Source organism: Scyliorhinus canicula, chromosome 4 (genome assembly GCF_902713615.1).
Source record: "Scyliorhinus canicula chromosome 4, sScyCan1.1, whole genome shotgun sequence".
NCBI classification, from domain to species: Eukaryota; Metazoa; Chordata; class Chondrichthyes; order Carcharhiniformes; family Scyliorhinidae; genus Scyliorhinus; species Scyliorhinus canicula.
The window spans coordinates 188,179,031-188,251,119 of record NC_052149.1 but is presented as its reverse complement, the minus strand read 5'-3'; the positions used below and the strand labels follow the sequence as shown (position 1 = coordinate 188,251,119).

At 47.8% G+C, this 72,089-nt stretch overlaps 1 protein-coding gene across 1 annotated transcript; it reads left to right on the top strand.

The window, feature by feature from the left end:
- Positions 1-14,430: 14,430 nt before the first annotated feature.
- Positions 14,431-69,970, top strand: LOC119965234 (uncharacterized protein PB18E9.04c-like). The gene is made up of 4 exons (XM_038795704.1): positions 14,431-14,902; positions 15,482-16,147; positions 65,287-65,365; positions 68,624-69,970. Exons 1-4 carry the CDS (start codon positions 14,851-14,853, stop codon positions 68,706-68,708), a joined length of 882 nt encoding a protein of 293 aa, XP_038651632.1. The 5' UTR covers positions 14,431-14,850; the 3' UTR covers positions 68,709-69,970.
- Positions 69,971-72,089: the final 2,119 nt, after the last annotated feature.

Here is a 72,089-nt window from a genome sequence, read left to right as displayed (position 1 = left end):
CAACGATTCTCTAGTTCTGCCGGCGGGACCTATTCTCTAGGTCCTCCACCTTCTCCAGGAGCTTCTTCTGCTGGTCTCTCAGCATCCCCACCTCCAACTCCACCGCAGTTTGATGTTCCTCCTGCTCAGCCAGCGCCTTTTCTCCTTCTGGATCGCCCGATCTTGGGCATCCAATCTAAGCTCCAGCCGCTCAATTGACTCTTTTATCGGGTCCAAGCAGTCCCGTTTCTGCTTTGCAAAGCCTTCCTGAATAACTTGCATCAGCTGCTCCGTTGACCGCTGGGTCAACAAACCAGAGGTCAGGTCCTCCGCCATGCTGTCTCCTGCTGCAGCTTCAGCCCAAGCCTTCTCTGTTCTTCTGTTTCTGCCTTTACGAGCACTTCTAGTACTTCTCTCCATGCTCCGATGTGGGAATTCAGTACACAATTGCCTCTGCCATCAGTTTTACAATTCAAGTCCGGTAGAAAATTGGGGGAAAAGGTTCAAAAGTCCGACCAGAGCGGGAGCCACCAAGTGTGCAACTTACTCCTTCATAGCCGCCACCGGAAGTCCCTAACATGCGCATCTTTGGACTGTGGGAGGAAACTAGATCAGCCAGTGGAAACCCACGCAGACATGGGGAGAAAATGCAAACTAGTACAAACTCCACACAGTCATCCAAGGCCGGAATTAAACCCGGGTCCCTGGCTCTGAGCCAGCAGTGCTAACTATTGTGCCACTGTGCCGCCCTAAAGCATTTGTGGCAGAGTCTAGGGCCAGAGGGCATAAAACTCCAAGTGTGGGGACACCCATTTAAGGCAGAGTTGTAGGGGACTTCCTTCTCTCTGAGGTTAATGAATCTGTGGAATTCTTTACCGCAGAGGGTTGTAGAGGCTGGGTCATTAAGTATGTTCAAAGCTGAGATAGACAGATTTTTAATCAGTCAGGGAATCAAGGGATCAAGGGTTATGGGGTAAGACGGGAAAGTAGAGTTGAGGATTATCATGTCAGATCAGTCATCCTCTCATTGAATGGTGGAGCAGACTTGTTGGGCTGAATGGCCAGCTTCTGCTCCTACCTTTAATGGTCTTTTGGTCTTATGTAAACTGAACATATTATTTCAAATGAAGCTTTGAATTTGAACAACTACGTATGAAGATTTCACCAAATGCTTTAAATGAAAAATGAAAGTGTAGCACAGTTCAGTGTTTATACATGTTTTTTTGCATTCCATTTGTACAGCGCATCATTATCTAGAACTGCAGTTTGAAGGTGATTTTAATTTTTAAAATGTTTAATCAATGTTTTATTTGTCTTTATGTTTTGTGAATCCATCTCACTTCTTGTCCAGTTTTGGACTTGGCCCAAACTTGGCAAACCCACCCATGCCATTTCCTTGGTTTTGAATGCACCACACCACCGAGTACACTTTTTTGTGGGTTTTCCCTCCTGACCCTGAGATGTGCAAGCTTCAGGCCTAGCTAGAGTGAATAGAAATGACCTATTTCCTTTGAAAAGGTCCGTGAGCAGGGGGTCATCACTTCAAAGTAATTGATAGAAGGATTCAGGGGATATTTGAGGAGTCAATTTCTCTGAGCAACAGTGCAGGAAACGGGACTAAGTGCGGCCTCGGCAGATCATTACTCGCTGAGGCCCTGGATTGCAACAAAGTCCTGATAGATAGCATGGTGTTTCTCGGCACTGCGAGTGCTGGGGAACACCCAGCTAAACATGATCATCACGGGACTCTGTTGCAATTTGGTTAGATCGTGGCCAGGGATTTCTTGAAACTGTACAGATATGGCAACCAGATTTAGCATATCCACTGTAATGTATGTTAAGAACAAACAAATCATTGTCGAGAAGGCCAGGGAGAAATGGGTGGGAACATGGTTAGGTATACAGGCGAATTTCATGACAGTTAATGGCAGGCAATTTGCCAATGAGGTGTTTAGAGACATGGGTGAAAATTTGAACATTGTAGTTATGCACACTGTGGTTGAGAGTCTGTTCAGTACTGGTCTGTGTAAAAGTATAGATGACATGTTGCATAAAATATTGGCTGAGTAACCAGAATATCAATTCTAAATAGAACTGGCATGGGCAGTGCATACAAAGAACTCTTTGCAAATGGTAGGAGGGTACAATCCATACCAATTGGTGTACAGCTGGAATCTGAAGTTGCCTTCGGATCTATCAGATATTCCTCCTGCTTGAGAAGGGACTAAGCTCTAGCTCTACTTTTCCTGCACATCTGAATGAGTTCATAGAATCATAGAATCCCGACAGGAGGCCATTTGGCCCATCGAGTCTCCACCAAATCTCTGAAAGAGCACCCCCCCCCCCCCCCAAGCCCACTTCCACACCCTATCCCAATAACCCATTAACCTAACCTACATATCTTTAGATACTAAGGGGCAATTTAGTGTGGTTAATCCACCTAACCTGCACATCTTTGGACTGTGGGAGGAATCCAGAGCACCTGGAGGAAACCCACGCAGACACAGGGAGAAAGTGCAAACACAACACAGTCAGTTACCCGGAATTGAACCCAGGTCCCTGGCGCTGTGAGGCAGCAGTGCTAACCACTGTGCCACCGTGCACGCAAGAAGAAAGGCTTCATTAAAGCTGAGATTTCAGTGAAAATTTGACGAGCCTTACGACACAGCATAAGGCCATGAGGAATACAGTTCGGCTGGCAGCAGGATTCCGTGTTCCCACTGCTGTCAATGGGATTTTCCATTGAAGCCACCCCATGCGACCGGGAAGCCCGCAGGCGGGGGTGTTCTGCCGGCAGGAACAGAGATTTGTTCTCCCAGTGGATGGCGGAGAATTCCGGCCCTGATATGTTAGAAAAGAGAAGGGCTAAAAGAATGGAAAGTCCCTGGCTTTCGGTGTGGACGATGGAGTAAGTGGTCACACACAAGGCAGCTCCTGCCCAAAATTACAGAAAGTAGCTCTTTTTTAATCAATACGGGGTGGAATTTTGATGAAAAGGCGTTGGTGAATGTTGGAGGTGTACTTTCCCCCAGGAATGGTAGGTTTCTTGGTTACCAGACTCGCAGAAACAGTGAAAGATTTGGCTGAAGCTGCAGCAAAGACCAAAGCCTCTTTCAGCATGCAGGCGGGGGAAGGGCAAGCTTAAAGGCCTCAAGCTGACTTGAGGGCCTTTATCAAAGCTGAATTCTAGGAGCAGAGGGAACCACTGTGAAAAGATCTCACCAAGGCCATTGAAGATGCTGTGACGGCTGACTTCCGGTGACGGCAGGCAGGAGGCAGCCGCACGTTGGAGGGCTCCCGTTCGGGAATGGCATTGTCGGGGATTGACGCCCGGTCCTAGGGCAGTGAAAGCGGTGAAGGCCAGGAGAAAGCACAGGGAAGGGATATGTCGAGGTCCAGTAAGAAAACGGCTGTGAAAACAGCTGAAAGTTCATCGGGGAGTGGAAAGGTCACTGCGGGGTCACCAAGGAAAATGGAGGCTGGAGCACCAGGGGAGGCTGCATTGCTTACGGAGGTAATGGCTGCGGAATTCGAAAGGCAGTTTACAAAATACATGGAGGCAATGAGGAAGATGAGGGAGGTTTTGAGTATGCTGGTGGAGGAGGCGATTTCCCCGGTGATGACGGCGTTGGCGAGCGTATTGGCGGAGGTCCGGGAGCAAGGGGAGGCGCTGAAGGAAGTGGAGGAGACATTATTGCAGCATGGTGATCAACTTACGTCGATGGGGAAGGAGATGCGGAAGATGATAGAGATTAACAAGGATCTGCGAGGAAAAATGGAAGACCTGGAAAACAGGTCCAGGCGACAGAATTTGAAGATTGTGGGGCTGCCCGAACGAGTTGAAGGGCCGAGGCCAACTGAGTATTTTGCTGCAATGCTGGCGGAACTATTGGGGGAGGGGGAGGATCCCTCCCGAGATGAGCTGGATTGGGCTCATCGGTCGTGGAGGTCTGTACCAAAGGCGAGTGAGCCGCCAAGGGTAGTGACTCTGTGCTTCTGTAGGTACAGTGTGAAGGAGAAGGTCCTGCGCTGGGCCAAGCAGACGTGGGTGGTGCAGTGGGCTGGAGCTGGTATACGTGTATACCAGGACTTTACGGTGGAACTGGCGAGGAGGCGGGCTACTATCAACCGGGTGAAGAAGGCACTGTACATTAGCAAGGTGCAGTGCGGCATTGTATATCCAGCGAAGCTGAGGGTGACTTACAAGCTCAAGGACTTTTATTTTGGAACGGCGGAGGCAGCGGAGGAGTTTGCGAAGGCAGAAGGACTGTGGCAGAACTGAGAAATTGAGAAATGGCCATGTGCCAATGTAACCTCATGACTGTATTTTCTTTTTTTTTGTTTGTTTGTTTCACTGCATGCGGATGTATGGGTTAAAGGAGCTGGTGTTGTATATATTTGGACAAGGGAAGTGATGGGACTTTCACTCGAAGTGAGGGCTCTTTGGGGTGTAGGTGGATATGCGGGGTTTGTGCGCTAAAAGGGGATTTTTGGGCTTTCCTAGGGTCGGGCAAGGGGGAAAGGCACCCGGGTGGGGTCCTCCACGCTGGCCGGTCTAAGCCGGCCAGTGAACGGGAGTGAGGTGGGGGGAGTGGCTGCGGCCATCGGAGCCTGGCAGAACAGGGTCCGGGTGGTCTAGCCGGGGTGGAAAGTTGGGGGGAAGGAGCCGAGGTTGGGGGAAGGAGTTTTACAAGAGGCAGTGGACGGGAGGAGTTGGGGAGGGAGGGGTTGGAGGTTTACAACTCTTGGGTATCATGTACCCGGCCTGCTCGGCCCAGGACCGCAAGGAACTTCAGAGAGTCGTGAACACGGCCCAGTCCATCACACGAACCTGCCTCCCATCCATTGACTCCATCTACACCTCCCGCTGCCGGGGGAAAGCGGGCAGCATAATCAAGGATCCCTCCCACCCGGCTTACTCACTTTTCCAACTTCTTCCATCGGGCAGGAAATTCAGAAGTCTGAGAACACGCACGAACAGACTCAAAAACCGCTTCTTCCCCACTGTCACCAGACTCCTAAATGACCCTCTTATGGACTGACCTCATTAACATTACATCCTGTATGCTTCAACCGATGCCAATGCTTATGTAGTTACATTGTATATCTTGTGTTGCCCTATTATGTATTCTCATGTATTTTCTTGAATTTTGTTTAATCCCCTTTTCGTCCATGTACTGAATGATCTGTTGAGCTGCTTGCAGAAAAATACTTTTCATTGTACCTCGGTACACGTGACAATAAACAAATCCAATCCAATCCGCACTCTTTCAGAGGTTGGACGGTGTGGAGTGTGTGGGGGGGTGGGGGGTGATGCACTATCAATTGTACTAAAGACTCGGATTGGTACAACTGTGGCTTTATTACAGTCAGATGCGTGGCCTCCTACTGCAGCTGGCAGAATGGCTGATCAGGAGGAGTCATGCATATTTATACGGCTCCTTGTGGGCGGAGATAGCCGGCAGGGGCTACCGGCAAACCTGTAGTATAGGTACTACCGTACATCCCCTAATACAGGTGCACACAGTTAACACAGTGGATCACCACGGGGGAGGGGGGGGGGGGGACTCTATGGTGACCATGGGCGGTCCTAGACTCCTTTTTTCTTTTTTTTCCTTTGTTTTTTGTTTCCACCGTGGGAGGGTTTGTTTTATTGGATGCATATAATGACAGGTGGGCCGTTGTTAGGGATGGTGGGAGGACAGGATCGTTGTTATTGTTAAGGGGATTGATTTTGTATTTGTTACTGTTTACTGTCTGTGGGTGGGGTGTAAATTTTGAAGGAAAATGTGAAAATGGAGAATAAAAACATTTATAAAAAAAAAAGAATGGAAAGTCCCAGGCAAAATGATAGGCAGTGAAGGAAATGTAGTGAGTGTACAACATGGGAACCAAACTGTTAGGGTTCATACTTCGAGGTTAATTGGTACTGACGACACCTTTGCAGATTCTGAACAAGATATAGAGAGTAAAGAGGCACCATGAACTTCACATATGCTCATAATGGACAATTAAAGAAGAATCGACTATGACAAATAATTAATTGATTGATGTTGAACGAAGTAACACTGAAGAGCAGGATAGGGCTATTTATTCAAAAGGACAATTACTCAATGTAGGAACAAAGGTAACATAAATGCCATAAGGAGCCAATGTGTGAAGGGGTGTCAAACATCATAGGAAGAGCAGGAAAGGCCTCCGGTAAATATAAACGCTGGTGAAAAGTTCAAGATGACAATCAGGAGATTAGACACGTGGATTAGTAAAAAGAGGGTAAAATGTGAAAGACCAGAAAGTGTGGCATATGTTCTGACAGTTAACCAGAAAGGGGTTGTGATACCAGGAAGAGATCTCGGGCTTGCAGACAAGATGCTGATCATGTGCAGGAAAGATCATGTAGCAGCAGTCCAGGAAGACAGGAGGGGGCGAGCACAGTCATAGCTTGATCAGAAAGTGAACCACAGACCAAATCTGGAATGTCACTAGAAGTAAAAGCCCCATGATGGAGAAATTGTAGTAGAATCATAGAATTTACAGCGCAGAAGGTAGCCATTCGGCCCAGCGAGTCTCCACCGGCCTTTGGAAAGAACTCGACCCTATTCCCATAACCCAGTAACCAACCTAACCTTTTGGACACTGAGGGGCAATTTAGCATGGCTAATCCACCTAACCTACACATCTCTGGACTCTGGAAGGAAACCTGAACACCCAGAGGAAACGCACGCAGACAGAGGCAGAAAGTGCAAGCTCCACACAAACAGTCACCCGAGGCCGGAATTGAACCCGGGGCCCTGGAGCTGTGAGGCAGTAGTGCTAACCACTGTGCCACCAATAAATTGGAAGACAAGCTGATAAAAGAGGCCAAACAAAAAAATAGCTGGACAAGTGGAAAGAATTTGGAGTACATACTGAAATTCCAGACAGGAGACAGCCGGCATTATCACACAGGTGGGCATGCACCACAAAGATCTTCCTGATGACACATACAATGTTAAAGCTAGGCTGGTAGCTCGGGGTTTGGGGAAAGACTTAGAGATCAAGATATCAGAGTGGACTCTCCTGCAGGGAAAGTAAGCATGAGGTTTTTTTTGGCCATTTTGGCAGCATGCTCCTGGGAGTAAAGATCGATAAATATAAAAGCAGCATTTTTTCGGGGTGAGTGCTTTCAAAGAGAAGTATTTTGGAAACCACCAAAAGAAGCCTCTGATATGGAAGGAAAATTGTGGAAGTTAAACAAGCGTGTTTATGGATTGACATTTTTCCGTGAGGTCGGTCTTGTTGAAAATGGGTTGCTTCCAGTTAAAAGCAGACCCTGTGATGTTCTATTGGCATAACAAGGTAGGAGTAGCAGGAATATTTATTGTGCATGTGGATGATTTTCTGTGGGGAGCTTCGGTAGAATTTAAACAATGGGTGATCGTAAAATTTGGATGGAATTCAAGGTTGGAAGCCAACAATTCTAAGGTTTAAACATTAAGCAAAACAAGTCAGGAATGACATTGAACCAGGTAGCACGGTGCTGTAGTGGGTCAGCCCTGCTGCCTCACGGAGCCGAGGTCCCAGGTTCATCCTGGCTCTGGGTCACTGTCCGTGTAGAGTTTGCACATTCTCCCCATGCTTGCGTTGGTTTTACCCCCACAACCCAAAAGATGTGCAGGGTAGGTGGATTGGCCACGCTAAATTGCCCCTTAATTGGAAAAAATGAATTGGGTACTCTAAATTTATAAAGAAAAAGAAAGAGGAATGACATTGAACCAACAGTCCTATCTAGAAAACGTTAGTTGCATCCCAGTAAATCTGGTTTAATCTTGACAAAAAGAGGAGTCAGCATCCAAGGACGAACCGAGCATTTGAAAAGTTTAATTGAGCTGGTTATGTACTCAAACCAGTACTGTTGCTAGTTATGACATGTTGGAGCTGAGTGCCATGATGGAGCATGCCATGATAGTGATTTATTTTTGAGCACTGCAAACATATTTTGGGTAGGAAGGAATGATAAATGTCCTTCGGCTTGGGAAGCCAAAAGGATAGTGAAAAGCACCTTAGCTGCAAAAACGCTGACATTGGTTGAAGCCATAGATATGGGGATTTACATATCCATTCAATAGACTAACAGACATTGTACAAGGAGCAAGGTGAGAAAAGTCTGCACATAAATTGCTATGTTGATAAACGATCCCTGTGGGAAAATGTTCATTCAACTAAAAGTGTCACGGAAAAAAGGCTATGAATAGACCTAGCTAGCATAAAAGAAATGTTAGAAAGAGGGGAGATTTCTGAGATATGATGGGTTGACACAAGTCACAAATAATTAGACTGTGTTACAAATTATTAGCCTGCTCCAAAAAATTGCCAAATGTATTGGAAGAGGGCATCTTGTGTTATAATAACAGAATGGGAAATAAATTTTTGCTTTGTAATTGTATGTGCATAAATATAGTAAGGGAAATGGGGGATCGATAGGGTGGAATTTCCCCCCCAAATTACTTGGGCCGTGATCGAATGGCCTCGTCAACCCGATTCGGGGAATCTCACGAGATTTGCAATGCTCAGAATGCCTCGCGAGGTCTAGCGGGATCTCGCAACATGTCGTGATCTGGACCTTGCCCTCTCTGGGCGAGATCCAGATTAACATATTTAAATGAGCCTATATGGCTGCGCCCGATTTTGTCAAAGCTTGGGAACTAATCCACGTGCCTCGGAGACCTCGCCATGGCGCCGTTTAACAAACATAGACCGGGAGTAACGGCAACTGGGTGGGGGTCTCCAAGGCCATCGGAGGTCCCAGGTGGTCGCTGTCGTACCCTGGCACTCCTGGCACCTGAGCAACTTGGTACTGCCACATGGGCACCCTGGCAGAGCAACTCAGGCACTGACAAGCACGGGTGCCAGGCTAGCAGTGCTATGGTGGCAGGTTGCCAGTGCTAGCATTTAGAATCTGCGCCCCGAGCTCCTCCTGCACTGAAGAAATTGCGGCCTTGGTAGGGGGTTCCTCGCCGAGGTCAGAAAATAAGATAGTGAGGTTGTTCTCGGAGCTGCAGGTGCCGAGAAACATCCCACTACATGCGTCCAAAATGGGACGCTGTTTTTTGTGCATTAAATTGTGCCAAAAGTTAATTTTGTGCGTGAAAATCAGTGCAAATTACAGCAGCTTTTCTGGCGCTATTACTATTGTTATCCTCCTGTACTTTTCATTTGTTTTGAGGCGGGGCTTGATTTGTACTGTCATTGGGACGGGTGTGAGGGGAGGGGGGGGGGGGGGGGGGTTAAAAACACCGCAGAAAGTCCGGTTTCTCAGAGAAGCATTTTTACAGGGCGCTTTGATCTCCAGAATGACGCGACAGGCCATTCGTTTCCTCCCTCTGGCTCATCAGCATCCAGTCCCCCCACCCAATCACTGGCATCATGCCATCCCAGTGCTTGCATAGGCCCCGCCCAGATGAGTGACACCCCTCTATGGAGTCACCAACTGCTCTGTCCCTTCAGAACCCATCCCCTTCAGGACCTGAGTCATGGCACTGCCCCGGCACCCTGGCAGTGCCAACTTGACAGTGCCGGGTTGGAAGTGCCAGGTTGGCACTGTCAGGATACCTGACCACCCGAGGGCTACAATGGCCCCCTCCCCCCCCCCCCCCCCCCCCCCGTCCGCGTGGTCATTGTGTTTGATTTCCATTTGTGGAGACCATCAGTGATTTGCATTGGCTTCACGCTGTGCGGGCAGCTGGGAGAATTACAGGAGTCTGGAGAATCCGGCTTTAGATAGAGCCTGTATACTTACATTAAGATTTAAATATACTAATCAGATTCATGCTCGGTGTGGGAGAGCCTGGGAACACCGTAAGCTGTTTGGTACTCGGCGCAAATTCCGTTTTGGTGATCTCCTGGTATTTTCCCGACATTGCGGGATTTGCACCGGACTCGACGGCCAGAAAATCGCCCCATAATATTAAAGGACATAATTTTATTTTCATTTGTTTGGACTGAAAAATATGTTCTTGAATTTCTTTGTTCTTCTAAGTCTTTAATTTAAAAGAAAGTGAGAGGAATCTGTCAATATATCAACAAGTGCATGCTTTGGCAATTATATTTTAAAGCTAATTTCCTTATTAAAGACAGGTAATTGTTCTTGGCTCAACCTCCAAAAGAGTTTAAAAGCGACACAACTGGAATAGTTGCTGTGGGAAAATGATAAGGGGTTTGTATTTATGAATGCAAAATAAACTTGCTGAAGGTAAAAAGCAAGTTGCTGTGTTGTTCCCTGTCCTGTACTAACATTTGATATTACAATGTGTTACTATTTAATTCCAGTTGTTAGTGCCATTAAAGAAACAGAATCTTTTGCATCTGTGTTTCTATGTAGAGTGGTTCCACATTCAGCTCCAGAATCTGCACTGTCAGCTAGCTTGTGCACTGTGATGGTCATTATTTTGCATTTCCTTTAGGGATGGTGGAATGATTAGACAAGATGTTGTGGTGGAGGGTGTGGTCTTGGTGAGGACAAGAGTAGGGGTGCAGGGAGAAATTAATGTGAATTGCTGGGTTCTCGAATGTGCCCTACAGGGATATCTGTTGATAGTTGCAGCTTCTCCTTTCCTCCCACAAGTCCCGAAAGACATGCTGTTAGGTGAATTGGACATTCTGAATTCTCCCTCTGTGTACCTGAACAGGCACCGGAATTTGGTGACATTTGGGCATTTCACAGTAACTTCATTGCAGTGTTAATGCAAGCCTACTTGTGACAATAATAAAGATTATTATTAAAAATATTTTTCTACCACTTACTTTACCACAATGCGCTCTTAACTCAACCCAATATGAAAGCTTTTATTTACTTAGGATGCTTTCATAGAATTTACAGTGCAGAAGGAGGCCATTCGGCCCATTGAGCCTGCACTGGCCCTTGGAAAGAGTATCCTACCCAAGCCACACCTCCACCCTATCCCTGTAACCCAGTAACCCAACCCTTTTGGACACTCAGGGCAATTTAGCATGGCCAATCCTTCTAACCTACACAGCTTTGGACTGTGGAGGAAACCGGAGCACCCGGAGGAAACCCACGCAGACACAGGGAAACGTGCAGACTCCGCACAGACAATGACCCAAGCCAGGAATTGAACCTGGGGCCCTGGAGCTGTGAAGCAACTGTGCTAACCACTGTGCTACCATGCACCAGTGCTTTGTTCAGTTATGACAGGTTACTCTACTCAACACCACTACATTCTAACATTTTAAAAATACTTTCCTAGTTACTAATGGTAATTAATAATTGAGATTATAGCATGATTTATGTTGCATTAGATTATCCAAAAACAAAAAATCAAAGGACACAACTTTATTAACTGACATCACCAACAACTACAACTGATTTATTGGGTGTTTCTAATAAAGTGACACACCCCAAGGTGTTCCACAAAGATGTATGGAATAATGAGGATGTCAAGCTAAAGAAGAGATATTGGTTGTTGTGGTCCAAAACTCAGTCAATCAGATGGGCTTCTAAGGAAGGTGGCCCTGATGACCTGCATCCTCAGGTCTTGAAGGAAGTGGATGCAGAGATAGTAGATGCGTTAATTGTAATCTTCCAAAATTTGCAATTCTGGAAATGTCACAGGAGTTTGGAAATCTGCAAATGTAACTCCTCTTCAAGAAAGAAGAGACAGAAAGCAGTCTCTCTGGCCAGTTAGTCTGACATCTGTCATTGTGAAATGCGAGAATCCATTATTAAGGTGGGAGTAACTGAACATTTAGAAAACCATAATACCATCAGGCAGAGTCAACATGGTTTTGTGAAAGGAAAACAGTGTTTGACAGATTTGAGAAATCTTTGAGGATGTAACAAACAGGGTAGATAAAGGGAAAATAGTAGATGTAGTATATTCGATAAGGAGCCACCTAAGTTACTGAAAAAGATAAGGGTTCATGATAGATTGATGCTTGACTAACTAACAGGAAAGACAGTCGGGATAAATATGTCTTTTTCAGGTTGGCAAACTGTGACTTGTGCAGTGCTGCAGGGATGGCTGTGGCCTCAACTATTTGCAACATATAATAATTACTTGTATGAAGGGACTGGCTGTATTGTAGCCGAATTTGCAGCTGATACAAAATTAGGTGGCAAAGGAAATGTGAAGAGGCCACAGAGAGTGCATGGGGATACAGATGGGTTAAGTGAATGGACAGACATTTGGCAGATGGGGCATAATGTGAGGTTGCCCATTTTGGCAGGAAGAATAGAAAAGCAGAATATTACACAAATTGAGAGAGACTACAGAATACTGCAGTACAGAGGGTTCTGGGTGTCCTTGTACATGAATCACAAAATGAGCAGGCAGATACAGCAAGTAATTAGGAAGGCAAATAGAATGTTGGCCTTTATTGCAAGGGGGTGGAGTACAAAAACAAAACGCTGGATAAACTCAGCAGGTCAGGCAGCATTTGTGGAGAGACGAACAGAGTTATTGTTTTGAGTCTGCATGCTCTTATACAGAGCTAAAAGTAGGGCAGTTTTGATGACAACCACGCAGAACATTGTTGTGAGCGCATCTGGAGAACTGTGTACAGTTTTGGTCATCTTACATAAGGAAGAATATACTTGCATTTGAAAGAGTACAGACAATATTCACTGGGCTGATTCTTGGGATGAAGGGGTTGTCTTATGAGGAAAGGTTGAGTCGGTAGGGGCAATACTCATTGGAGTTAAGAAGAATGAGCGGTGATCTTATTGAAATGTGCATTTCAGGGGCTTAATAGGGGAGATCTGAGACTAGGGGCGCGATCCACCGGTCACGTGCTCTTGTTCAAGTGTGGTGCAGCCCGTGAATGCCGGGAGAGCCCTCTTGTGGGCTTCCCGACAGACTTCACATCTCCAGGATTCACCCAAATCCCGCAAGGCCTTGGAGTGAGAAACACAGTCACAAGTGATGAAGCTGGTTTTAAACCGTCTTCAGCAAACTTACCTGGGATCCATCGGCCTTGCAGGATCCACCAGTCTCCCCAGCGAGTCCGGAGTCAGGCGCCATTTGTCCACACAAATGTGGACCAGGCAGAACAGCACCCAGGAGATCTCCTGGGCTATTGGGGGCTCCTGGGTGGTCAGGGTCAGTGCAGGGTGGCTCCCTAACCCTCCCCTTAGCACTGCCAGGCTTGCACCTTGGCATTGCCACCCTGGCACTACCAAGGTGACCAGATGGCACTGTCAAGTAAGAAGGAGCACTGTCCCTGTGCCAGGATGGCCAAGTGTCCAGACCTGAAGGGGGCCATGCCCATGAAAGGATGTTGGAGGGGGGGGGGTTGAAGTGTCGGGGTATGCAGGACAGATAAGCAGGAGCCTCTGGGAGGTGACGGGTGGGGTCATGGAAGGGGATGGGCCTGTAAGTGGGCGTGGGGGGCCTGAAGAGGGGAACCCCACGGACCCCGGTGTGTCCTCACTTGGAGTGTGTGGGATAGTGCCCATGTGTGTGTGGGGTGACATTGGCCATGGGTGGGGAGACAAGCTCACTTAGAGATTAGGGCATGCTTTCAAATGGCGGCCCAATCTCTGAGTTCTGCTCCTCAATTTTACAAACAGTTCTAAGTGTGGCCTAAACTGGTGAGAAACTCCTGGAGGGCCCCAAAAAGTGACTAAGTGTCACTGAACAGCGGTGGGAAACTCGCTGAACTCCCTGGAAAAACCCACCACAAATTAACTTCAAAATGTTTTTGGAGAATTGCACCCTATGTTTTGTCTTGTGGGTAGAATCTAGAACTAGGGGGCAGTTTAAATATTTGTCTCCTGTTGAGACAGAGATGAGGAGGAATTTCTTCTCTCTCAAGATCTCTTCCTCAGAAAGCGGTGCTGGTCGGGTCATTGCATTCATTCAAGGCTGAGTTACACAGAAAAAATAAATGTTGCAAAGATCACAATCAGATCAACCGTGATCTTATTGAAGGCAGAACAGGCTCAATGGGCCGAATGGCCTTCTGCTGCTCCCATTTCTTCCGTTCTTACAGACGGGGAGTATGCTGAAAACATTGAGCGGGAATCGTCACCCTTAAATAAACTCAAATAAAGGCTAGAAACACACAGCAAGCCAGCAGAGAGAGAGCGACAAGAGGGAGTGTAGGAAGTTACAGTTATGTAAGTAAATTCAGCCAGGGAAAAGTGAAGTGACAAGGCATATTTTCGGAGTAACTCAAGCCGTGGTTAGATGAGACTGCTTGGGAAGCAGCTCCCAGATCCAGCTAGCACCAGCCGTAGTAGCTAATGTACACACTGAGCCGAGCCAGGTACCTGAACCCGGCCTCTGCTTCCCTCATTGGTGCAGCGCTGTGTTCTGCAAGCAAGCAGCCTCTGTGCGGTTGGTTGGAGGAGCAGCAAATGAACGTTGCAGCACATCCGCAAGGCGATTGGCACACCCACTGCAACAGGTTACTTACTAACAGCTGGCAAAGTCTTTCAGTTTTTTTTATATAGCCCCCCCCCCCCCCCTCCCTTTTAACATAGCACTGCTGTTTAGTGAGAGATGCACTGCTGTTTAGTGAGAGATCTAGCGTCCGCTTCTTATAGTCCCTTCCCTTGTGATTGCAGGCGACTTTAGGCGGGTGCAGTGGGTTGGGCCTGTTGTCCATCTGACGCACGGTTCCAGATTATATTGAGGTTAGGACACGGACCTGGGTTGATCCCTTTCAATTGCTGCTGCAGGCACTGGCTGCTCACATGGGCTGTGTGGATTACCACGCTGTTTATGCAATTTCTCTTCTGGGAAGATACGGTTGCAGATTTGAACGCTGACATTTCAAGAGCTCACGACCTTGTCTGAAGTTGTTCTTTTAAATTTCGACTGGGGGTGATCTTGGTGGAGAGGAGGGAGAACTTGAACAATCTCAGTCACAATGTGGGCGAAGTTGGCGCTGGTATTATGCCAGTTCTTTATCCTTTCCTCGGGTAAGTACAATGCTGTTATTAGATTGTGATTCGCTATTACATTTAAACGAAAGGAAAATAGACAAATTGAATTTCAGTATAGTAAAATCATTTATTGCGAATAATTATCAATGGATATTCTAAACATAGCTCTGATTCCTTGACCGATGAGATGACGTGTATATTAAGCAGAGAAGATCTCCTTTATTTAATGTATGGAGTGGACCAGGAAATAGTTGTTGACATAAAGTGCTCTGAATGCCGGTGGTTCCTTCCAGCGTGGGTTGCAGTCATTTCGCGGTCTGTCTCGCAATCCTGTACAATGCCTAGTCACAAGTGTAACAGGACACTTCGGACCTGTCGTTCAGCCAGTCTTCTGTCAACTTTGCAGAGGTTTTAGAGGGGCTGAGCGGCCGAACTCTCACCCACCGTGTCAGTTGAGCGGAGAAGGGGGTGGGCGATGGCGAAAGAAGTCAGATTGAGGAAGTGGCTGTGGTGCCAACCAACCCAGCAGTGTAGCAGGTTGCATTCCACATTTCAAAGGTGGATATTTGCCTACGTGTTAAAATCACAAGTAATCGTTTCCTTTCTCCTTTTCAGCAACTGATGGCCCGACTACGCACGCAACAACCCAAACCGGTTCTGCAACAGCCGCAGCTAGCTCTGGATCCGGAAATTCATCCACCGCGTCTAGCTCCCCAACGCCTCTTAACATCACAACCTGGCCAAACAGAACAGCAGCCCCCAGCTCAGCGACAGATGCAGAGACACCTCCGCTTTCTCCTTCCAGTCCCACTGCACTGGCTAACACAAGCCACCTCACCAGCACCATGTTACCCTCTGTATCAGTGAACTCCACTCAGAGCAATCTGACTGCTACAACACTGCTGTCCACACCAACTCCCAACATCACTTTGACCAGCTCAATGTCCTGGACGCCTTACTCGCCCAACGTGACAAACAGCTCTCAGAATCACAATGCAACCAGTACAGCGTCCAGTCCGCTGGCAAATCACACGGCCGACACAACCTCACTCCACACTGTTGCCACCAACAGTTCTTTCACAAGCAGGGAACCAACACCCCTGCCAAATAGTACCGGGCACAGGGAGGTCAGCACAGCAAAACCCTCTACCGTCACCCCTCCGACAGCTGGCACCTTGACTACCGTCCTATCACCTTCGAGCCCAACCGCCTTCCCAAGCACCAGTCTCCCAACCAACAGCACAGGAAAGCAGGATAGGATTGCAACTCCAAGCGGTGCAGGTGAGAGTTAACCTATTTCAAAGAGGCGCGGAGGTCACGAGGAGTCTGTGCATCAGAACTCTCTCGGTAAAAGTGAAATCACTGCAGAGATTTACTGTGACCTTTGCCTGTCTTTTAACATTGGGCTCTGTGTATTTCTGTTGAGCGTGTGGGAGGTGATAAAGTAATCAGCATCACTGGCTGCAAGACAGGACAGTGATCGTGACGTGACGGTACTGAATTTGCAAGTGCAGCTAAAAGGATACATCTGAGAAATAGTTTACTTCAATAACCACAAAGCTGTAAAAATGCAAATTGATTTCTGGGCATCATATCCACGGGCACAAAGATAAAAGCCAAGAGGTAATCATCAGTCCATATAAAACCTTAAGACTTCAATTAGAGTACTGTATGCAATATTAGGTTACACAGCACAGGGCGGATGTTGAGATTTCGGAGAGTACACTATACACTCCAGCACCATGATGAAATGTCGATATGGAGAAAGACATGGCTCAGACTGGGTACAGTCTGGCATAAGCAACTTTTGAACATTTGAGTTTTGCTGCGCACCTGTCCCTCACCTGAAGTCCCCATACCATCGCCTCAAATAACAGCGAGTGCCTTTAGCCTCACTGTTACTTTGACAACAAATTACCTGTTATTCTAGAAAATGCTCAGGAGAACATTTCAGAAATTCGTGAAAGAAAAACCAAATGCTAGAGACACTGGATGAAATAAACCAGAAAGTGATTGGAATACTCAGCAGGTGGGTGAAGACCAGTCAAGAGAAAAACAGGGTTTTATGTCATTGGCCCTTTTATCAGAAGTAATGTAGAGTATAAATGAAAACCTCTCATAATAATCATGTTGTTTCTCTAACGTCCGTCCCTGATATTGGTACATCTGCCCACAACATTATGGTTGTCTGGAACAACTCTGACACGAGTCCTCATTCTTTACTGTTCCTCAGTTCTGTCCTTATTGATGTCCTTTCCCTCTGCTGCCGTGATTTGTGTCTTTTACCAATATTGCTATCCTCCTCGGGTCCCAATTTTCATTTATTTCCTGAAGAGCTTATGGTCTGGAATAATTGGCTCTCAGCCCCTTGTTGCCAGGTTTCTGTAATGGATACAATGGCACAGGGTCAAGTTTCTGCTAGTTATTGCAGTGTAATTTGGGTGTAATTGGCCTATCCAGCACAAAAGAGCTGTGATTTTTAAACAATAACAGCTTGTAATTAAATAGCACCTTTCATGTGTTAAACTTTCCAAGGTGCTTCACAGAGATATCACTGTATACAACAAAATGGGACACTGAGCCACATGCGATATTAGCGTAGATGGTAGTGTGATCAGCTGTGTCAAATGCTGAACATAGGTCGAGAAGGATGCAAGATGATAGATTACGTTTGTTATAGTCACAAAGAATGACATTTGTGATTGAGATAATAGCCATTTTGATAAACTTGTGTGTTGTGATGAGAATCACATGCTTTGTGCTTTCTGTGATCTGTTACACTGGTTCAGTATACAATTCACTTCAATCAGACCCCGCCCACAAATCTGGCTGTACCCCGGGGTGAAATTGCAAACCTCTGCTGGTTGTGATGGTTCAGAATTGCATTCATGTTCTTAGGTTCACAGCCACTAGCCGGCATATTTTTAAAAAGTTTTTAGATTTTAAATAAATGTAATTTTAAACTGACTAGTCTTCACCAGTAAAATCATGAAATAGTTCGGATTAGTTTTAAAGCCATTTTTTTAGTGATTTTAATTCTGGTTACAACACACTTGGAAGACTGAACATCCTTATTAAATACTAATTTTTGCTGTTTAAACCCATTTATATTATATTAACAAAGCTGCACCAGATAGTTACTCTTCATTACATCAAGGAATACTTTTAATAGGAGAAAAAGGAGCAATAAAAATGTGCTTCCTGATTGCACTGCTTCATGGGCGGTAAAGATGGGCTGGTCAGATGGGCAGAACAGTGTCAAATGGAATTTGATCCTGAAAAATGTGAGGTGATGCGTTTGGGAGGACTAACAAAGCAAGGGAATATAAAATGAGTGGCAGGACCCTAGAAAGTACAGAGGATCTGAGGGTCATTGTGGTGTATGCCCATAGATCTCTGAAGATAGCAGAACAGGTAAATCAGGTGGTCAAGAAGGCTTATGGGATACTTGCCTCTATTGACTGTGGCAAAGAATATAAGAGCAGGGAGGTTTTGATAGGGCGGTATAAAATGCTGGTTGGGCCACAGTTGGGCATACTGTGTGCAGTTCTGTTTGCCACAATATAGGAAGGAAGTGATTGCACTAGAGAGGATGCAGAAGAGATTCACCAGTATGTTGCCTGGGATGGAACATTTCAGCTAGCAAGAGAAACTGGGGTTATTTTCCTTAGAGCAGAGAAGGCTGAGGTGGTGGTGTGGGGGGGGGGGGGGGGGGGGGGGGGGGGTGCATCCTGATTGAGGTGTATAAAATTATGAGGGGCATAGATAGGGTGGATAGGAAGTAACTTTTACATTTAGTGGAGGGCTCAATAACCAATGGCATCGATTGAAAGTAATGGACCGGAGGTTAATAATAATATTTAATCTCTATTGTCACAAGTAGGCTTACATTAACACTGCAATGAAGTTACTGTGAAAATACCCTAGTCGCCATATTCCGGCACCTGTTCGGGTACACTGAGGAAGAATTCAGAATGTCCAAATTACCTAACAGTACATCTTTTGGGAGGAAACCGGAGCACCCGGAGGAAACCCACGCAGACACAGGGAGAATGTGCAGATTCATACACACACAGATTCCCAAGCCGGGAATCGAACTTGGGACTGTGAAACAACAGTGCTAACTACTGTGCTACCATGCCATAGGATATGTGAGGAAATATTTTTCACCCAGAGGGTGTTTGGAATCTGGAACTCACTCCCTGAAAAGGTGGTAGATGTGTTAACACTCACAACATTTAAGGAGTATTTAGATGAGTACTTGAAATGCCATAGCATACAAGGCCAAGTGATGCAAAATGGAACGAGAGTAAATGGATGCTTTATGGCTGGCATGGCCATGATGGGTCGAAGGACCTCTTTCCATGCTGCAAAAACTGTGGCCGGGATTCTCCAAAATGGAGGCGAAGTGTTGACGCCGGCGTAAACAGCGGAGTATTTCATGCCGCATCAACGGGCCTCTTGGCCCAGAGATTCCGTGGCCCACAGGGGGCCAGCATGGTGCTGGAGTGCTCCACGCAGCTCCGGCTGCCGATACGCGGCCCTGCACTGCCGTCCGCGCGTGCGTGCGGAGGCCGCTTCTGCACCGGTCCCGCACAACATGGCGGACCCACACAGTGGGCCGGTGCGGAACAAGGTAGACCCCCCACAGATCGCACGTGCACGCCGATCGTTGGCCGACGATCGCGGGCCGGGCCGTCGTGGAGGCCCCCCCCCAGAGGCTGATCCCCCTGCCCCCCACCAGGACAGCCACCGCAGCCCCACGCTCCCACCGGGTGGAACCATACGTGAACCATGCCGTGGGAACTCGGCCGGTTGACCGCAGAGAATCCTTGCGGGGGCGCCGATTCTCCTGTCGCCAGAAGATCACGTCCCGGCGTTGGAACCGATCGCGGGTCTGACGCCACATTCTCCGCACCTACGCCGAGCGTGTATTCGGCGCGGAGGCTTGGAAAATCCCGGCGTATGATTTTATGATTCTCTGAGTTAATCCTATAGTACTTAAACTGAGTTTGTGCTTCCAAGGTACTTGTTTTGCTCCATGCGTTCATCAGCTTAACTATTATTTGGGTAACTATCTCACCCTGCCCAGATGATGCATTTCTCATACTTTTTGACCTATTACATTTGTGGTTGATGATGATCTGTGAATATGTTTTGACTCTCCATCACTCTGGCTTTGTATTTACAGCTATATCATCCTTACTTCTTTTTTTCCCGTTTCTGGATTATTTATATTATCCTAATTCTTTTTGTATTCTGGCCTTTTTGTTTTTAAGTTTTAGATTTTTTTCTGTCCAGATCTTCCCCTCTTTATTGGTTAAAAGTCCCCACCTACAGTCCCTTTGATTGTGACTATCTCCCCACATTTTGGAATTTCCCTACGTCTAAAACAATTCATTTTTTGCTGTTTCTGTGTTGCGCTCCCCCTACACCCCAGCCACATTGCCTCCTGCTTCAGGGTGCCCTGGTTACATTCCTGTCCATTTTCCCCATAGCCTTCTTCCTTTTTCCACATAGGTAGCAAGCCAATTGGACATGGAATCGCACTGCACCGGTCGCGGGCCGCCCGCGGCGATTCTCCGGCCCGCGATGGGGCGAGGTTCCGCACCTTTGGGGAGGCCCGTCGCCGGAGTGGTTCTCGCCACTCCGTCCCGCTGGGACCCCCCGCCCCGCCGAATTGTGGAGAATCCCGACCATGAAACCATAAATGTAGTGCAAAAGCCATTTACCTCTCGTACAGGTCCCACCCTCATTGACCCCCTACTCTAAAATAAACTACACCCCCCCCCCCCCCCCATCTGCTGACGATTAATTTCCCGCGAAGAAGTCGACGAACGGCTGCCACCTCCGGGTGAACCCTAACACTGACCCTCTCAAGGCGAACTTGATTTTCTCCAAACGGAGAAAGCTAGCCATGTCCGATAGCCAGGTCTCCGTCTTCGGGGGTTTTGGGTCCCTCCAAGCTAACAGTATCTGTCTCCGGGCTACCAGGGAAGCAAAGGCCAGAGCGTCTGCCTCTTTCTCCTCCTGGATTCCCGGGTCTCCTGATACCCCGAAAATCGCCACCTCTGGACTCAGTGCCACCCTTGTTTTAAACACCGTGAACATGACGCACGCAAACCCCTGCCAAAATTCCCTAAGCTTCGGACATGTCCAAAACATGTGGACATGGTTCGCTGGTCCTCCCGCACATTTTGCACACCTGTCCTCCAGCCCAATGTATCTGCTCATCCAGACCACTGTCATGTGAGCCCAGTGAACAACCTTAAATAGTATCAGGCTGAGCCTGGCACATGTTGCAGACGTGTTGACTCTACTGAATGCGTCTGCCCATAGACCATCCTCTATCTCACCTCCCAGCTCCTCCTCCCACTTGCGCTTCACCTCCTCGGTCTGTGTCTCCTCCGACCCCAAAAACGCCTTATAAATGTCTGAGGTTTTCCCTTCTCCTACCCACCCTCTGGAAACTACCCTGTCCTGAATCCCCCTTAGCGGTAGGAGCGGAAGGTTGACACATGTTTACGAAGGAAGTCCCGCACCTGCAGATACCTGAATTTGTTTCCCCTCGCCAGCCCAAACATTTCCTCCAACACCCTCATACTCGGAAGCTCTCCTCTATGAACACATCCTCCATCCTCTCAAACTCCGCTCTCCGCCATAACCGGGACCCCCTCCTGTCCATACTCCCCGGGGAAAACCGGTGATTATCACAGATTGGGGCCCAGACCAATGCTCCGACTGCTGCCACATGTCGCCTCCACTGGCCCCAAACTCTCAGGGTCGCCACCTCCACTGGGCTGGTGGAGTACCGTGCCGGCGGGAACAGCAGAGGCGCAATTACCAACCCCCCCAAACTGGTGCCTTTCCATGAAGCCGCCTCCATGCGCGCCTATGCTGACCCCTCCCCTACCACCCACCTCCTGATCATGGCTATATTAGCCACCCAGTAATAGTTACTAAAATTTGGCAGCGCCAGCCTGCCCTCTCCCCGACTCCGCTCAAGCATTACCTTCCTTACTTGCCCGCCTAGACGAAGCCCGTGATCACTGTTGACCTACTTAAAAAAGGACCGCGGAATAAAGATGGGGAGACACTGAAGTACAAATAGGAATCTCGGTAGGACCGTCATCTTCACCATTTGCACCCTCCCAGCCAGAGATAACGGAAGCGCATCCCGTCTCCGAAAATCATCCTTCAATTGTTCCACCAGCCGGGCCAGATTCAATTTATGCAGCCGGTCCCATTCCCACGCCACTTGCATGCCTAGGTACCTAAAGCTTCCCTTTACTAACCTAAACAGCAGCTCTACCAGTCGCCTCTCCTGACCCCTCGCCTGGACCACAAACATCTCACTCTTTCCCATATTAAGCTTATACCCCGAAAACTGGCCAAATTCCCCTCGAGTCCTCATGATTTCTTCCATCCCCTCTATTGGGTCCTAAACGTACAGAAGCAGGTCATCCGCATAGAGCAAAACCCTGTGCTCTGCACCCCCCCAACCCCGGACCAGTCCACTCAAGCCCTCGAGGCTCTCAGAGTAATTGCCAACGGCTCTATAGCCAGCGTAAACAACAGTGGGGAGAGGGGGCATCCCTGTCTCGTCCCCTGGTGCAGCCTAAAATAGTCCAATGTTGTCCTATTCATCCGTGCACTTGCCACAAGAGCCTGATACAGTAACCTGACCCAGTCAATAAAGCCCCGTCTGAATCCGAACCGTCCCAATACCTCCCACAGATAGTCCCATTCTACCCGATCAAAAGCCTTTTCTGCATCCATTGCGATCACTACCTCCACCTCCCTACCTTCCGGGGGCATCATGATCACATTTAACAGCCTTTTACATTGGCCACCAACTGCCTGTCCTTAACAAACCCCATCTGGTCTTCCCCAATAACGTCCGGAACACAATCCTCGATCCTGGAGGACAAGTTTTTGGCCAGCAACCTGGCGTTTATATTCAACAGGGAGATCGGCCTGTAGGACCCACACAGCTCCGGGTTCTTGTCCCGCTTAAGAATCAGCAAAATCATTGCCTGTGATATCGTCGGGGGCAATACCCCTCTTTCCTTTGCCTCTTTGAACATCCTCAACAACACTGGCCGCAATATCCCCGAGAACGTTTTATAAAACTCCACTGGGTACCCGTCCGGACCCTGGGCCTTACCGGCCTGCATGGCTTTCAAGCCCTCCACTATCTCCTCCAGCCCGATTGGGGCCCCCAGCCCTTCTACTCGTTCCCCGTCCACCTTTGGGAAATTCAGCCCCTCCAAGAAGTGCCTCATCCCCTCCGGCCCTGTAGGGGGTTCCGACCTGCACAGCCTGCTGTAGAAATCCCTAAATGCCTTATTCACCCCTACTGGATCACCAACTAGGTTCCCATCTCTGTCCTTTACTTTCCCTATCTCCCTAGCTGCCTCCCTCTTCCTAAGCTGCTGTGCAAGCATTCTGCTGGCCTTCTCTCCACACTCGTAGATCGACCCCCTCGCCTTTCTCAGCTGCTCCACCGCCCTGCCTGTGATCAGCAAGCTAAACTCTGCAAGTAACCTCTGCCATTCCCTTCAAAGCCCTGCCACTGGGGTCTCCGCATACCTCCTATCAATCTGCAGTAACTCCTTTGCCAGTCGGTCCGTCTCTGCCCTGTCCACCTTCTCTCATTGTGTCCCCTTCTTACCACCGCCTTCAGTGCTTCCCAGACCATCGCTGCAGAAATTTCCCCCGTGTCATTGACCTGCAGGTAGCTGTGAATACATTTCCTCAGCCGCTCGCACACCCCTTCATCCACTAAAAGTCCCACATCCAACCTCCAGTGCGGGAACTGGTTACTGTCTTTACTAACCTGCAGGTCAACCCAGTGTGGAGCATGGTCTGAGATTGTAATCGGTGAGTACCCTGTGTCCACCACCCCAGCCGGCAAGGCCCTGCTCAAAATAAAGAAATCAATCCAGGAGTACACTTTACCCCCCCCCACACGTCTGAGAGTTCTATCCGTCTCAAACACCACCCGCTTATTGATCAGGATCCCGACCCCGCTAGTCTTTGAATCCAGTCCCGAGTGAAAGCCCTGACTGGCCCAGCCTTTCCTCAGTCTAACCTGGTCTGTAACTCTAAGTGCGTCTCCTGCAACATTACCACGTCCGCCTTCAATCCCCTAAGATGCACGAACACACGTGCCCTTTTGACCGGCCCATTTAACCCTCGAACATTCCAGGTGATCAGCCTGGTTGGGGGGCTCATTTCCTCCCCCCCTCCACCGAACAGCCATCCCCTTTTTTAGGCCCGGCTCCAGCCCTTGCTCCGCACCTCCACTGGTCCATCGCCCCAACCTCCTCTCTGTCCCTCAGCCCAAGTTGCTCCATCATCAGCAGAACATTCACCCCCCCCCCCCCCCCAGTAACACCCTATAACCCAACCCCTTTACTAAACCAAACATAAGCACGCCCCCCACTGCGCTTCTGACAGCTAGCCCGCCCAGCTAGCTTGGTGGCCCCCATCCCCGGCGCCAGATAGTCTCCCACCTATTGTTCCCTCCCCACCTCCCCCCCCCACCCCCCCACCCCTGCTCATACAAACAAACTCCGACATCGAACAATCCCCACACAATTGCCCAACAGAAAAACACCAAGATCAAAACAAGCACACCTCTATCCCCCAACAGTGCAAATGAAAACCTGAACTCACTCAGCTCTACTGCTGGTTCCAAATCAATGCAAAGGGCATCACAAACATCTTCCATGAAACGCAAAACGAGAAACTTTTTACAAAAACAGAAACAAAAAGAAAAAACAAAAACATGAACGTTGCAGCCAAGTTCAAAAGTTCTCAATCCATCAACAGCCCTTTCTGTTTCGCAAAGTCCAATGCGCCCTCAGGCGACTCGAAGTAGAAGTGCTGATCCTCATGTGTGACCCAAAGACGGGCTGGGTATAACAGTCCAAACTTCACCTTTTTCTTAAAAAGGATCTGGTTGAAGCCTGCTCTCCTCCTGGCCACCTCTACACTCAGGTCCTGGTAAACCCGCAAGATGCTGTTGTCCCATTTACAGCTCCGTGTCTGCTTGGCCCACTGTAGAATGTGCTCCTTATCCGAGAACCTGTGGAATCTCACCACCATTGCCCTCGGTGGGGGGGGGATCTCCCATTCGTGGCTTCCTCGCGAGTGCTCTGTGAGCTCTATCCACCTCCAAGGGCCGGGAGAATGTCCCAGCATCTCCCAGCAGCTTCACAAACATGTCTGCGATATATGCCCCAGCGGCTGTTCCTTCGGACGCCTCCGGGGGCCCGACGATTCTTAGGTTCTGCCGGCAGGACCTATTTTCTAGGTACTCCACCTTCTCCAGGAGCTTCTTCTGCTGGTCCCTCAGCACCCCCACCTCCAGCTCCACCACAGTCTGATGTTCCTCTTTCTCCACCTTTTGGATCGCCTGATCTTGGGCGACCAATCTAAGCTCCAACCACTCAATTGACTCTTTTATCGGGTCCAAGCAGTCCCGTTTCTGCGTAGCAAAGCCTTCCTAAATGACTAGCATTGGCTGCTCCATAGACTGCTGGGTCAACAAGGCAGAGATCCGAACCTCTGCCATGTTGTCTTCTGTTGCAGCTACAGCCAAGCCTTCTCTATCTTTTTGTTTCTGCCCTTACGAACACTTCTAGTCTTTCTCTTCATGCACCGAAGCGGGAATTCAGTAAACAATTGCCACTAACATCCATTTTACAATTCAAGTCAGGTGGAAAAATGGGGGAATGGTACAAAAGTCCGACCAGAGCGGGAGCCACCAAATGTGCGACTTACTCCTTAATGGCCGCCACCGGAAGTCCTTTTGATTCCTTTAGCCCCAAGAGATGTATCTATTTCTTTTTTGATAGAAACATAGAAAGGAACTCTGACGCCACTGGGATCTGGATGTGCATATGGTCCTGATGAGCGAAAATCTTTCAAGTTGGGATGCTTTAGCCCATTGTTAATTTGTTCAGCATCAGCATGAGAGTAATTGGAAATGTGCTTGGACAGCAAGGGAAAAAGCTTTTTGTAGCAAGTCACAACATGCATTAGTCACTCACTCTAATGCCTCAACATATTCTATCAAAAAATAAATGCAAATCCTTTTATCCTTCTAGAAGACTCCATCTCTGTCTGAAGCTATTTTCTGATTGTGTCTATTTGGTAACAATGTGACTGATTACATGACTTTAATGGATCATTGGAAAACTTGTGGGGTGACTGGTTGGAGGAATAAATTCACGAGCTATTGGCTGCATATCATGTTTAAACAAATGTATTTAGCAATAATCAGAACTAAAATGTTATTTATTAATTCCGTTTTGAAGACGGGGGAAATGACTAAAATTGTTGCTTGATACAAAAAAAAAGTTTCTCATCGTGGGTACAGCTACCTTTGTCTTCAGACAAGCAGGTCCGTATAATAGTTCATGAAGCATTTTCTTTTTCATTCACTTAGACCTCAGTTTGCTGCTAGGCTAAATGTCTGTTGTGAGCTGTTAATATTCAAAATTCTAGTTGTAAAAATCCCTCATTGTCATCAGTGATAGCCAATATTGCCAGCAAAGAGCAAAAACCCAGTCCTGAGGGTATGTATTGACATTGAGACTCTTTTTCATTTCTGAATAGAAACATTGGTCAGCGATTTCTGCTTCTGCACTTATCTTGTCTTCCTCCTGTTCATTAAAATTAATTTTGGTGTGTGTGTGTGTGTGTGGGGGTGGGGGGATGGCATCAAGGGCTGGTGTATGCACCAACAGAAAACCTCGGGCAATAAACTGCAGCGAGGTTGAGTTACCTATCCTTTACCTTCTTTTATTAAGATGTTTGTTTTACCATGAAAATAAATATTAACGGTAAACATTGGAATAAAATATTAATATTGTATGAGGTGAAAGCTTTTACAACAAGATGTTGCGCATATATATATATATATATATAGGCTGAGTAGCACATATTCTGAGAAATAATTTCAAAATAAGGAAGGGCCATAAATATTTAATCTCAACAAGAGAACAGTGAAGATATGCATAATAAACTAGATTTTAAAAAACAAATACAGCTGAGTCATTATGGGTGAGCGCTGTATGAAGGTGCCATATAGGTATAGAGCAAAGGAGGGTTAAGGGAATCAGTCACACAGGGCGATCCTTGATATTCTTCTGTTACATCTCAGACTTGGGTCTATTAGCGTTATGGATGAAACTCTCAAATTATCAGACAACAATCTCCTTTATTGAACCTTACCAAGTTACCACAAAGGTATCAAAACTTCATTACACAAGAGTTCCACAAAGTACCAAACCTCTGTTCTACAAAAGGTATGAAAACTCACGGCTTGGACCTAAATAAACCTGTTAATAGGCGAGGTGATCAGACTCCCTCTTGGTGTATTCCGATGTCCTCTGAGTCCCGCACCCAGGGTGCAGCTTCTTACGATGGTTATTCCTGCAGATTATCGCCCCAGACGTTCCTTTGCCTCTCCATTATACAGATCTTGCTCGTGCTTCCAGTCATGTACTCACAGGCCACAACACTAATCAATCACTGTTCTATAGTCACAAATGTTCAGCAGTCGTGACTCTCTCAGGGGTTGTATTTCTCTCAGGAGCATGACACACTGAGGTCTGTGTTCAATCACTTTTCAAGGCATAGCAACAGCCACTGTCCTATTGGCTCCTGTGCTCACTCCCTGGCTGCACATTGCTGCAGACCACAGCAGTTTATGCTGATGCAGAATTAGCCCTTTTAAGCATCAGGCTTTGCTGATATCTTTACAAACACCCATCGGGCTACATTTCAGTATCTGAATGTTGAGTTAAAAACAGCATTGGGAAAAGCAGCTAGTCTCCCGTTCGTGATGCACCAATTCTGCTGCAAAGGGCCTAACCTCTGTTCCAGACTCAAGCTGCGGAGATTTTGCCGCTATTAACAGAGTGGATGGCAAACTTTTGTCTTGTAAAGAGCATAGAAACCCTGTCCACTATATTGGAATTGTAAGCACATATTTCACGCTTGAGAAATAAAAGTTGAATTTCTAGTCTATAATGTCTGTCCATCCTTTCGAATTCTAAGCTTACCATATTCTGGGAGCCATTCAGTGAATTGGGAATTATTTACACAAGCCTCACAAAATATTCTCATCCCCACAAGAAAGGACAGTGGGGGATGAGGGGTTTAACTTTTACCATGTATGATAGTGTCAAAATGGGTGAATTGGCAGCTTCTGTTCTGCATCTTCCTAGATTTATCTTTCCTTTGACTTCAGTAGTTCAAATGAAATCATTATTTATAAAATGTGGCATGTACGAAAACTGAAATCAAATTGATGGAAAATATCTTTTGACTTTAGTCGGAACATTTTGAAAAAACCATGGGCTGGATTCTCCGTTCGTGAGGCTAAGTGCCGGCGAGAATGGAGAATCCACAGGACTTTCACGACAGGAAAATCAGCACGCACCCCTCACCGATTCCGGTACCAGTGAGAGGCTAGCACGGCCCCACGTGAAATGCTCATGGATCGCGCTGAAAACGGCCGGAGAATGGCCGGGTCCGGAGTCGTGCATGCGCAGGGCTGACTACCTGCACCTATCGCGCGCTCGAACCCTAACCTGCCAACCCCGACCCCACAACCCACCCCCAGGCCATCCCCCACCAGCCCCCCCCAGCCCTAGCAGAAGCCTTCCGGCCAGCAGCACAGATCCCAAATGAGTGTGGCAGCGTTGGACACTGTCTGCAGCTGGCACGCTGGGTTCCTGACCGCTGGGATCACACGTGGCCCGCGCCGTTGAGAACTCGGCCCATCGGGGGTGGAGCATCGCGGGTGGGCTGGCCGATGACGCACCAACGGCATTGCAATGGCACGCGGCGTGCATCCCGATGATGCCGGTTTGGAGGTGGCGGACTGGCATCAAACCAGCGCCCGCCCCAATTCTGGCGTCGGAATCCATTCTCCGCCCTATCATGATTTTGGTGTCGGGCTACGGAGAATCCAGTCCTGGCATTTGCAAGAATCTATTACATATAAACCGAAATACTTTAGACTTGATCAGACAAAATCATGGATGGTCAGAGAGCCAAAGTACACTGTGATTCAAGTGGAAAGTCCCACTTTAACAAAAAGGAAGTAAAATGCTGAAAATTGTCATTTAGAGCAATGTTGACAGCAATTAAAAGTGTCCAGATGTAACCTTGTAATGCATGGATTGCATACACTAGACCAAATGAGACCGTAAATTAATATTACTCAGGGAGTGATGAGAAACTGTTTGAAAATTAACTCATCGGGTTCAGGGTATAAGTGCTATATTTGAACAGGACCTTCCAACAAGTGAGATGTATACTCGCAAGAACTTGTGAGAGGACCTTTTAAGATCGTAAGTGTTTTTATGTGGCTATTCATTTCAAGTATATGGGGGGATAGTTCTGGTATTTAATTTTCTTGAAATTACATGAAAAGTTCCAGCCATACACTTCAGCCTCTCCAAAATGAAACATTAGTTGTTTACTGAAGGAGTTACCTTAGGAGCTGCAGGGGACAATAATGAGACTTCGAGTGAGGACTTTTGTCTGCAAAACTGCCATTATTTTATGAAATAAACTGTTTGAAGAAATAGTTGCACCACTGACCCAAATTTACTTGATATCTCTTTTGCTGAAAAGAGAGACATGTTTCTGAAACTTTTTGTCTTGCACTCATCAGAAAAAACCCAGGAATGCCAAATTTCAAATAATCATAATTTAGACTACAGGATTGCACGGTGCATTGGTATGAAAAAGACAACAGAACTATAGACTCCCCAAGTAATTCGAGAAGGCGCAAGGCTTGAAAATATTCCTTTAGTTTGCAGAGTAAGGATCCCTGCATGTGAATCTGTGTCACTTCTAGCTAGTATAAATGAGCCACATTGCGAGCTTGACAGTGGATGTTTTGTTTTGGGTTTGGCAAGTGCAGACTGGTTGAGTACGGTCTGTAATTTACCTATTTGAATAACACGTTAAGCAAGCTGCTTTACCCTGCTACTATGCAGTGGCTACACAAGTAGTGTTTTGCATCAGCAGGTGCTGCCATCAGTCCAAAAAGACGTTTTGCCTATCACACAATTGATCACTCTTTTGTATGAATTTCCGTGCCGATGTGATGCCAAGTATATAGACTGTACGTCCTAATGGTTGGCTGGTTGACTCAGACAGCATGTTCCTTCAGTTGTTCGTAATAGGTAAATCTTGGACTATGCTCAACCTTGAGCTTGCAAAAACTCAAAATAAAATCCCATCTATTCTTAGATGGGAATAGATGGGATTCCGTGATTGGGCAGCAGTTACCGAACAATCCTGAGTGTGCTAATAGCTACACTAACAATCATTTTAAGATAATCAGTGGAGCTCGTAATGTTGTTCATTTATGCTTGTTGGACACAGCGTATATTAAATGGAGGGACCCATTCTCTGCAAACATAAGAAATATGTTCAAGTTTTGTGATGTTTTTGAATTACCCAGGAGATTGGGAAATGTCTAGTTCCCTTTTGCTTTCTTCATGGTGACGACTTGGCCAATCAGCATAGATTGCCAAACAATCATAATAATAAAAATAATAATCAACACCCTTTTCTTCTCTAGTATAACTTGTGTTCGTTTGAAATTTGTTATACTTGCATTTGATTCGAGGAGTTGTCATGTGAGAGTACCTTTAGAAATGGGTGTTTACTACTGCAGCGATGGCAGAGAGTGGGTGGAGCTGGGCTGTCTGTCAGCTTTTTACTTTCGTTTTAGGCTGTTTGCTGCAGGGTATGTTTTAGTTTCATTTTCAGAGCTGGATAGCTGCAGTCACAGCCAGAAGGTGTATGAATCTCTCTCTGTAATCTAAAGACTGTAAATCGATCCTGGCGATTTAAAACTAATAACTGTTCTCAGTAGTGACTTTAACCTGATCTGCTTCTGTTAAAAGGTGTTTTAAGGATGTTAAAGGGAATGCTTAAAGGATTACTTAGTCTTGTATTCTTTGGGGATTGTATTTGAATTAATGGTTGCTAAGATGTTCACTGTATGTTTAAAAAAGGTTAACTTGAGTTCATAGAATAAACATTGTTTTCCTTTAAATAAATACTTTTCCATTTCTGCTGTACCACTCCTGTGGAGTGGGCCGTGTGCTCCCCATACCACAATCTATTAAAAGTTGTGGGTCAGGTGAACTCTGTGATACACTTTGGGGTTCTCTAAACCCTGGCCCATAACAAATTGGGTGCTCGAGGGGGATTAAAGTCTATCTATTGGATTGGCTTAGTGAATGTAAAGACAGTGAAGGGTGAGCATATTGTGGTTGCTTATCAGCTGTGGTATTCTAGTTTAATTGGGGAGTGTGTTGTGGCTCTTTCAATGGCTCTTTCAGAGGCTCTAAAGTTTTTGGGGGTGGAGAGAGTCACACCTTACGGACAGAGACTAAAAGCAGACTGTTAGATTTGGCAAAATCATCGCAGTTAACATTACCTGACAAAATGCCAAAAAGATGAGGTAATTATGGCAGTGGCTAAGCATTTAAAGTTGCCTGAGATACAGTTTGACTCATTGGAAATAGCAAAAAGTCAGTTGCAAACTAAACAAATGGAACATGAGAAAGAATTAAAGCAGCTTGAATATGAAAGGGAGAGAGAGGAAAAGGAAAGAGAGAGTGAGGAAAAAGAAAGAGAAAGAGAGATAGAGAGGAAAAAGAGAGAGAAGAAAGGAAAACAGAAAGAATAGCCCTAGCAGAACAAAAAGAAAGAGAAAGGGAGATATAGATCAGGGAAAAAGATAAAGAGAGAGAGTTTGAACTTCAGAAAATGGCCATGAAACATGACAGTCAGTTAAAATTGGCAGAGGTAAAGGGAAACGGACAGTTGGATGATAGTGATGAGGATAGTGAGAAAGAGCGTCATAGACGAACGTTTGGTGGGGATCTATTTAAATATGTCCAAGCATTGCCAAGGTTTGATGAGAAGGAGGTAGAAACCTTTTTAATTTCATTTGAGAAGGTAGCTAAACAAATGAAATGCCACAGGACATGTGGGTATTACTGATTCAAACAAAGCTGGTAGGTAAGGCTAGTGAAGCGTATGCATCACTACCGGAGGAGGTATCTGGGACGTATGAGGAGGTGAAAAAATCCATCTTAGGTGCATATGAAATTTAAGGAAAGAATTTGGTCAAACACACATGGAGTTTGAAAGGCTCAAACAGAGTAATTTTGATAGGTGGATAAGGGCTTTGAAAATAGACCAAACGTATGAAGCTCTCAGAGAAATTATGCTTTTGGAGGAGTTTAAAAATTCAATTCCTGATGTAGTGAGAACTCATGTGGAAGAGCAGAGGGTTAAAACTGTGAGGTTAGCAGCAGAAATGGCAGATGATTACAAATTAGTTCATAAATCAAAGCTTGGTTTCCAACATCAGTTTTAGCCTGTGAGGGATAGAAACTGGGGACATGAGAAATACTCATGTGGTAAAAGTAAAGGTGATCTGATGGGAGATAATAAGGAGAGTGTACCTCAGATTAAAAAGGAAATCCAGGAGGGTGGAAAAGAAATGAAAAGTTTCAAATGTTTTCACTGTAATAAACTAGGCCATGTAAAGTCACAGTGTTGGTGGTTGAAGAAAATCACTGGGAAGGCCGATGTGGTAAAACAGGATACGGCAGTAGGGTTTGTTAAAGTGGAAAAGGAAAGCCCAAGTGAAGCGACGGAGGTGCAAAAGATTGTACAGCCTGATCAAGAGGTGATTGATAAGAAGGTGCCAGATCTCTTTAAATAATTTACTTGTGTGGGTAACGTTTACTCATGTGTATCAGGAGGAGCAGGTAAAGAAGTCACAATTTTAAGAGATACGGGAGCTAGTCAATCTTTAATGGTAAGAGATGAGGAGTTATGTAGTTTGGGAAGAATGTTGCCAGAAAAGGTGGTAATATGTGGAATTCAGGTGAGTGGATTAGTGTTCCATTATATAAGGTAAGGTTGGAAAGTCCATTGAAGAGTGATGAAGTGGTAGTAGGAGTAATAGAGAAACTATCTTGTCCAGGAATACAGTTTATCTTGAGTAATGATGTAGCTGGATCGCAGGTGGGAGTGATGCCTATTGTGGTTGATAAGCCAATGGAAAATCAGACAACTGAAGTGTTGGAGGATGAATATTCTGGGATTTTTCCGGATTGTGTAGTAACAAGGTTGCAAAGTCACAGGTTAAACAAGAGGAGAAATCAAAGAGTGAAGATGACGTTGAAGTGTAATTGTCAGAAACAATTTTTGATCAGATGGTTGAAAAAGAACAAGAACAGGTGGAGGATGAGGCGGATATTTTTAGTTCAGGAAAATTGGCGGAGTTACAACAAAAAGATATAGAAATAAACCGGATGTATCAGAAAGCATACGCAGAAGAGGAATCTGAGTGTATACCAGAGTGTTATTACCGTAAAAGTGATGTCTTGATGAGAAAATGGAGACCTTTACATATGCAGGCGGATTGCAAGTGTGCAGAAGTTATCAAGTAGTATTGCCGTTAGGGTATAGAAAGGAGGTGTTGCGAGTTGCACATGAGGTACCAGTGGGAGGTCATTTGGGAATAAGGAAAACTGAAGGTAAAATACAAAAACACTTTTATTGGCCTGGACTCATTAAGATATAGTTAAATTTTGTCAATCATGTCACACATGTCAAGTGATAGGGAAACCTCAAGCAGTGATAAAACCAGCACCCTTAATACCCAATACAGCATTTGAGGAACCTTTTACATGGGTCCTAATTGATTGCATAGGACCGCTTCCTAAAACGAAAAGTGGAATCAATATCGTTTGACGATAATGGTTCTGTCTACTAGGTTTCCAGAGGCCATTCCTGCACTTAATATTACAGCTAAAAAGATTGTGCAGGAGTTACTTAAATTCTTTACTAGATATGGACTACCCACAGAAATACAATCGGATCAAGGATCAAATTTTACCTCAAGGTTATTCAAAGAAGTTATGGATAGCTTAGGAATAAAACAATTTAAATCAACTGCGTACCATCCAGAATTGCAGGGAGAGTTAGAAAGGTGGCATCAGACATTAAAGACAATGTTGAGGGCTTATTGTCATGATTATCCAGAGGATTGAGATAAAGGAATTCCATTCGTAATTTGCAATTAGGGATGCACCTAATGAGTCAACCAAATTTAGTCCTTTTGAACTAATTTTTGGTCATGAGGTAAGAGGACCACTTAAATTGATTAAGGAAAAATTGGTGAGTGAGTAATCAGAACTTGCATTATTGGATTACGTGTCAAATTTCAGGGAACGATTAAATAGAGTAAGTGAATTAAAAATTACACAAAATGTGATGAAACGGGTCGCAGACAAGAAATCCAAAGTTTGTCGTTTTGCCAGTGGAGATAAAGTTTTAATGTTGTCACCAGTGGTAGGTGAACCTTTAAAAGCAAGGTTTTGTGGACCTTAACAGATTGAAAGGAAATTAAGTGAGGTGAATTATGTGGTAAAAACACCAGATAGAAGGAAGACTCACCGAGTGTGTCATGTGAATATGCTTAAAACCTACTTTGAAAGGGAAGGAGAGAAAAAGGAGGAGGTTTTAATGATTTTAACTCAAAGTGATGAACCAAATTCAGATGGCTGTGAATTTAACATACCTCAAATTAAATTGGAAAATGAGGATGTTCTTAAAAATTGGGATAAATTGTTGAGGTACCTTCCAGAGGAAAAACGAACTGACCTGAAAGAGTTATTGATATCACATGGGCAAGTTTGTGGAGATAAATTGGGAAGTACTAAAATGGCTATGATGTAGATGTGGGAAATGCTATTCCAATCAAACAACATCCATACAGATTTAACCTTTTAAAATTGGCATAAGTTAACAAAGAGATTGAGAGTATGCTTAGAAATGGCACAATTGAAGTGGGTTGCAGCCAATGGAGCTCACCCATAGTGATGGTACCAAAACCAGACGGTACCCAACGGTTGTGTGTGGACTATAGAAAGGTTAATGCAGTTACAAGAACGGACTCTTATCCTATCCAACGTTTGGAGGATTGCATTGAGAAAATGGGACAATCAGCTTTTATTTCCAAACTGGATTTACTTAAAGGTTACTGGCAGGTACCTTTATCCGAAAGGGCGAAGGAGATCTCAGCTTTTCTGACCCCAGATGGTATATACCAATTCAAAGTTACCCAATTGTGCGGTATACATCGACGATCTGGTAATTTTCAGCCAGACATAGAAAGAACATTTGAAACATCTGATGGAGTTATTTGATCAAATTCAGGAGGCGGGTTTGGTGATAAACCTAGCCAAAAGTGAATTTGGAAAAGCCCAAGTCACTTTCCTTGGCCATACAATTGGACAGGGTTGAATGGTCACACAGGATGTGAAATCAACAGTTATTGAGGAGTTTCAATACTCTTGAGACAAAGGGAAATAATGCGATTTCTTGGTATGAGTGGATTTGATCGAATATTTGTGCAAAGGTTTTGTAGAGTGATTGCTCCACTGATGGACTTGCTGAAGAAACGTCGGAAATTTCAATGGACAGCGGACTTTCAAAAGGCATTTGACTACCTGAAAGCTGTGATAACCAATGCTCCAGTGTTGGAGAATTACAAGGGACTCTGTGATCAGATTGAACTAAAGTATCTGACTTTAAAGAGACATGCCAAGGCGTAGAGAAATGGACGGATCATGCAGAGACCTTCTTGTTCAAAGAGACTGTCAATTGAGAAGGATTTCTGTTGGAGGAAGAAGAACGAAAAAAAAGGACTATATTATTATACCTGTTTGCGTGTGTTGTTTTTTGAAATGAAAAGGTATATTTACTGTGTGCATTTCTTAAAGGATAGTGAAAAGGTGAAAAATGAAACCATCTTGATGTTGATGGTTTTTTTTTCTTGGGGGGAGGTGTTATGTGAGAGTACCTTTAAGAAATGAGTGTTTATAAATGGGTGTGCATATAAATATCTGAAGTGAGAGTGCCTTTAAGAAATGGGTGTTTACTTTCAGGTCAGTTCGTTTTTCCTCTGGAAGGTAACTCAACAGTGATGTCAGCGAATGGGTGAAGCTGGGCTGTCTGTCAGCTTTTTGCTTTCGTTTTAGGTTGTTTGCTGCAGGGTGTGTTTTAGGTTTGTTTTCAGAGCTGGATAGCTGCAGTCACAGCCAGAAAGTGTATGAATCTCTCTCTGTAATCTAAAGACTGTAAATCGATCCTGGTGATTTAAAGCTAATAACAGTCGTGACTTTAACCTGATGTGCTTTTGTAAAAGTTGTTTAAAGTCCTATGGATGTTAAAAGGAAAGCTTAAAGGATTACTTACTGTTGTATTCTTTGGGGGTTGTACTTGAATTAATGGTTGCTAAAATGTTCACTGTATGTTTTTAAAAAGGTTAACTTGAGTTCATAGAATAAACATTGTTTTGCTTTAAAAAATACTTTTCCATTTCTGCTGTACCACACCTGTAGAGTGGGCCGCGTGCTCCCCATACCACAATCTATTAAAAGTTGTGGGTCAGGTGAACTCCATGATACACTTTGGGGTTCTCTAAACCCTGGCCAATAACAGAGTACAAGACAAAGTTTCAGGAAAATGTCTCCCTTTTCAGCAATATACAAGTTCCATATTACCAAGGTTGAAAAGTCATGCTACAATGGGCCATGTTTGCCAACTGATATAATGAGTGACAAATTCCAGGATATATTGAGATAATTGTGAGTATGTATGAAGGGCTGATCTTGGGCATGTGTTTTGTTAATGGATGATGAAACTTGCATGCAATGGATTGGATTGGGTTTGTTATTGTCACATGTACCGAGGTACAGTGAAAAGTATTATTCTGCGTGCAGCTCAGACAGATCATTCTGTACATGAAAAGAAAATACATAATTAGGAGGGGTTATTGGGTTACAGGGATAGGGTGAAAGTGAGGGCTTAAGTGGGTTGGTGCCGACTCGATGGGCCAAATGGCCTCCTTCTGCACTGTATGTTCTATGCTCTATGTTCTATAATAGGGCAAACATAAAATACACAATGTAAATACATTGACACAGGCATTGGGTGAAGCACCGATAGAGTGTAGTACTACTCGGTAGAGAAGATGTGTGAAGAAATCAGATCAGGCTATGTGAGGGTCGTTTAGGAGTGTGGTAGCAGCAGGCAAGGAGCTGTTTTGAATCTGTTAGTGCGTGTTCTCAGACTTTTGTATCTCCTGCCCGATGGAAGAAGTTGGAAGAGTCAGTAAGCCGGGAGGGGTCTTTGATTATGCTGCCCGCTTTCCCAAGGCAGCAGGAGGTGTAGACAGAGTCAATGGATGGGAGGTGGTTTCACGTGATGGACTGGGCGCTGTTCATGACTCTGTAGTTTCTTCCGGTCTTGGGCTGAGTAGTTGCCACACAAGGCTGTGATGCAGCCAGCTTTCTATGTAAAAGGAAACACTTTCAAAATGTAGGGATAAGTGTCGGAAGGGAATGGTGCAACTGGCAATATTGTATTTTGTCTCAAAGTTCCACCTTTGCCCTTACGAAGGGGGTAGGGGGAAAAAAGGAAATTTCATGTTGCATCCATTTTTGGTGAAGACTAAAGGCCAGATTCTCTGTTCCTGTGACGCTGGGGCAGGATTTGTGGGCTTCTATAACAACAATATTAGCACCGCACATGGACCAATTCACCAACTGTTAAGGGGCTAGCACCAGCGTTACGTGGAATACGATCGATCCCAAGGAGAAATGGTGCTAGATTCATCGGGTTTGGGATGCATGCACCAGGTGGCTGCCAAGCTGCAGTTGTATATACACACTTCACTCCCTACACACACCATCCCAGCCAACAAGATGGCAGCAAGAAGAGCAGCACCCCGTTTCACGGACGCTGAATTCGAGACCCCGATTGACACCGTCGAGGAGAGGTGGTTGACCCTGTATAGATAGGAAGGAGGCTGCCAATCACTGCCATTTGCTGTGCCTCGATGCAGGTAGCAGAGGTCATGAGCCCTGTGGGCAACACCGTCAGGACCGACCAGCAGTGCCAAAAGAAATTGCACCAACTCCTCAGGGGCGGCCAGGGTGAGTCGGCAGCACTGTGCCCCGAGCACTAACCCCTGTCCCACACACTCATAACCCCACCTCACCCCCTTCCAAACAGAGGGTGGCCAAAACCCCACCCTGCACCACATGCTGGCTCCCATACCGGCCATCACGGCTCAGTGGCCTGGCCACTGAAGCCACCAGCTACCCACCCCTGGGCTGCATGCGTCTAACACTGCATTTTCTGTTTGCCCACCCCCACCCCCAGAGAAGGCCGCTCATAACCGCCATGAGAGGGAGAAGATTGGAGGAGGGCTCGGACCTGCAGGGAGGTAGTGCAAACCCCGCACAGACAGTCACCCGAGGTCCTCCACCCTCCTAGCGTTATACCGGAGGGCCCCCCTAGAGCGGTTAAGGCACCTGGGTAGGCACGTTCATTGAGTGGGACCTCTTTTGGATTGTGAAGACCGGTTTGCCATCTGCAGGTGCTCGTTGGGCAACATGCATCCTATCAATCACCCTCTGGATCCGGGGCATCTTGGTGATAGCGGCAAACCCCAATGCCCAGGCATCCTGGTGGGCTCGGTCCACATTGAAATGGATCCACCTGTGCATCGAGCTCTGCGAGATTCTGAACAGGTCCCCACTCCGTGCCTGGAAGGACCCTGTTGTGTAAACGTTCAGGGTGACCATCACCTTGATGGCCACCAGGAGCGGGTGTCCTCCCCCATTCCCCCACAGTGCCAGGTGCGCCAAGATCTGGCAGATATGTTGCACTGTCTCCCTGTTCAACCAGAGTCTCCGATGACATGCACGGTCTGGCAGGTCCTTGAAGGACAGGCGCTGCAGGTACACACAAGGCCTCATGCCCCTTTTTTTTTTTATAAATGTTTTTATTCAGTTTTCATATTTTATATTGAACAAATTACAAATTGTTAGGAGAGAAAAAAAAAACAAACACACAAAAATTAACATACATATTTACAGGTAAGCCTCTTCGTAGTAGTAACTGCGCCCCCCCCCCCCCCCCCCCCCCCCCCCCCCCCCAACATGTTTATTTAGTTTGGTTTTGGGCCTTAGCTAGCCATCGAACCCCCGTAACTAACCTGTAGCCCCCCCCCCCCCCCCCCCCCCTCCCGCTACCTTCCCCCGACTATTCTTCCTCTTGTACATTGGCCACAAATAGGTCCCGGAACAGTTGCATGAATGGCTCCCACGTTCTGTGGAAGCCGTCGTCCGACCCTCGGATGGCAAATTTGATTTTCTCCATTTGGAGAGATTCCGAGAGGTCGGACAGCCAGTCCGCAGCTCTGGGCGGTGCTGCTGACCGCCAGCCAAACAGGATTCTACGGCGGGCGATCAGGGAGGCAAAGGCAAGGGCGTCCGCCCTCCTCCCCAGGAATAGATCTGGCTGTTCTGAAACCCCGAAGACCGCCACTATCGGGCATGGCTCCACCCTCACTCCCACCACTTTGGACATAACCTCGAAGAAGGCTGTCCAGTACTCCACGAGTCTGGGGCAAGACCAGAACATGTGGGCGTGGTTGGCCGGGCCTCTTTGGCACCGTTCACATCTGTCTTCCACCTCCGGGAAGAACCTACACATACGGGTTCTTGTTAAGTGGGCTCTATGTACCACTTTTAGTTGCGTCAGGCTGAGCCTTGCGCACGTGGAGGTGGAGTTGACCCTATGCAGTGCTTCGCTCCAGAGTCCCCACCCTATCTCCATCCCCAGGTCGTCCTCCCATTTCCTCCTTGTTGCGTCCAGTACGGTGTCGTCCCTATCTACCAGTCGGTCATACATGTCACTACAGTTCCCTTTCTCTAGGATACTTGCGTCCAGTAGGTCTTCCAGTAGTGTCTGTCGTGGCGGTTGTGGGTACGTCCTTGTCTCCTTCCGTAGGAAGTTTTTGAGCTGCAGGTACCGTAGCTCGTTCCCCCCAGCTAGCTGAAATTTCTCTGTCAGTTCGTCCAGTGTTGCGATCCTGTCGTCCGTGTATAGGTCCCTGACTGTCAGTGTCCCCCCGTCCTGCCTCCACCTTTTGAAGGTGGCGTCAGTCAGTGCTGGTGTGAACCTATGGTTGTTGCAGATGGGAGCCCTGTTCGACATTTTGGTCAGGCCAAGTTGCTGCCGCAGTTGGTTCCAGGATTGGAGGGTGGCTGTCACCACTGGGCTGCTGGAGTGTTTTTTGGGTGGGGATGGGAGTGCTGCCGTGGCGAGGGCCCGGAGGGAGGTTCCCATGCAGGAGGCCTCCTCCGCACGCACCCACTCAGCTTCTGGCTCCTGGATCCATCCCCTTACTCGCTCGGCTGTTACTGCCCAGTGGTAGAATTGTAGATTCGGGAGGGCTAACCCTCCCCTGGTTTTTGTTTTTTGTAAGACCTTCTTTGGGATCCTAGCATTTTTACCCCCCCCCATACGAACGCCATGATGAGTTTGTCCAGCGCTTTGAAAAAGGCCTTGGGGATGTAGATCGGAATGGATCTAAACAGGAAGAGGAACCTGGGCAGTACGTTCATTTTGATCGTCTGGACTCTCCCAGCGAGGGAGAGCGGGAGTGTGTTCCATCTTTGCAGGTCCTTTTTAACTTCCTCCGTCAGGCTGGTGAGGTTCCATTTGTGGATCCCTTTCCAGTCATGGGCTATTTGGATCCCCAGGTAGCGGAATTTATGTCGGGCTTGTTTGAACGGCAGCCCCTTTAGTGCTGCCCCCCCCACCCCCTTGCGGGTGCACTGGGAAGATCTCACTTTTGCTCATGTTGAGTTTGTAGCCCGAGAAGGCTCCAAACTCTTTCAGGAGCGCGATGATTCCGTCCATGCTGCTTTGTGGGTCCGAGATATAGAGGAGCAGATCATCCGCATAGAGTGAGACTCTGTGCTCTCTACCTCCCCTTCGGATCCCCCTCCAATTTTGTGCTGCCCTGAGCGCGATTGCTAGCGGTTCAATTGCTAGTGCGAACAGCAGCGGGGACAGTGGGCATCCTTGTCTGGTGCCCCTGTGCAGCTGGAAGTATTGGGAGTTGGTATTGTTGGTCTGTACACTCGCCATGGGAGCGTTGTACAGGAGCTTTACCCAAGCGGTGAACCCTGTTCCAAGCCCGAACCGCTCCAGTACCTCTATGAGGTATTTCCACTCGACTCTGTCGAAGGCCTTTTCTGCGTCCAGGGAGACGATCACCTCTTGTGTTCTCTCCCCGGAGGGGGTCATTATCATGTTCAGCAGGCGCCTGATGTTCGCGGTAAGCTGTCTACCTTTGACAAAGCCCGTCTGGTCCTCTGTGACCACCTCAGGTACACAGTCTTCTAGCCTTTTGGCTAGGATTTTGGCCAGTATTTTGGCGTCTGCATTCAGCAGAGATATGGGTCTGTATGACCCACATTCCGTTGGGTCTTTGTCTTTCTTAGGTATCAGCGAGATTGAGGCCTGTGCTAACGTGGGTGGCAACGTGCCCCTAGCTAGCGAGTCTGTGAACATCTCCCGCAGGTGCGGGGCCAGCGCTGTCGCAAATTTTTTGTAGAAGTCCGCCGGGAATCCGTCCGGTCCCGGCGCCTTCCCCGCCTGCATGGAGCTAATGCTCTCCATGATCTCTCCCAGTGCTAGTGGTGCTTCCAGATCCCGTTTTCTGCCCTCTCCCACAACTGGTATGTCCAGTCCGTCAAGAAACCGGTTCACCCCAGCCTTCCCCGTTGGGGGCTCTGAGGTGTACAGCTCTTCTGTTTCCAACGTGCCTCTGGTATCTCTGATTTGCGCAATTTCTCTGCTGGCTGCCTGCTTTCTCAGCTGGTGTGCCAACAGGCGGCTGGCTTTGTCTCCGTGTTCGTATAGGGCCCCGCGTGCCTGGCGGAGTTGGTGTACTGCTTTCCTGGTGGAGAGCAGGTCAAAGTTCCTTTGTAATTCTTTTCTCTCCGCCAGGAGTTCTACAGTCGGGGCCTCGGAGTATTTATGGTCTACCTCCAGTATGGAGTCGACCAGCTTCTGCCTAGCCACCCTTTCCTCCCTATCTCTTTGCGCTTTGTAGGCTATGATTTCCCCTCTTAGTACGGCCTTAAGCGCTTCCCAGAACGTGGAGGGTGAGACCTCCCCGTTTTGGTTGATCTCAGTGTACTCCGCTATGGCCTGCGCTATCCTTTCGCTGAAGGCCTTGTCAGCTAGTAAGGCACCGTCCAACCTCCATTTGGGGCGCTGGGCCCTTCCCGTCTCTAGCCGCACATCCATGTAGTGTGGAGCGTGGCCTGATATCACAATTGCGGAGTATTCCACCTTGTCTATTTCTGGAAGCACCGTTTTCCCCACCACAAAGAAGTCAATTCTGGTGTACACGTTGTGTACTGGGGAGAAGAAAGAGAATTCTTTCTCCCCCGGGTGGGCGAATCTCCAGGGGTCTACTGCTCCCATCTGCTCCATATAGTGACTGAGTTCCCTTGCCATGTTTGAGGTTTTCCCCGTTCTGGGGTTTGATCTGTCCGTCGTTGGGTCCTGTACACAGTTGAAGTCCCCCCCCATGATTAGTCGGTGCGTCGCTATGTCCGGGATTTCTGCCATAGTCTTTTGGATGAAGCTCGTGTCGTCCCAGTTGGGCGCGTACACGTTAACTAGAACTACCGGCGCCCCATCCAGGGCCCCGCTGACCATGACATACCGTCCCCCTGGGTCCGTAACCGTCTTTGTCGCCCTAAACATTGTCCTCTTGCCAATCAGGATCGCCACCCCCCTGGCCCTTGCCCCATAACAGTAATGATAGGTTTGTCCCACCCAGCCCTTTCTTACCCGCAGTTGGTCCTGCTCCCTCAAGTGCGTCTCTTGGAGGAAGACTATGCCTCATGCCCCTTTGCCCTCCGCCTTGAGCAGCTCCTGCTCCTATAGCCTCCGTGCATCTCCCAGGGCTGCTGCGACTATGAGGAAGGCCGCCATTCCTGGTTGAATTCCAATATCCAATGTCTGCAGGGGTGAAAGGCCGACATGTTAGCATGGTACACACCCCTGTACCCAACCAGGTCCAATGAGCTATATGGTGACCCCAGTTTGCACTGTGGACCGTTCCCCCATCGCAGCACGTCTGGCCCCGTCGATGCCCGGCACAGTGGGGGCCTGTGGCCCTGGCTCCCCTTTCTGCTGCCAGGGATACCATCGGCTGGTGCTGCCCATGCCAGCGGTATGCTCTGCGGCCCTTGTCCGATGCTCCACTGCAGGGGCTCCTGTGGGCATTGCCCTTGGGTGCAGTCCACGATCTCGCCTCTGCGCGTTCTACCTCCTCTGTGTCCCTCCTCAGTCACGGAGCCTGTTTCCCGATTTCTAAAAACACAAGTGAACCTTGCCATCAGGAATTTCCCCTGACAGAGGCAGAGGATTGTGGAGGCCCTGGAAAATACCAGGTCAGGCCCACTAATGATATGCATATAGTGTTTACTGTGTGTGTGGAGTAGAACGCAGTGACACCGCTGTTGAGGCACCGGAGAATTGTGATTTGGCGTGAACCGGAAGCCGGCCATGACTTTGGCGTCAAGACCGATTCTCCGCTGACGGAGAATCCCACCCTAGGTTTTAGATGATACAGTTATTCCTTTAAGTATCAACCTTTTATTTTATTTTAAGCGTCCCTATTATTTTTCCCAGTGATGTTGTTCATCGATGTCTGAGGGGGTGATTGTGAAAATATATACCCTAGTGTGTACATCTGAAAGGGGCCACTAGAAATGTATATTAATTTCAGGTTGTTGTATAGTGGCCTCAACTGAGTCTCCCTCCAATTTCCTTCCCTGTTCAGGAGTATTTTGTTGCCCATTTGATGTTTGATCATAGAGACATTCTTTTTTTTACCATTTAAAAAAATTTTGAGTATTCAATTATTTTGTTTTCCAATTAAGGGGCAATTTTGTGTGGCCAATCCACGTACTCTGCACATCTTTTGGGTTACGGGGGCGAAACCCACGCAGACACGGGGAGAATGTGCAAACTCCACCTGGACAGTGACCCAGGGCCGGGATCGAACGTGGGACCTCTCCGCCGTGAGGCAGCAGTGCTAACCACTGTGCCACCATGCCGCCCTCGAGGAACATTCTTGAATTTGGGAGCTGGTGTTCAGTCCAGTATGGGTGATGGAATCATGCTACTGTCCAATAAACATTTAACATTTGTTCATGTGAAACAAAAATGTTCTCAAGGGTGTGGGGGATGTTGGCAAGGCTGCAGTGATGGTGTTTGCCCTGAAAAGATGGGACCGTCCATTCAATCTGATTTATTGCTGTCTTTGTGGTATTGACACAGGTGGTGTTGATTTAATTACCATTTTTAATTATCCTATAATGTTGTCTTTGTTACAACTAGGCAAAAAAGTACATCCCGATTAGATACCGTCTTCAGGACTGTTCAATCTAACAGGTGACAACACATTGGTTTGGATTTCCATCCTTTGCCTTACAGTTGTAATTCTAAAAGGAAACAGATTGTTCCCTGCTTGAAATAGTGGCTAAATAATGGCAGCCTCAAAACAAATGACACAAGACGGACGTTAAAGCCGTTGGTAGCTGGGGGAAAAAAAACACACAAAAGAAATCCCTGTCGAAAAACAAAATGCCAACGGGCTTTAATAAACGATGTAATTTCCATCTAATTTGAATAGTCTGGCCAAAAATGGATGGTTGTTTCCTGTGCCTGCTGGAAATGGCAATCTGAAATGAGATCTGGCAGAAAGCGGGCATCCATCAGAACTCTGACTAATTTTCCATTTGGGACTCTGCAAAATTGCAAAATCAAGGCTAGCATGTCTTAGTTAGATGACAGAGAATACGTTTTGATTGGGATTGTCCAATTTAACTGTGAGTTATTTGCAAACTCCAGTGGGCAGGAAATGCCAGCGTAACAGTGCTTGTATGAAATTCATTGGAAAGGTTAAAGGCCAGGGGAACTCAATCTCCCCTTGTTTTTATTTCACACTTTTTTTTGAAAAAGAAATGTACTCAAAGATATGTGGTAATTATGTATTAATTCTGCCCCAGATGGCACAAGTATGGTCTATAACAGTAAACATCCAATCATTATCATAGAATCATAGAATTTACAGTGCAGAAGGAGGCATTTGGTCTAACAAGTCTGCACCAGCCCTTCGAAAGAGCACCCTACTTAAGCCCAGGCCTCCACCCTATTCCCGTAACCCAGTAACCCCACTTAACCTTTTGTTCACTATGGGGCAAGTTAGCAAGGCCACTCCACCTAACCTGCATACCTTTGGACAGAGAAGGATTCCACTTAGTGATGTATCAGGCTTTTGAGTGGTACTGTGCGAATGAAAGGGTATGAGGCTAACCAATAGTAATAACTTGTATTTATGTTTGTCTCTAACGTAGTAAAGTAAACTGTACCTTCTTACATGTTGCTTCACAGGAGCATTATTAGAGAAACTTGGAGAATGAGCCATGTAAAAAGCTATTAGGACAGGTTGAGCAAAGTGTTAAGTTTTAAGAAAAGACTTTAAAGGAGGAAAAATAATTTGGAAGATGGAAAGGTTCAGGAAGTGAGATTTATGGAGAGAATTCTAGGCTATAGAGCCTAGAGTTGAAGGTTTGGTCGAAAATGGTGGAGCAAAAGGAATCAAGGATGTGCAAAAGACCAGAATTGGAGGATCATATCCTGGGCTTTTCACACATCCGCCATCCATATCTGTAGGCCCAGGCTCTCTAACATGGAGAATTGTTTTCTCAAGGACTGGGTTGTCATGCTGCAAATAAAAGGCAGTAACAGTCAGCTGTGACCTGAAACTTGCCTTCACTTTCTTGTAGACATGCTACAATGCTCATCTTTGGATAATGGCACTTTAAAGGCATGGGGGACAACCTTCTTTGCAAAGGCCTCCAGCAGCACCCCCTACACTTCAGCAGCCATCAGAGTGCTGGACCCTTCAACGTGTTGTTACAACACCCGAGGCTAGGGCACGGTTACTTCCAGCCCCTTGGCCCAGAGTCGCAACACAATTGAATTATCAAAAAATTCTGAGAAAAAAATCTGAAGCAGGATTCACCGAAATCGGCGCGATGGCCCGATGCCAGCGTCAAAAACGCCGCGAACAACTCCAGCGTCGGTCCGAACGGAAGTAACAGAATTCTCCGCACTTCCAGGGGCTAGGTGGACACTGGAGGTGTTGGCGCCGCGCCAGCCGGACTGCACGAGTTAGTGCATGTGCAGAACCGTCAGCGTGGTTCCGCGCATGCGCAGACCGGCCGGCATATTCTGGCACATGCGCAGGGGGTTGTCGTCTCCACGCCGGCCATGGTGGACCCTTACAAGGGCCAACACGAAAGGAAGGAATGCCCCCATGACACAGGCCCGCCCGCAGATTGGTGGGCCCCAATCGTGGGCCAGGCCACCGTGGGGGCTCCCCCCGGGGTCGGATCCCCCGCGCCCCCCTCCGAGGACCTCACCAGCCGACTTACCTGCCATGTCCCACCGTGTGAGTCCATGTCTAATCCACGCCGGCGGGACTGGTCAAAAATGGGCAGCTGCTCGGCCCATCAGGGCCCGGAGAATTGCCGGGGGGGGGGTGTGGGGGGCGCTGCCAACGGCCCCCGACCAGCGTGGCATGATCCTCGCCCCTGCCTGAAAACTAGTGCTGGAAAATACGGCAGCCGGCGTCGGAGCGGCGGGGTGGGATTCGCGCAGCCCCCCAAGGATTCTCCAACCCGGTAGGGAGTCAGAGAATCCCACCCTGAAGTCTTTGGCCCTTGGCTGCCCAATAATCACAGTCACCAGGTTTGTAAATTTAAACACAATTACTTTTTATTAATAACAAGAACTTTAATGAAATAGGTGGAACATACAACTAGTTAACTATCATTTAATTCCTAATTCTCCACTTTAACTTGTCCCCCCCACCCTCTATATACACACATACACAAGACAAACAAACACAGAGGGCAAGAGAGGAATGAAAATAATGAGTAAAAGGAAAATGTAAGAATCTTGGTTTCAGATGGTTGTTTACAGCACACTGTCCATCAAATCAGGCTTTCAGGATGTGATTTCTGCTTTCCCGTCTGTAATGGCTTTCACTGTAGATTCATTCAGGTCTCTGCAGTTTCAGAAATACAGCAAATTTTCTGGAGAGATCATGAGAAAGAGAGAGCAGGTCCTTTCCCATTAGTGTCCAGGCCTCAAACTCACTCAGTCAGGCCTCAAACTTACTCAGGCAGGACTCAATCACCACCTGTTATTGGGCAGAATACGGTCTATTGGTCAATTCATTGGGCACCAGCCAACAAATTGAACTGACCGCACTCCATGTCTCGAGTGCCACAAAGTCTATGTTTTGCTGTGAAAAACTAGCAGAACAAAACTCTTTTGTAACTTTAATTCCTCACTTCCCATTCTTGACATAAAGATATATATCCATTAAGCGTTCATGGATCAAAATGATAACAGTAAAAAAAAGAAAGGGGAAAAATGGGATTCAACAGGAAGGGCACTTAAAATGTGCTCAAAAACTAACTTCTGCACTTCGATTTTTCATTCTCTGCATTTTTCATTGCCAGTTCTTAGGGCCGCATTGTACAAGCACCTGGGCTTATAGGCAGAGGGGCGGGGGGTGAAGGGGTGACTATAAATCTTCTTGGATGGACTTCCTACTGGACTTCTGCCCCATTCAGACCTCTCAGCTTAACGCTCGGGTGATTGAGGCCTAGGCCTAGGCCACTTAAGGCCCATTTCCCACCCAACCTTAATTTTCAGGGTGGTGGGAAATGTTCATGGGCCGAGGGGAATCCCAAAAAAGAATATTAGGCAGCCTTCAGGTGGGAAGGGCCTCCATCAGCAGCCTCCTTTTAACATTGTTCACCCTACTCAGTAGGTACAGCCCCTACTGGGCCACTTCCCACCTCCTCACCACCTCTCCTCCTTCAAATCTGACCAAGGTGCCATGCATAATTTTGTTCATGGGAAAATGCTTTTGGAAAATTGGGTGCAAATGACACACTGGGTGGAAAGGATAAGGCATGATGGTTTTTCCCATCCATCATAACATTAGTGAAAGAACTTCAGAAACCTTAGAAAAATAGTGCAATGCTGTTGTTCGTGATTTCTGAGGCTCTTCTGCAATTGGCACAACCCCTGAATAGACTGGCTTCTAATTACGTGCGGCACGGTAGCACAGTGGTTAGTACTGTTGCTTCACAGCGCCAGCGTCCCAGGTTCAAAACCCGGCTTGGGCCACTGTCTGTGCAGAGTCTGCACGATCTCCCTGTGTCTGTATGGGTTTCCTACGGGTGCTCCGGTTTCCTCCCACAAGCCCCGAAAGACGTGTTGTTAGGTAATTTGGACTTTCTGAATTCTCCCTCTGTTTATCCGAACTGGCGCCGGAATGTGGCAACTATGGGCTTTTCACCGTAACTTCATTGCAGTGTTAATGTGAGCCTACTTGTGACATATATTGGGTGATTTGGGCTCACCGGTCTTACTAAAATAGTATCTAAACTTTGCAAGGAAAAAAATGCAACATGGATCTTTTCGCATTCTATTATTTCTTATGTCAGCATGATGGATAATGCAGCTTGTGCCTTCAATTAAATGAGCAACTTGAGTACTAGATGGCATGCCCTGAATTTCACAGCCCACCACCAATGGGTTTGTAGGTAGGGGGTGAGCGTAACGTTCCTCAGATATGCTTTCTGCTGGGTTCCCACCCATCTCTCTGCCGCTTTATGCTGGGGAGTCAAGGCCTTGGCTACTCCCATGCCCTTGCCCCGATTGAGGCCAATTAGTGACTACATAAGGACCATTTCCCATCCAGTCTGAAATTTTAGGCTGACAGAAGGAGTTGCCCTGATGAGGGAAGCCTGAAAGTAATCGAGCCAGGCCTCGGGTGGAAAGGTGATACGCGTGCATCAGCAGCCCTCTTTTAGCTCTGGGCCCCACCCCTTTAAGGTCCATTAAACTCAGAAGATCCTATTCCACCCCCTTCTCCAGGCTTCCCCACCCTGACACCCCAAAACCTACCTTTTCCTGGAATACCAGGACTTGGACTTCAGAGACTGCTTGCAGGCCCTGTCCTGTCCTCTGCAGCTTCCGCAGGGATGATAGAGCTACTGGCCCATCCACTTGGTTGGCTGCTCCCTAAAGTGGGAATTCCTATTGAGTGAGGGGCGGAGGTTCTGCCTGCAGCCAATGAGTGATTGTTGGATTGTGAAATCACCGCAGCCTGGATTGTGTTGGTGGGGATGTGCTCCCTGCTGACCGTTCTGTTGGCAGGAGGGGAAACTCCACCATCCCATAATTCCTGGCCCATGTTTTTCCCAGAGCCTTCTGTCAAGTAGAAGGCACAAATGAAACCAAAATATGCGGCTGGATTCTCCGGTCGCCGACGGCAAAATCCTTTTCGGCGATCGGCCAGAGAATTAAAGGCCTGTCCAAATCGAGGGCGGCGCCACTTTCACGATGCTCCGCCCCCTCCAAAGCGGCGTACTCTCCTGAGGCCCCCCCCCCCGATGCTCCGCCCCCGACCGGCCGAGTTCACCATGGCTTGGGTCTCTCATGGTCTCACCCGTTGGGGACTCGCGTGGCGGTGTGGACTCAGTCCAGTGTCGCCACAGTTGGGGGAGGGCCGATCCACGGCAGGGGGGACTTTATCAGAGGCTGGGGGCATTGTTGTGGAGTGGTCCGGGGCCTGCGAGCCGGCCAAAGAGGGCACTATTTTGCAGGTCTGGTCCGCGAACGGCTGGTGTCATGTTGTACGGTGCGGCCGCTGCAGGCCATTGCCGTGCATATCCGGGGCCACGGACCCGACAATTCTCTGGGCCATATTGGCAGCTGGAGCCGGGTGCTCTACGCTGCCGGCATGCTAGCCCCCAGCTACACGGAGGATTGGTGGCTGTTTTGCGCCAAATTCTCGGGTGTAAAACGCCACCGTTCCCACGCCGACGTGAGGACATAGCCTCATAATCGGAAAATCCAGCCCTTCGTACCTTCTTGTGCTTTTATTAGTGATCTTGCTACTCATTGAAACACAGGTAAATCAGGTTACATGGTAAATGAACTTTGAAGTCCTAGTTCATCGGCTGTGCAATTTTATTCTCTTAGGTATACGTTCCTTAGCCTTCTAAGACAATGACTCATCACATCATTTAAGAATGACATCAACAAGACAATGATTTATGGGTTTTCCTCCTTTATGTGGAAATGCTCCTTTTCCAGATGACCATTCTTCACTGGTGATTATGAGTCAAATAATTTTGTGGGGCAACGTATGACTTTATTATTTAATATTAAACATCGATGGAATCATAACCCAGTTTACTTGACAGGATGTACAGTATTTTACAGTCATTGTGCAATTTCAAGGAGGAATTAGATACAGCTTTTGGGGCTAAAGGGATCAAGGGATATGGGGAGTAAGGCGGGATCGGGGTATGGAACTTGATTATCAACCATGATCACAGTGAATGGAGGAGCAGGCTCGAAGGGCTGAATGGCCTCCTCCTACTTCTATTTTCTATGTATGTTTCATGTCAGTAAGTATTTGAATAGATGTAGGATCTGGTTGACAAAAATATTAATATTTTTTTAAAAAGATGTCCAGATTTTCTACCCTTTCCGGTCGATTTGACTGTATTTGTGAGGGTCAGGTGTTTGATTATGGGGCCACCAGTATGGTGAGGTATACTTCTCAGCCTCAGCTTCACAACCTCAACAGAAAGTGTGCACATTTTCCCCCTGTCTGCCTGGGTCTCAGGCACCTGCTGTCATATGATATACAGGAAGCTTCCCAAAACCTGAAAAACCAGAAGTTTTCAACACAATGTCCTTAACTTCAACCCATGCATATGCTTTGAAAACTGTGAAGCCGGTCTAGATGAACACACCCCAAAAAGGGAACACTTATTGAGACATCCAAGAAACTTATACGACACATGAGGCACAATGAAGCCATGGGCCGGCGCTGGGTTGGAGAATCCCCGGGGGGATGCGAGAATTGCGCCCCGCCACCCCGACATCGGCTTCCTGATTCTTCCCTGCTGGATTCTCGGGCGCCCGCGGGATTCCCGCCTCACCGGTCGGTGCCGATTGAAAGCCCCCCCCCCCCCCCCCGGCGATTCTCCAGGCTCTGATGGGCCGAGTGGCCAACGCATTTGGCCGAGTCCCGCTAGCGTGGTTTAGTCAGGCCCCACATGGCGGGACCTGGAAGGTGGGTCTATGGGGACGGTCCTGAAGGGAGGACGGGAGGGAACTGACCCCTGGGGGTGCCGGGGTGCCCCCACAGTGGCCTGGCCCACGATCGGGCCCTACCGATCGACGGGCTGGCTGGTTCCGTGAGGTGAGGGCTATGTTCCTCCGCGCCGGGCACCTGTAGGGCTCCACCATATTGCCCAGGGGCCAGCACGGAGAAGGGAACCCCGAACATACGCTGAATCACGCCGGCCGTTCTGCGCATGCGTAGAGACGCGCCAGCCGTGGCGCGCATGCGCAAACTCGCGCCGGTCATTCCGCGCTGGCTGGAGCTGCGGGGACCACTCCGGCACTGACCTAGCCCCCTAGGAAGGAGAGCATTCCCCAATATCGGGGACCTTTGACGCCGGAGTGGTTGGCGCCGCTTTTCACGTCGGCGTGGGGACATAACGCCATTATTGGAGAATCCCGCCCATAAACTCTCATTGTGAAATACAGACAGCCTTCAGTACAGCAAGCGCCTTTACAACCTAATGCACCAGAAATGGCCTGTTATTAAGCTGCTGTTTCTGGAACTTCTACTGATTTTGAGATTACAGGTGCTCCCACTTGTAGCTCGCTCCATTTGTGTCTCAGTTCTTGTGAGTTCAGTGTGTTGGCACCAGTTTATAACCTGTTAGCAGGTTTTGTGAAAGTGACTTTTGTGGAATGGGGAAGTTGACCCAGCACGCACAGAGTGAGAGAAACGGCTCCATTTCTGGGAGTGAATGATTGCATGGTTCTGTCCAAGAATAGAGAGGTTCACCTGCCACTATGGATGTGGGTAAATTAATTCCCCATTCAACTGAAAATCTTTGTATGACCATTTTGAAAGCGAGGACACCGGCAAAATGATACTAATGCCTATGGTGTCTGTAATTTAGGGATTTCACTGCACTTGCACAGGCCCAGGATGTAAAAAACTACCGAGCGCGATTTAACTAAATGTGAACAAAGTCCCATAGCGACCAGGTATAGCCGTGTGTATGTAAGAAACACTCTATCAAACGTCACTTGGGTTAGATAGAGGGCCTCAGCGGGGAACCCACAGCCGAGGCCGCTCAGAGCCCCATTTTCCGCACTCAGCAGCTCTGCTCGTCGGGACTCAGTGTAGCGTGAGATTGGTCCCAATCTCTGGAGCCCCCAATGTGACCCCGAGATCCCCAAGCCCCAACTCACTTTTCGTACCCCCCCACCACACACCTCACCAAACACCCATGCACAGCACCTCTGACCTGATCGCCGCCGCGTGCAAATTGCCATCTTGCCACCTTGGCAGTCCCCCTGCCAGCTGGCAGTGCCACCTGGGCATTTTGGCCATACCAGGCTTGCACTCAGGTGACACTGCCAGGATGCCAGTTCCAGGGTATCCAGATGGCATCAGCAGTGCCCAAATGGCATGCACCTGGGGGCCTCCGATCCCCTGTGAGACCCACACAAGTGCTTCCTCTTTCCCGTTTGTGGAGACCAGTATTGAACGGCACTTGTCCGAGGTCTCTGAGGCGAAGGAGATTTATTTTTTAAAATAAATTTAGAGTACCCAATTTTGTTTCCAATTCAGGGGCAATTTAGCGTGGCCAGTCCACCTAACCTTCACATCTTTGGGGCATGGTGGTGAGACCCACGCAGACAGGGGGAAAATGTGCAAACTCCACATGGACAGTAACCAGGAGCTGGGATTGAACCCGGGTCTTCGGCGCCATGAGACAGCAGTGATAACCACTGTGCAACCATGCCGCCCCCAACGAAGGGGACAGATCCCAACGCATCGGGTGCTTCGGGAAACTGCATATTAGAGTGAGATTAACTGTCTCACTCTAATATGCAGATTGGTCTAAAAGTGATCCGACCCACAATGGGCTGTATTCACATCGCAACATCTCGTGAGATCGCGTTAGATCTCGCTAGTCGTTGCAAGCTGGGTAGATCCCAGGAGCGGGGTCTACCAGCTTGTATTGCCCATGTAGTGCTGCGGACCGCTGCGTGGTCATTCAACCTCTCCCTCCAGTGAATCATTGAATGTGAGAGGCTTGGATGGAACATGTTTTGCATCCAAAATTCAAATAGTGCAAATGACACAAAACATAGCCAAGTTTATATTTCCCTCATTCATTTGCAAAATGTGATACCTGCCCTCAAAATCTGCTTCAATGGGATCAAATCCTGGAAAGTCTTGAAAAGGTTTCAATTTTCCCTCGGGATTCTCTGTGTACATGTGGGGGCTGTCTTCTCTGTTTCAGAGACGCTGACGCCGGTACTGAATTGGTGGTGTTCTACAACCACGGAAGTGGCACTGGTCCCGGAGCAATTCATGATCCCTAAATGGGTTAGCACTGGTGTCAAGTGGAACAAGAGCAATTCCAATAAAAAACGTTGTCTGATTTGCCGGGGTTAGGCTTGACGCTCAAGAATCTTCGAGACCTGCCCGGTCCGGCAGGTCCTCGAATGACAGCCGCTGCCGATACACACGAGGCCTAATGTGGTGCCTCCTTCCCACCTTCTCCTTGGCCTGTTGGGCGGTCGGCTCTCTACCCTCATCGGTTGGCTGCTGTCCTGGGGAAGACTCCAGTGCTAAGGGGTCCTCCCTGAGCAGCTCCTGCTTGTACAGCCGCAATGCATCCTCCAGGGCTGCAGCGGCTAGGAAGATGGCAACCATTCCTGGTTGGATTCTGAAATCCATTGTCTGCAGGGGGTGAAAGGCAGACATGTTAGCATGGTGCATACTCCTGTGCCCAGCCAGGTCCAACGGTGGCCCTGGCTTACAGTGCAGCCCCTCTATGTTCCACACCCTCTCTCATCGGGGATGGGACGTTTCGGCGTGGCCAGTTCGGCGTGGCCGATTCGGCGGGGCCAGTTCGGCGTAGCCGATTGGAATGGGACGTTTCGGCGTGGCCGATTCGGCGGAGGAGTTTTCGGCGGAGGGACGTCAAATTAGTCGCAAAATGTTTGTGCAGCCCATTTCTTGTATCTTTTCCTTCCAGCCACCTCAGATATTGTGTTTGTGCACCAAACCGGGTCTGACTTTACACAGCCGGTGTTACTGAAGATATTGTGACTTTACACAATGTGTTAAGTCAGACAGCAGTGTAGATCACTGGGCAGCTGCTTCAATACTTTCAGTAACACCGGCTTTCTTTAAGAGACCCGGCTTGGTGCACAAACAAGATATCTTCAGTAACACCGGCTGTGTAAAGTCAGACAGCTGTGTAGATCACTGGCGAACTGGTTTAATGTTGGTGCCTTTCTTTAAGAGACCCGGTTTGGTGCACAAACACGATATCTGAGGCGGCTGGAAGGAAAAGATACAAGAAATGGGCTGCACAAACATTTTGCGACTATAACTAATTTGACGCCGAAACGTCCCTCCGCCGAAAAATTCCTCCGTCGAATCGGCCACGCCGAACTGGCCACGCCGAAACGTACCAAACCCCTCTCATCACCACACCCACACTTGGCCATTTCCCCGGCACTCTGCTCTCCTCACCGCAGTTGGTGCCCAGCATCACAGGGGCCTCTGGCCCTGGCACCTATCCCTGCCAGCAGGGGTACTAGTGGTTGACACTTTCCTTGCCAGTGGTCCACTCTGCAGCCCCATCTGGCACCCTCTGGGGGATACCACAGGTGGGTCGCGTGATGCCCTGCCGGCGGGTGGCATACAATTGTGGGCTGGGGACGGGGAGTGTTGATGGGATGGAAGAAGGAGTTGGGGGTGGCGTAGCGGATCAACCCCCCCTCCCTGCAGGAAGGGGCAGGATGTGGTGTCGACCATGTGTGCCACCCAGGTCAACACTGCAAGGATGGGTTCCGCAGTGGAGGTCTTGAGGTCCTGAGGGCGCAGGTCAGGATGTGCAAGGCCTGGGGTACTCTGTGGGGGCGGTGGCTGATGCACGGGACAGGGCTGCCCTGTCACAGGCACCTATGTACCTGGGCCACATGGACATTGCAGAAGTGCTCCAGAGCTTGGCCCAATCACGAGTCATGATGGCCATGCCCGGGCGCTGGGCGCCTCCTTCCTACCTTCTCCTTGGCCTGTTGGGCGGCAAGCTTTCCATCCTCACCAGCTGCCACCTGTTCCTCTGGGGCAGGCTCCACTGCTGCTGGGTCCTCACCGAGCAGCTTCTGCTCGTCCAGGCTCAGATGGATGAGGATTGGAACAGGACAGTGAGGAAATCTGGTTCTGTTATGTAATACTAAGAGAAATGTGAAGCAGCATTATTATAGGCAGGGTGATGTGGAGGACTGTGTATGATTAGTTCTGATGTGGTCTTAGTTGTGGTCATGTTTGCTCAGGCAGACATTTTTAGCATGTTTTCTTGGAGTTGTATAATGGTCCTTGAACAGCGCAAGAACTGATGCTGAAGCTAATACAAAAGTGACAGATTTCTCTTCAGAGTTCATACCGGATAATTTAAAATGCAGTTACTGGCAGCTATCTGTATTATATATTCTGGAATTTGAGGTGCCAGAAACGTTCGTACAAGCTGATATTGACATTTTGGACAGTCAACACTCCAACTGGCACCCTTTCTTAACCTCGCACAGCTGAACACATGTTCACTATTTGTGCACTCATGCATTGGAAAGATTGGTTTGTGCAGAAGTCTCGGAGTCAGCAAAACTTTCTTTTGCACCTGCTGCACCATTCCCTGTGGACATTGGCAACTTGAAACAACTATAGAAAGCACCAAACACTTGTGGAGTCATAACAGCTGCCAGAAGAAATCAATCAGTAAATAAGTAGTTAATAAGCGCTTTAACTTGTGGTAAAGGGTGCTCATTCCTGCTGCTGAACATGTGTTCAGCTGTGCAAGGTTAAGAAAGGGTGCCAGCTGGAGTGTTGAGCTCAATTGTCATCACATTGCCACTATACCCCCTTTTATTCTATCTTCTTAATAATGTTGCATTTTTTAAAAAGTGAACACGTACCTATGAATGTGAAATTGAGTGATGATGCCATGCCTTCATCAGTACTCTTTTTGGTATTCCTCCATTGCCTGGTCACATTGCACCTCTTGTGTATCTGACAGGCAAAGACGCATGGATAGGTTGTGGTGTGGCATAGGGAGAGAGGAAAAGTAAGAGTTTCAAACTTACATTTTTGCACATCTACAGCTTGCAAATCAGAAGAAATTGTGCAATGTGAGAAGGAAGATTCAGCATGAGGGCACCGTGTTTGATGGCTTCACCCCTATTGTTGGCCACTGCTTTAGCAATGGACATCCCAATAATGGTCGACATGGGAGTCAGAACATTCAAGTGCATGCGTTCCTGATTCCTCCAATAGAGAGAAGTGTGACAATAGTGTTGGACAATCTGCTTGGCTGATGGTTCAGTAACTGGTAGTGTGTGCAGGCTGTGGACTGTTGAGGGTTGCAGCAGTTGTCTTCGTGTAATCATGCGGTACAGCATATGAATGTTAGGAATGAATCCTGATTGGTAGAGATTGTTGATAGGTGAAAGATGAGGCTGTGGTGACTTGAGTGCCGTCTGAGGCTAGTGATGTAGAAGGTGGGATATGGCATTTGAAGATGCAGCCACTGACCTTGACCACTCATGTGCAATGATTGCATGCAGATTGTCGGGGCTTGACCACTGGCGTTCACCACCATGGCTATCTGCTTCCATCGCTTTCTGACTGTTTGTTTGGAAGATCTAGGAAGATGCGAGATGAAGCATGGTACTTGGAAATACATTGGGGAGGATTCTCCGTTTAAGTGCTGGCGCCGGGACTGAATCGGTGGTGTTCGACGACAATGGAAGCGGCGCTGGTCCCGGAGCAATTCAGGATCCATTAGTCGGCCAACATCGGTGCCATGTGGATCTAAAGCAATTCCAATGAAAAGTGGTGTCCAATTCGCTGGGATGCAGAGCTCGCGACCATGCTGGATGCCGTGGAAGAGAGGCGGGGCAGCTTGTACCCCGGGGTAGGAAGGAAGCTGCCACCCGCCGCCGTATATCTGAGCGCAGGTGGAAGAGGACGTGAGCGCCTTGGGAGCCACTGCCTGGACTGGCCAACAGTGCCAGAAAAGGCTGCATAATATCCATCGGACACCCCCCGAGGGAGGAGGGGGTGCTAGATCACACCTGGTGACCCCGCAGGGGAGGTGCTGGAACATCACAGCGCCTCAAACACCCACACCGCCCCTCCTGTCCCTGGCGTATCTGACGGGCAGCAGACAGAACAGGGTGGCACTATGCTACCTGAGACACCTGAGAGCCTTTCCAGAGGACGGTCGCAATAGGGGACCCAGGTCACAGGGCGGGATTCGCAGCAGGCTGCCTCCACTCCTGATGTACCACCTGAGGATCCACCGAGACGTAACGTTAAGAGTCCATAAGGCCAGAAAGATAGACGCCAGTTAAGGTGGCACGGGTGCAGCACAAAGGATAGAATTAGGGGCTAGGGCACAAACTGTTCTGGAGAGACTCACATCTTGTTTGTAAAATAAACACTTGTGCACAAAAATCCCAACCTGCCTCGGTGCTCTTTCCGAAGGGTGTGAGGGCGGGGCTGAGCTGGGCTGACCTGGGCTAGCTGCAGAGTGGGCACTGGGGGAGTCGGGGAAGGAGATGGGGTAGACAGTGAAGGTGGGTCGCGGGACAGGGCCCCGAGGTCGGACCCCATACATCGTCCCAGTATCCCGCTCCCTGTCCTACCTCCACCACCCCAAGATTTTGGTGGGACCGTGTGATGGAATGGCCTGCACACATACAGGAATCACCCAGGTGGACAGTGGAAAGTGCTACGGTGGGAGTTTGATGACGCAGAGCACCAGAGCTCATCGCAGAGCAGGCCATCATCATCCTGCATCCCATGGGCCAGACCTGCTGTTACTGCCAAGCCAGGGCCCGCACCCTCAGTGATTCAGGTAGGAATCACAGTGGGTGTAGCTGGGGGCGGGGGCGATGGGGGTTGGGCAATGGTGCAGGGAGAGTGACAATGGGAGGGGGTGGTTGGCTGGGCTCGGGGGGCATTGTGGGAGTGGGACGTGATGTTGGTGCCGCCGTTGGCCAGGCCGCCCTGTCGGCGAACCTGGAGGTGATTAGAGCATCCCGTGCTCGCCGGCACTGGTGCACATACTATGCGGCTTCTTGTGCCTGCCCAGGCCGCATGCGCTGCCCATCCTGGCCCTTGCCCATATACCCCTTGTCTGATGAGGCCTGGCGTTCATCCCCCTCATCCAGCATGTCGGCCCTCTGCTGCGCAATGTTGTGGAGGATGCAAGAGGTCACCATGATGTGGGAGTCTCTCCTAGCACTATACTGGAGTGCCCCTCAAGAGCGGTCCAGGCACCTGAACCGCATCGTCAGGACGCCAATGCACTGCTTGATCATAGCCCTGGTCGCTGCATGGGTTTCATTGTAGCGGATCCTCCACGTTTCTCTGTGGCCTCTGGATAGGTGTCATCAGCCATGACCACAGCGGATAACCCCTGTCACCCAGGAGCCAACCCGTCACCCAGGGGTGCACCTCAAGGGTGTCTGGAACCGTCGAGTGTGCCAGGATGAAGGTGCCGTGCACACTGCCTGGGTATCGGATGCAGACATGCATGATGTCCATCTTGTGGTCACACACCAGCTGCATGTTCATGGAGTGGTACCCCTTTCGGTTTGTGAAGACCATACCTCATGCGCCAGATGCTTGTAAGGGACATGCACCCCGCCATTCACCCCCTGAACCTGGGGCATCCCAGCAATGACGGCGAACCCTGCTGCCCAGGCATCCAGGTCAGCTTGTCCATATTGAAGCAAATTTATTGTGTTGAGCGGGCATTTAGGGCCTTTGTGACATATGGATGCACAGAGGTCTGCGAGATCTCTGACAGGTCCTACTTGGCGCCTGGAAGAAACCCGTGGTGAAAACGTTCAGGGCGACCATCACCTTGATGGCCACGGGGGAGCAGGGAGTCATCCACCACACCCCTGCGGTTCCAGATGTGCCACGATCCAGCAGGTATGGCGTACGGTCCCCCTCTCAGATGGAATCTTCTAAGGTGTGCCCGATCCAGCAGGTCCTGGAATGACAGGGGCTGCTGGTTCACACGGTAGCTAATGTGGTGCAGCCTTCCCACCTCACCCTCAGCCTGTTGGGTGGTCAGATCATCATCCTTACCGACTGGCTCCTGATCCTCTGGGGCAGGCTCTGCTGCTACAGGGTCCTCCCGGGCAGCTCCTGCTCATGCAGCTTCAATGCATCCCCCAGGGCTGCAGCGGCAAGGCAGATGGCAACCATTCCTGGTTGGATTCCGAAATCCATTGTCTGCAGAGTGTGAAAGACAGACACGTTCGCATGGTGCATACCCCTGTTACCAACATGGTGGCCCCGGCCTGCACTGCAGCCCATGTCTCTGCATGTCCCCCCCCCCCCCCCCTCCCCCCCCTCCCTATCCCCACACCCACACCTGGCCATTTCCCCAGCACTCAGCCCTCCTCAGTGCAGCCCTGGCCCCATTGGTGCCCGGCACGCGGTACGCTCTGCGGCCCTCATCTGGCACCCTCCTCTGGGGGCTACCATAGGCATTGCCCTTGGGTGGGTTGCGTGATGCCCCACCGGTGGGTGGAGTCGGGTTGTGGGGGGTGTCGGTGGGGCAGAGGGAGGGGTTTGGGGTGGGTGCACTCATATGACCAGTATCGCTCTACTCAACCATGGGCCATGGTGGGCGCTCAGTGGAGTGCGCATCAAGATGGCCACTTTCCAGGCCGCAGAAATGATGGTTCGTGCCTGGACACCCCGGTCCCGGGGGTCACCCTGAACCCATAATCTTAGCGGATCACCCCTCCTCGATACTTCCCCTGGCCCTAGCAGATGCCCCCCACCCCCCAGCCAGCCATGACAGTGGCAGGACGTGCAGCCCATGGTCGCCCCTCTGGGAACATGACCTTCCTCCGCTCTTTCTCTCTCAGCAGCCTGTTTCCCAATTTTTAAAACCACAAGTGAACCTCGCCTGGCGGAGGCAGAACATCGCGGAGGTCCCGGAGAATACCAGGACTGGCCTGTTAATGATATACCAACGGTGTGTACTGTTCGTGCAGCGTAGAATGCATTCACGCTGATGTCGAGGCACTGGAGCACGGCAGTTCATCGGGCTCCTGGCACCGGTCTCGACATTTGGCTGACGCATGATTCTCCGGCCAAGCGTGTTTCCCAATTCTGGTGTTGAACAATGGAGAATCTCACCCATTGAATTAACTAATTACAAAGGCAGGGAGGCTAAGCTAAATTTGTACAAATTGATTTGCAGTTGGTATGTTATGTTATTTATGGTACAACTTTGTGAGAAGAATAAAAAAAAGTGAAGGATGTATTGTATATTCTCCAGAACGGGGGCCAGGATTAAGGGTTATTGAGAAACGTGAAAACTTGAGGATTCTATCACTGCAGTTAAGAAAACCAATCAGTGATCTGGTCAGGTTCTTCAAAGTTTACATATGGTTTTGATAGGGTAAATAGTGAACATTTTTTTCCAATGGTTGGTAAGATACATACAGTACTGGGCAGGATTCTCTCAGCCCATGCCGGGCCGGAGAATCACCGGGCCGGGCACAAATCGCACGACGCCGCCCTGAGGCCAGTCCGCCGATTCTCCGGAGAACGGATAATCGGCGCCATTGGCACCAGCGGAGTCGGTGCGCCGCCGGTCGGGGGCCGCTCTGCGCACCCCCACCACCCCGGCGATTCTCCGCCCGGGATGGGCCGAGTGGCCACAAAATAAATCCGAATCCCGCCGGCGCCGCCCACGTGTGGTCTTACCCGGCGGGACCACGGTGTGCATCCTTTCGGGGGTGGCCTGGTGGGGTGAGGAGGTCCGACCCCGGGGGGGGGGGGGGGGGGGGTGCCTCCGCTGTGGCCTGGCCCGCGATCGGGGCCCACCGATCGGCGGGTCGGCCTCTCGGGCTGAGGCCCTCTTTTGCTCTGTGCTGGCCCCTGTCGCCCTACGCCATGTTGCATCAGGGAAGGCGCAGAGAAGGAAGCCACCACATATGTGAGCAGCTGCGCCGGACGCAGCGCGCATGCCTGCATTCGTGCCAGCCGCAGCGCGCATGCACAGACCCGCGCCGCCCATTTGAGGCTGGTATCGGCGGCTGCAACTGAAGGGCTCTGAATCGCTGCTCCTGGGGGCCTGTGGACGGCGTCGTAAAACGCGACGGCGTTTACAACGGCGTCAACTCTTAGCCTCAGGATCAGAGAATCCCGGCCACTGTTCGTAAGACAACACCAGAATATAATAATCTTTATTGTCAAAAGTAGGCATACATTACCGTTGCAATGAAGTTACTGTGAAAGTGTATCATGGTTCTGTTAATAGGTCAGCAATCCAGAAGTTAGGACCAATTATCAAGAAACATAAGTTTGAGCCCCTACATGGCGATGTAAGAATTAAAAAATATATATTAATCGTCCTCAGTTTGGGGATGTCACAGCCCAACCCTAATTTCCCTTGAAGGTATTGGGGGAAGTTACCTTGTATACATAGTGGTTTAGTAGAACAGAGTAGCTTGCTGGGTTGATTAAGAGGGCAGTTCAGAGTTGCTTTGAATCTGGAGTCGCATGTGGGCCAGACCAGGTAAAGGCACCAGATTGCCTTCCCTTATGGGAATTAGTGAACATTAATCCAGATTCATTTTTAAAATAACCTGGTAGTTTCATGGTCACCATTACTGATGGTAGTTTTATTTTTAACTCCAAATTTACTTAAATATCTGAATTCAAACCTGCAGCTGCCATGATGGGATTTTAATTTATGTCTCTGGATTACTAGTCCAATCACAAAATCCCAACTCAAATGTGCCCATTGATTTGGTTTTAGAAATGTCTAGAAATGAAAAGATGTATCAGTAAAAGTGACCATTTGTTGTAAAATGCTCAACCATCCTTAAAGGTCTTTGCCCATTTGTGACTCCAGTTCCACAACAGTGTACTTGACTCTGAACTTCCCTTTGGTGTGAACCATAGAATCCCTACAGTGCAGAAGGTGGTCATTCGGCCCATTAAGTCTGCACCTACCCTCTGAAAGAGCACCCTACCTAGGCCCACTCCCCATCCTTTTTTTCAATTTAGAGTACCCAATTAATTTTTTCCCAATTAAGGGGTAATTTAGCGTGCCACTTCACTTACCCTGCACATCTTTGGGTTGTGGGGGGCGGGAATGTGCAAACTACACATGGACAGTGAGCTGGGGCTGGGATCGAACCCGGGTCCTCGGCGCCATGAGGCAGCAGCGCTAACCACTGTGCCACCCTTCATTTCCCCCATCCTAGCCGGAACCCAACCTGTACATCCCTGGACAAAGGGTAATTTAGCATGGCCAATCTGTTGATTTAACATGGCCAATTAATTGTGGGATGAAACCGGAGCACCTGTAGGAAATCCACGCAAACATGGGGAGAATGTGCAAACTCCAAGCTGGAAGTGAACCTGGGTCTCTGACGCTGTGAGGCAGCAGGGCTAACCACTGTGCCACCGTGCCACCTGGAGCGAAGCACTCAATTGTATCCAAACCACCACAAATACAGTGGTTCAGGAAAGAGGGCCACCACAAGATTCCGAAGGGAACTAAAGAAAGAGCCTTGCCACGGATGTCCAGATCGTGAAAATGAATAATTTTTTAAAGGGCAAGCGGAGCATTAAAAAACAACTATTTCCACAGAAGGCAGCTGCAATATGAAATTTATTTTGCATGAACTATTTTTGAAATGGAGGGTGTACGAGCAGGATTTTGTGTTTTGGTCAAGACTCTGCTGTCGGCTGGCTCTCAACCCAACACTGTGTCGGGAGTAGTCGGCTGACAGAGTTTTTGACTGAATAGGCCAATTAGTGGTTTAAAGGCATGTTCGCCATCCAAATAAGAATGGTGGGTGGGCTGTCACACTGGAAAGTCAATGGGAGGATCTCCAGCATGGAAGGAACTGCAACCTGTCTTTTCAGGTAAGGCAGAGAGGGGTCCGGCCTCCATCTTGAGGCACCCTCTCAGCAACTTAAATTTTTATGATAAAAATGGCCACACGGTGAAGGAGGATCCCTCTACAGGATGGCCTGTGACTACATCTTCCCCGGTAGGTGGAAGGGCTTTCAAAGACATTCTGGAGCCTTGGCTCCCCAGTTTGATGCTAGGTGGTCGCTTCCAGGAGCTGTTGTACTCTTGATGTCAGAGGAAAATCCCAGTCGGCCTCTGATAATTGGCCTTCAAACTATCCCAACAATTTACCTGCCACTTATGGGGGTGTTGTTGTTCCTCCCCTGAATCCGACTCCACCACAAGTGGTTTGGGGGTAGGATGGTGCTGGCATCTTGGCATCCTGGCTGGTGGTGCAAAATTATTTGTTGGCACAGCTTCCAGGCCATCATTGTGAAGGGGGAAATCTCTCAGCAAGGTGGCCACCAATTACAGATATGGCCCTGCAGCAGAAGCAGCTTCAGGGTGCAGGGGAGTAGGAAGGGAGTGTGGTGGATATGTTAAGGAGGCTTCGTTGGACCTTCTCCCCTGCCGCCAAGTATTGGTGTCTCCGGGGACATACCAGGCTTTGCCCACAGCATGAGGTCAATCCACTATTGGTAAGATCCCAAAGTGGCCAATTAACTGACATGAATTTGTTATCCTCTGCTCCCTGGATGGTAGTCACCTCTACTGCTCACCCATCTCTGGCAGGAAAGCATTGTGCTGCCAACCTGACTTGCCGCTTTCAAAATAGCCCAAATCCCTGCCCACCCTCAGTAAGGTGTCACTCACAGAGTGAGGGGTGAACCTTTACATTTAAAGAATAGCAGGTGGAACTTGGATCATTTTAGATTATTGCAATTACATGTGATATTTTTTAACAGGTTATTTATACACTATAAGATTGTTTTATTTGACGTATAGTGATGTATAAGTAAGATTGTACCACTTGGAGACATACCTATTTGCTTTATGTTTCAAAACAGAGCACTGAAACTCTCTGATTAACCTCCCAAACTCTACTTGGTCTTAGCTGTAGGTTTGCAGACTCAGTGTGAGCTATGAACATTCACAATGAAATTTCTGCCACAGACATGTACTGCTAACTCAATTTTGCTGTTCTGTTTTTTTCTGTGATACAGCAGTTTAACTGATTTAGTGATGCTATTGGGTGGAAAGTGTAGCCATGTGGCTAGTTCAGTTTCCTATTTCTAACTGGGAAGCTGTAAGAATGGTTCGTGCAGATTTCCAAATTGAACTGCCCGGCTCCCAAAGGTTTCCCAGATTTTTGCTGTGATACAATATGAATTTGTTTTTGTAAACTTCAAGTTAATCTTATGTAAAGACCGCTCTAATGAGTCAAACTGTTTCCTGTATTTATAATTGCACATACATAAGGGGATGGATTCTCCGCACCCTGACATCGCGTTCGGTGACGGGGCGGCGAAACCACTTTCCCGCACAAAATTGGGACCGGCGCCGGTTCCACTATTCTCCGCCCCCCCGAAAAGCGACGTACTCGGGGAGTACACAGTGCCAAGTATCCACCACCTCAGACCATTGCCTGAGGCCCGCCACGCTATTCTCCGTCTACAACCGGCTGAATTCCCGACGGTGTGGTTCCAATTTGGTCCCACCGTCCATGATCCACACGTGGTGGCTGTGGGTTCAGCCCAGAGCTGACACAGTCGGGGGAGGGCTGATCAGAGAACGGGGGGGGCCTCATTCGGGACTGGGGGCTATGTGTGCGGGCGGTCCGGGTCGGGCGAGCGGCCGATGTGGGCACTATTTCGGCGGTCCAGTCCGTGGGCTGAGTCTGCCATGGTCACGGCGCGGCCGCTGGAGGCCGCCGCCCTGCGCATGCGCGGCCTCGGACCCGGAAGTGCGGGGGCCTTATAAGCAGCTGGAACTGTGAGCACCACGACAGCTGCCTGCTAGCCCCCTGCAAGACGGCGAATCTGTGGCCTTTTGAAACCAGTTTTCCTGGTGTAAAAGACCAGTTTTCACGACAGCGTGGGGTCATAGTCCCTGAAACGGAGAATCCAGCCCAAGATTTTCAAAAATCTTCATTTGTGTACAAAACATTGAACAAATGAAGTTCAAGCAGAAAAACATTGCAGTAATAGGCCATATATATTACTAAATAAATCCATAAGTCGAAAGACTAGATGGGGTTTAGTAGATTGTGGGCATTTAAGATGGCTATTCTTTTTTGGTGACATAGTATGTATTTTAAGGTGTTAATTTTTGTATTTTTGTCAACAGGAACAGCTTTAACGGTTATAGTGTGTTTGATAGTTGGTGCTCTGGCGTTACTGGGCTTGGTGATGTATTTAAGGAAAAGGTAGGTTTGTGCACTTTAATGAGTACAGTGGAGTAGTGCGAACCAGAATCCACAAGAGAATACCAGCATGTTTTTTTACTTTTTCTGTGAGAGATTTTGTGCAATTAAAGTAGGGAATGTCAATGCTGGAGACCTAGTACCTGGGGTCTGCATCAAGTCCCCACCTGGATTGTTAGGCCATACTCTCCACACAGTCCTGTGGGGCCCAAACCCTGACACGGGCAGATAGTAAACAACTCAGATGGAGAATAAAATCTTTCTATTTTACCTCAATGAGTTGCCTTAATCACATTCTCAGAATAGCCTCCAATTATATTACTGTGCATTTTTGTATTTTTATTCCACTCACCCTTACATCTTGAATAAATAAACTTGTTTGTAACATATTCTGGGAAGTTTTGTGCGGCAGACTTGTGACTACTAGGAATTGGGTAGAATTCTCACAGAAGGAGAACTTCACATTATTAATAAAGACGGAAAATGCTGGCAAAACTCAGCAGACCTGGTAGATCTGTGGAGAGAGAAACAGAGGGTGAAATTCCCCATTTGGGAGACATAAGTGTTGATGCCAGGACTGAATTGCGTGCGGTTCGCGTTCTTGTTGGGGATGCTATTTGTGGAGCAATTCAGGACATGCTAAAGGGCCAGCACTCTGCTAGCACGAATTCCAAGCAATTCCTGGCCCAGTGGGAATCAGTTACAGCATTGTAACTGATGTGGCAGGAGTTGGCGTCAAAAAGCTTGGAAGCTGGAGCTGTTTATACACGCTCCACTTACCACACACTCACTGCAGCCATCAAGATTATTCAGAGAAGACCTGCTCCCTCCCCCCCCCCCCCCCCCCCCCCCCCCCCCCACCCATCCCAAAGATTGGTGTCCAAGGTGGACCCACCACTCCGTGCCAGTGAGGAGCGGAGGAACATCCTCTTCCCCAGCTTGGGCCACAGACTTGAACCTGCTCTCCTGAAAACCACCTGAGAGGTGGTGGCAGAGGCAGTCAGAGCTGCCAGCTTCACCAGCAGGAGATGGCTGATAATTCGGAGGGCTGGGGGGGTCACTGAGAGGGGCAGAGAACCAGGGAGGGTTCCAAAGGCTGCGGTGCAGGGTGTCCTTTGGTTGCAGTGAGCTCTGCTGATCCCTGCTTCCTCTGCAATGGGGAAACCCCTCTGAGGGGTGTTGACACCTGGTGGGCTTTTGATTGAGCTTGACCCTTGAAGATGTAGCTGGGTAATGAGGGTGACAAGAGGGTGCACTGGGTAGGCTCCCAGATGACCAGAGGCCTTCTGAGCATTTACAGGATGCAGGAACCTCCCCACAGCGTGAGTATCCAGTAGCCTGTAAGTAGCACCAAAGGGTTTAAAAGACAGACTGCAGCAATGGCGGTCTGAGCCAGGCCATCCGATCCCATGGGGGGGCCCCCCAAGTCCCCGGACCGTGACACCGAGTCACTGCCTGCTAATGCCCCCAACCTGGGCAGCCATCCACCAGCAAACCCAACAGTTTTCAATTAATTTTCAGTGCTTGTATAGCCTCCCGCTCCCCCTCTGCAGCCATGACACCCAGTCCATGTTTGTCAATACTTCCACTAATTCACACCTACGAGACCTCCACCTGAGAGGAGTGGAACTTGCGGAAGGGCGTACTGTGTCCAGTCCACTAATCACATGTTGTCGCCGACAGCGAAGGACGGGAGCATGGCCCCCAACTCGGTGCCGGGCGCAGACCTCGATTTTGGCCGGATGCCTGATTCTCTGCTCGGTGGTGGTTCCCATTTGCTGCGTTGCAAGGCAGAGAATTTAGCCCAGACTTAATATTTGGAGGGTGTATGACTTAATAGTCATATTGGACTCAAAAACGCTAACACTGTTTCTCTCTCCTCTGATGCTGCCAGACCTGCTGAGGTCTTTCCAGCATTTTCTGTTTTTCTTTCAGACTTTCAGCAGCCACAGTATTTTGCCTTCGTGTCATTAGTCGGGATCAAATCCGAATCCAGTTTCCAAAAATAAAAGGATACCTTTTCCCCACTGTAACCATATTGAATGATGATCAGAAATTGATTATTAGAAAATGCCAAAGATAGATTCCCATAAGCCAGCTGTACTAATGGTGTACGTTTATTTGGCTTTGATGTCTCAGGGTGATGAATAAAGTTTAAATGTTGTCATTGTAAGACTCAAGTTGCTGGCACGAACAGGTCTTGGCTTCTTTCCCGTTGATATTTTATTCGCTTGTATGGCAATAGCTGAAAGCATTGCTTTCTGAATTTTCAGGCCCACAAAATTTAAACAACAAACTAATAAATGAGAAATATAAACCTGATTTTAGGATTATATTTCCTAATTTTCAAGGATTGCAGTTTCATGGGCTCAGGGACTGTCTGTGATTCATAGGCTGCATTTTGGACATCCTTACTCTAGGCTTTCCTAAGAAGAAATATTGAGGTGCAGTGGTGTGGGTTTTATGGCACAATTAAACAAAAATTTTGGGGGATAAATCTATCTTCAGGTGTATTATCCAAAAAATTATCACTTTCAAATGTATCATGAATTTTTAAAAGCAGTTTTTATAAAATGCTGCCTTATCATTCTTTGTTCACACCAAATTCTGCATTTTCTAATATGCAATATGAGTTTGAGCAGAAACCTGTGGTGGGGCTGGATAAGCACTTCTGAAAACAGGTTCGCGTCTGGGCTCGTGTTCTGCCCAGATCCCCAGTTTGCACCCAAAATACATCTGTCCCAATAGTCTGGGTAATCCTGTAGAACAAGTAAAACTGCTAATTCCTAATAAAACGATAGCTGTGTCTTGGCTTTGAGATGCCTGTCATTGCAATTTGTCTGTATCTTGGTAGAAATGAGTTTCACTTGTCCTTACTGAGTACAACAGATACAGCTTTTGTTGTGACAGGCCTGTGCTTTCTGTTCAGTGAGATTTAACCTAGTTTCTGTTTGATTGGAAAAAGAAACCGATGATAAAACATTTCCACTTCCTTTCTCCATTGTCAATTCTAGTTGAAACAACATTATGCAATAACTGACCCAATTAAATATCACTTATAAAAATGCGACGGTTATAGCTTCCATTTGGAGATTGTTGTCAGTGCAGATGTTCAGTTTATAATCTATTGATTTATATTGGTTCAATTTGAGAATTCTGAGCTCAAGGTTATTTGTCGTCGTTCATGAAATAAGAAGATGTGGATTCTCATTCATTTGGCCAGAAGCAGAAAATTAAAAATTATTTTTGTCTTATTTGTAGGAGAGTGTTCTATAGCCGCCTACAAGAAGATACTGCAGCTGGATCTTGGAGCAATTACAACAACCCTGCTTTTGAAGATTTATGACAATTCTTTAAATTGTAATTTTTATTTACAAATAGGCAATAAGCCACAAATGTACATAGCAAGTATTTTCTCAAAACTGCATCAAGCTCGGAATGTGTTTCTATTTCCTTTAAAGCTGAAAAAGAAGGTGAAATTAATCTAGGGTGCTGGCAAAAATGAGCAATTGTGATTCAGCAGCCCTTCTTCTAACCCACTTGTTCTTTGTTACTTTCATTGGCTTCAATTGTGCATATTTAATTTTCTGCCCACGACCAATTTTCATCCTAACTGGTAATTTATATCTACATTTTTTTGGAAATTCCCTGAATCTATTTGAGGGTTTTCCACAATGGTTAAGTTAAACAGCAACAGTACTTGACCACACTATCAAATTACAGTTGCAGATCCTGTTAATGGCAACCTGAACCAATGTTTTGGATATTAATCGTGCAGGCTTGTTTCTTGCAAATCTAGGCTACATTTTGTCCAAATCTGCTTCAACAGGAAGTTACTTTGTTGAAATTCTCTTTATTTTCTGCTGACCTAGATAATGTTAACATGTCAAGCTTCACCATAATAACTCATCAATCTGGTTATTGTTACATACACATTTGCCTCAACATAGACTAGCATGTAGAAAAACAATTACACTTTCTAAGGAGAGTATGAATCTTTGTGTTTTAATGACCTATTAATGCTATCAAAGGTACAGCTGAAAGATAAGCACTTTGTGACCAGGTCAACCTTGGATGCATGGTATTTATCAAAGAGACTTTGATTTCAGGCAGACTTGACTTATTACTGACGCATGATCATAACATCAGTCAAGTTTCCATAGATAAAGACTAGAATATTTAAAGTGGATTTCGAGCTACTGCATAAGACTGCCTTTTATTAAGGACTTCAGCTTTATTCTATGAAAATACCTCAACCAAAAAAGATTATTAAGCTATAAAGATTGTCAGGAATCAAGATGTAGACATTTCAATGGTATATTTATGCAGGAAAGGGAAGCATGGTCAAAGATGTGCTGGGTAATCATAATCTGTTCTACTTTCTTCAAATTGCTTGTCTAATATGCAGAGGGAACAGATGGAAATGTTTGTAGTGTGCAAAAATCATAAGTGTCACATTTATGATGTGCTAATGGGGCTCAATTCTTGGCTTGGAACTTTAAGGATTGTCAACACCAGATACAAGTTTGAATGTGATACAAAATATTATACTCGATAACTTGTGTTTTGAAACTTTGATCCAATAAACGTAATAATTTTTATATGTCATCAATGACTTGGATGTGATCATATTGTTATCAATTTTCCTGAGTATTACTGCAAAAATCATGGTTGCACTGAGGGATACTGGGTTCCATTTGCTGTAGTAAAATAGAGCAAATAGACTTTGATTGTGTTGGAACAGTGTTGGCACAAGTTCAAGTGTTTGTGTTCTACGCTTGCCAAGAAAGAGTGGAAGAAGAGCTGTGCTCCTTCATACTTCATACTCGTACTTCATAAGATATCATGTTATGATATCTTAGCTTGGCCTTGGTTCTTGCCATCAACTGGTGAGACAAGGGTTTGGTGGAAAAATCTATTTTTCCTTCTTGCATTTTATGGAAAAATAGGAAACACATAAATTTTCCCATTGCTTGTCCTTTATCATTTACCCACTTTGCCAGTAAATTGCCGGAGAATCAACTTATACCATTTTCCAACAGAAATAATGGGTGAGATTTAGCCGAATGGGAACAGAGTCACTTAATGAGTATGTTTAGCCGGGTGTTTCCTGGCGCTCGGAGCACAGCGAAGCTCCACGCTATCGAACGAGACTCTGTTCCCATTTGGGTAGGTTTGGGGCCTCAGTGGGGAACTCCCTGACGAGGCCACGGTTAGTCCTGTTTTCTGCACTGAGGGGCTCCACTTGCCGGAACTCCTCGGTGCAGAAGGAGATTGGGATGAAATTCACTTTTATAAGGGGGTCCTTAGGTCTTCCATATACACACAGTGCACTCTCCGGCCTGAACTACATCACGGGAAAAATGCCAGCCTGCCTCTTCCCAGCAGACACTGCCATCTGACACCCAGGTGGCAGTGCCAAGGTGTCATTCTGGCAGTGCCATTGTGGCTGGGTGGCATCAGCGGTGCCAGAGTGCCACCATACCCAGAGGACAATACATGGAGTCTCCAATCTCCTTGGAGCCTCCCACAAGTGCCATTCTGTCTGGTCCCCATTTGTGGAGGCCAACACTGAACGGCGCTCACCCGAGATCTCCAAGGCGACAGGGTTAGATTCCGTCGCCTTGGGTAGATCGTGGGTGTGGACATTAGAGTGAGACTAGCTGTCTCACTCTAATATGCAGATTTGCCAAATAGTGATCTGTCCACAATGGGCGGAATTCACATTGCGACATAGATCTCGGAAGGCGTGGCAGGCCGGGGGTAGATCTCGGAAAAGCGATATCTCAGGATCTCATGGCTGCATCGCATTACACCACACTACCGTCTGATAGATCGCGCCTATAGTTTCAATAATCAATTACCAATATGACATGTCTTTGAGCAAAGTAATTAATTTTATAATTATAAAGGGAATGACTAAAGAATATGTTCATATTATTCAACATGAAAATATGAACCTTTATTGAGTGAAAATATTTTTGTTACTTAGTGTAAAAAATTCCGTATTTTCCTTTCTTTTCGACCCTCAATTGAATATTTTGATCAGTACAGGTCTCCAGTTGTCTTGGTAACCATAAAGGGCACATATGTGATTGACAATGATTCGTCCATCTTTCAACCAATGATGACTTAAAATCAGCTCCTCACTGGGGCCATTAATATGGCTGTGCACTGGCTTAGAACATAGAACATAGAAAAATACAGCACAGAACACGCCCTTCGGCCCACGATGTTGTGCCGAGCTTTTGTCCTAGATTAAGAACAAATAAATCTACACCCCCTCATTTTACTGTAATCCATGTACCTATCCAACAGCTGCTTGAAGGTCCCTAATGTTTCCAACTCAACTACTTTCACAGGCAGTGCATTCCATGCCCCCACTGCTCTCTGGATAAAGAACCTACCTCTGACATCCCCCTATATCTTCCACCCTTCACCTTAAATTTATGTCCCCTTGTAATGGTTTGTTCCACCCGGGGAAAAAGTCTCTGACTGTCTACTCTATCTGTTCCCCTGATCATCTTATAAACCTCTATCAAGTCGCCCCTAATCCTTCTCTGTTCTAATGAGAAAAGGCCAAGCACCCTCAACCTTTCCTCGTAAGACCTACTCTCTATTCCAGGCAACATCCTGGTAAATCTCCTTTGCACCTTTTCCAAAGCTTCCACATTCTTCCTAAAATGAGGCGACCAGAACTGCACACAGTAGTCCAAATGTGGCCTTA

Bases quoted from the DNA above. Each gene is read 5' to 3' on its own strand.
- LOC119965234 (XM_038795704.1), top strand. From the start codon at position 14,851: ATGTGGGCGAAGTTGGCGCTGGTATTATGCCAGTTCTTTATCCTTTCC. The intron at 14,903-15,481 runs GTAAGTACAATG...TCTCCTTTTCAG, and splicing joins GTTCTTTATCCTTTCCTCGG to CAACTGATGGCCCGACTACG. The intron at 65,366-68,623 runs GTAGGTTTGTGC...TCTTATTTGTAG, and splicing joins GTGATGTATTTAAGGAAAAG to GAGAGTGTTCTATAGCCGCC.